This window comes from Theobroma cacao, chromosome 9 (assembly GCF_053813885.1).
Source record: "Theobroma cacao isolate CCN51 chromosome 9, ASM5381388v1, whole genome shotgun sequence".
NCBI classification, from domain to species: Eukaryota; Viridiplantae; Streptophyta; class Magnoliopsida; order Malvales; family Malvaceae; genus Theobroma; species Theobroma cacao.
Window position 1 is genome coordinate 34,125,432 of NC_142647.1, and position 60,948 is coordinate 34,186,379.

At 34.0% G+C, this 60,948-nt stretch overlaps 1 protein-coding gene and 2 pseudogenes across 1 annotated transcript; all 3 read right to left on the reverse strand.

Moving 5' to 3' along the window:
• Positions 1 to 38,558: 38,558 nt before the first annotated feature.
• Positions 38,559 to 41,641, reverse strand: LOC18589572 (uncharacterized). Its single transcript, XM_018126862.2, has 7 exons — positions 41,491 to 41,641; positions 41,011 to 41,187; positions 40,355 to 40,700; positions 40,146 to 40,272; positions 39,726 to 40,055; positions 39,500 to 39,572; positions 38,559 to 39,385 (listed from the first exon to the last, which is right to left on the reverse strand). The coding sequence occupies exons 1-5, from the start codon at positions 41,639 to 41,641 to the stop codon at positions 40,014 to 40,016; spliced, it is 843 nt and encodes a 280-aa protein (XP_017982351.2). The 3' UTR covers positions 38,559 to 39,385; positions 39,500 to 39,572; positions 39,726 to 40,013.
• A 10,374-nt stretch (positions 41,642 to 52,015) lies between these two features.
• LOC148760877 (uncharacterized) lies at positions 52,016 to 53,017 on the reverse strand (annotated as a pseudogene).
• Positions 53,018 to 53,142: 125 nt separating this feature from the next.
• Positions 53,143 to 54,405, reverse strand: LOC148760878 (uncharacterized; annotated as a pseudogene).
• Between the last annotated feature and the right edge of the window lie 6,543 nt (positions 54,406 to 60,948).

Consider the following 60,948-nt stretch of genomic DNA (forward strand, 5'->3'; position numbering starts at 1 on the left):
ATCTCTATTACTTTTGCTTTCCTTCTTCTTCTTCTAGTGTATTTAGGGTAACTTTTCATTACATTTATGGGATGGAATGCTCTTCTCCCAAAATGGGCTTCTACGCCTTACATTATCAACATTGGCGAAGCTAATCGTGGCCTTATTTAAGGTCTTTCTTTTGCTCTATTCTTTTTCTACTTCCAATCTTTGTTATTCTCTCTTTTTTTTTCCCCAAATTTTAGCCATTATTTCTTTATCATTTTTTTTTCTTTTGGTTTTGTTTGTTTTAGGGCCTATGTAAAAGAGAAGTTATCATCCAATGTGAGTTTCTTGCTTAAAAGATCAAAATCACTTTTCTATTTAAAATTTGGCAAAGTTATTATGTTACTCTAGTTCTAAGTGTATTAAAACATTAGTTTTCACTTTAGTCATATGTTTGAGGAATTTTTTGTTTTATTTGCAAGTTTTGTCATTACGCTTTGATGTTCTCTTCACAACATACGACATACCATTGATGGCTCAACATTTTCTTTCTCAAATACCCTAGCATATGCTATAATTGATAAAGCTCAAAGGCTTAAAAATCTTTCCAATTTATGGTTAAGATAGCTTGATATAGCTTGATATACCTTTCATGTTATTCTATGAATCACTTTCTTTATGATATTGTGGTTTATAAATTAATTTCTATGTATTTTTAATCTAGGTTGGTAAAATAAGACATTCTGATTTGTAGACCTTTTAATAGGTTTTGTATAATGTCTTAAGTGATTGCTTTCTTATGCTAAGATGGTTGTTGATGACTGGTACACCTATATAGAACAATCTCACTAAACTCTACGCTATGATGCATTTTTGTATTTTGGTTTTAATAAAGGATTGTATCTGTTTCTTCATTTTAAGATATGAACTAACCAAATTGTCATATTTGCTAATATTGAAAAAAATTATAATTATAGAAGAAGTGGTGTGGTTTCATCATAAATGAATTTCACCTTATTTTTTTTTCACCTATAGATTCGAAGACAATAAAAGAAGAGAAGAGACAAGAATTATTCATGATTTGAAAGGCTGACAAGTCGATACTGTGGCTTGTTGATGTTATAGATCCAAATGAGCTCTCTGCTAAAATGCTAAAGAAGCTGGTTAAGAAATCATAACATCTTTTAGCTTTTCATTGTGTTTTTCTGTTGTCTTACCAGATTTAACGTGTTTGATTGTCAATAGGCATAAAGTGAACCTAAATGAGATATCACATGACCTTGCAATTGGCCTCAAGAAAAAGGTATTAAACAAAAGAGTTCTTCTAATTGAGGTAGAACTCTTTCTAGCCTTTTTGAAATGAACTAGCCTTGATTAGTCTGTTATTGAACTTTACAAGTGTTTTTGGCCCTTTCCAAGCAAAGCAAAGTGAAATAATTGGCATGTCTTTACCATAATGAACTACTACATTGGTTGTTTAGTTGTTTACTTTTGGATGCCATATGGTAATGTCAATTTAAAGTGGGAATGGAACTCTAGCAACTTTTGGATGGTTAGTATAAGGAAAGTTTAAAAGATATGATGACCATAATGAGTGAGAAGACATAACATGCAAATTGTTTTTGGTTCTGCTAATTTTGGCTTGAATTGATGCTATTTTAAGATTAGTACATTTTATCTCTCTACTCAAATAGATTTTTTGTTTACCTGCATGCTTTATTTGTTTGTAAATTGTTTTATTTAAAAGTTGTTAATGAGTTCAATTTTGTTTTTTGGATTTTTATATATATAGTAGAAAAAATGCCTCGAGTGCAAGAGCTATGGGAGCAGTTAGTATAGAAAGCATGAGTTATGGATACTATAGGTTAACTTGTTGGTGGAATTATTAGATGCTTTCCTTTTCTATATCTAACATCTATAACATTGTCCTGATGATATCTATTTTGAAAATTTTTGTTCGTAGGTTTTACAGAAGGCTTTAGAAGTCTAACATTTGCAAGTTATTACCCTTGACTATAATCGATTCCATAAACTTGTGATGCTCTGTTCATTTTCCCAAAAAATCGATGAAACCATACCAGTAAAAAATAGCGAAATCTTTTAATTTTATTCTTTGCTTTTTAATTGATGAATAAATAACATTTAGTTTTTTTTCTTCAATAAAGTTTGAATTCGTTTGTTAAACGCATGTGAGTTTTTTTCCTTCTTTTTTAAATTTTTTATTTTTGAGAAAGTGTGCGTTAAGGTTTAGCATTTTTAGCTTAAAATCAAATATTTGTTGCTTTGCTTAGATTTTTTATAAAAAATTTATGTTCTTAAGCTTTCACTCTTTTGTTTTGAAAATTAAACTTAATTGAAGATGGAAAAATTTTTATTACAAGAATGGTTGTTGTGATTTAATTGCTGATACATTTTTCAATGTATTCATAATTGCAGCATAGTCAATAGAACACAACGTTTAACAATTAATCAAAGTTAAGAAATAACAAATTCACTCTACTAGCAACCTGTACACATCTCGGTTGAAAATGGCCAACACAATTGTGAGACCTTAATTTTTATAGACTTGCAGCTAGAAGTAGACGTGATATCACTGACTAGGGGTAATTTTGTCATTTCTCATGGTGAGCTCCTGGAAGTAGCTTTCTAATGTTATTAAAACCTAAGTAGGACTAAGACATAAATGAATGATGAAAATAAGGATAAAATGACGAAGGAAATAGAAATAATGATGATTTCCAATGTAGGCGCAAAATGTTCATTTTTCATTTGGGGTCGAAATTTTTAAGTTTTCGTGAACCTGAGTATTTCTAGACTATTATGGACTTTATCTTAGTGCCGAAAGAGTAAAAAGATTGCATAGAGGATTGGAGGAAGACAGCCAACTTGTTAAGGGCATTTTCGTAATTTAAGTGAAGTTTGGATAAGCTTAGGCTATAAATATCTCATTTCTCCAACAGCTTCTTCATTTTTCTAGCAGCTTCTTCTTCTTTTTCCTCCCATCTCACATTTCTTCATCTTCCATGGAAGCCTCCCTTAAAGCTTCCATAACTCTCTCTCTCTCTCTCTAGCTTCAATTTTCATGCTTTTGAGCACTTTTTCATAGAACTTTTTTTGCTCTTTCACTCTCTCACCTTAAAACCCTCCAAAATCTTTCCTCAACACTTTCTCTCACTAGTTGGACATTTTAGAGAAAGAAAAAGAGAGAGAATGAGAGAAAGAAAGAGACTTTCCATGATAGCTTGAGTATTCTTGAGAAGGAATTCAACTACAAATCCACCAAGGTGAGTAATGAATGAGGATTGATTTTAGGTTGTTGACAATGGCTTGTAATTGGAGTTGTGAGTTGTTTATTGTTGAGGTTTGTTTATTTATTTCTAGTGTTACTAGAGTAGAGAGAATAAATAGCCAATCAAATGGTAATTAGAAGCTAGTTAGAAATAACTAATGGGGTTTGATTTAAGAAATAACTTTTAGAATTGTATTTATGCAAATTAGGTTGGTTGTGATGTTGGTGTGTGATAGGTTCCAACAAGACCTCACATTTTCATTTGGAGCAATAGTCGAAGTTGGAGTCGAGTAAAGATTCAACAAATACCGGTGAGTGAACTTGCATTAAAATGTTTTGGGATTAGGGCATATGTGTTTGACTAAATGCATTGAAATATTTTATTTGTTTTTCTCTAAAATATGCATGGGAACAAGCTTTTAATGAAAGGTTTTGCATTGTGGAATGCGACTGTGATGAATCCATGTGCCCTGTGTTATGTTGATATATATATATATATATCTAAATATGTATGATATGTATTGATAGTAATATTGTTTGTAATTATAACCAAGCATGTGCGTGATGTGGGGGAGCACATGTCGGTGATGACGGGTGTGGGACTGTGGATGATGATATTGCCTATGCGCGATGTGGGGGATGCACATGAAGGTATTAGTTGTGCACGATATGGGGGATGCACTTGATGACTCCAGCTATGTGCGCGATGTGGGGGTTGCACATGAGCTGAGTGTGGTGGGATAGTATGCATGATGATGTATGTATACATATATATATGTTATAGGAAGTTTATGAAACTAATTGTGATTGTGTTGTATGTTGGCATTGTTAATTGCTCTCAAATTGCTTTTCATTTCAACAAGAAAATGGCTTTTGATATAACAAGACCCCTTTTAACCAAATTGTTCTGTTTCTCGCTGCAGCGAGATTCATTTTCTCTGCAGAGAGAAACTCTCTGGTTAGAGGGGGGTTGCACTAGCCCGATTCTTGCTGCAGCGAGAATGTATTCTCACTGCAGCGAGAAATTTGCTAAAGCTTCTCGCTACAGTGAGAAACTCTCGGGTGGCTCTAAATTTTCTAGTGCAATACCTTTGCTTTGACATAGATTTTGACCACCTTTCAGTTAGAATTGGACAAAGTGGTAAACATAAAAGTTGTATCCCAGCCTTTTATCTTTCTAATAGTCTAAAAATCATGTCAATTGGACTTTTGTAGTGGGAGATATACATGAAAAACCGAAATATATGCAAACTAAGAATATTTCTCATTGCAGCGAGAAACTTGCTGTCATGCTTGCTACCTTGCCTGATTTTGACATATTTTTCACCCATTTAACTTCATGGATTGATCATGGGTTATTAATCCAAGTTTAAAATGAGGTTTTAGTAAGAAATTAAATCAATTGCATTGTTTTTGAAACAAGTGCATCATGATTTACAAGTTCTCCTTATCGATTGCTTGTCCCCTTCTTATGTTCACTCGTTGAGTTTTATACTCACTCTTTTAAACTTCATGTTTTCAGATTCGGAGGTAGTTGGGACCTAGATTGAGTTTTTCACATGTGCTCGCCCTCTTGGTAGGTACTATGGCATCTCAGTAGCTGTACCTTCACCCACGGTCACTCCGCTAACGGTCAAGAGTTTGTTACCTGTGAACATGTATATGTAATGTAATCTGCTAGGATCCATGGTATAAGTCAAATATGTATATTTGACTACTGATTCCACTATGAGTTAGCAAACAGGTGACATTATTTTGATATAATAAAATGGTGAGTATTGGGTCACCATAAAATGTTATTGAAATATTTTTAGTTGAGAATTACAATATGTGGTTTTAGAAATGATGGTTGGGAATGATGATCGGGATTGCATAAATAGGCTTAGTGGGCTATGCCCATTGGGCCCATGCATATGTCATGGCCCAAGATTTGGGTTGTGACAATAGTACTCCAATAATCTAACATAGTTCGCACACCAATTGTGAGACCTCACCTCCATAGACACGTAATTAGAAGTAGACGCAATAAAACGGACCAGGGATAATTTCGTTATTTTCTTTAGTGAGCTCCTAGAAGTATGTTTCAAACAATATTAAGGCCTAAGTAGGCTTAAGGCATAAATGAATGATGAAAATAAGGATAAAGTGACGAAGGAAATAGAAATAATGATGATTTCCAAGGTAGGGGCAAAATGGTCATTTTTCATCTCGAGTAGAAATTTTTAGGTTTTCGTGAACCTGAGTATTTCTAGACTATTATGGACTGTGTCCCAGTATCAAAAGAGTAAAAGGATTGCACAAAGGATTAGGGGAAGACAAGCCAACTTGTTAAGGGCATTTTCGTAATTTAAATAAAGTTTGGATAAACTTTAGCTTTAAATATCATTTTTCCAGCAGCATTTTCATTTCTCTAGCAACTTCTTCTTCTTCTTCTCATCCCAACTCATGTTTCTTTCATCCTCCACAAAAGCTTCTCTTAAAGCTTCCATCACCCTCCCAAATTAACCTCAAATTTCATGCTTCTACACACCTTGTTATAGAGTTTTTCATACTCTTTTACTCTTTCACCTTAAAAACCCTCAAAAGTCTTACTCTTATACTTTCTCTCACTAGCTAGGTGTTTTAGAGAGAGAAAGAGAGAGCTTATACAATAACTTGAAAACTCTTAGAAAGGGATTCAATTATAAAGCTACTAAGGTGAGTAATGAAGTAGAGTTGATTTTTAAGTGTTGAGAATGGCTAGTGATTAGACTTATGAGTGTTTTGTAGTTAAGGTTGTTTATTCATTTTAGAGTGATTAAGATAGTGAAAATAGATAGCCACTTAATGGCAATTGGAAACTAGTTAAGAGATAGCTTTTAGAATTTATAGTTATGTGAATTGAGTTAATTATGATGCTATTGTGATGATAGGTTCCAACGAAGCCCCACCACCCTATTTGGACCATTAAAGGAAGTTGAAGTTGGGTAAAGATTTAACAAATACTGGTGAGTGAACTTGCACTAAAATGCTTTGGGTAGATGCATATACGTTTGAACGAATCACTTGAATGGTTTAAATTATCTTTTCTTCAAAATGCATATTGGAACAAGTCTTTGACGAAACGTTTTTACGTTGTGAAATGTGATTGCAATGAATTTGCAAAATCCCTTTATATGTTGATATATATATATATATATATATGTATGTATTATATATTGGTAGATAATATTGTGTAATGAATATAACCGTGCATGTGCACGATGTGGGTGATGCACATGCTAGTGATGATAGGGTGTGGGAGTGTGGAGGATGACATTGTTGTGCACGATGTGGGGGTTGCACATAATGGCATTAATTGTGGGCGATGTGGGGGTTGCACATGAGCTGGGTGAGGCGACAGTGATATGCATGATGATGTATGTATATATATATATATGTTATTGAACGTTTATGAAAATATTTGTGATTGGGCTGTACGTTGGCATTGTTAATTTCTCCCAAATTGCTTTTCATTTCAGCAAGGAAATGGCTTTTTGATGTAACAAGATCCCTTTAACTAAATTGCTCTGTTTCTCGCTACAGCGAGATTCATTTTCACTACAGCGAGAAACTCTTGGGTAGGCAGCCTTAATCCATGCTTTGAATTTTGCTGCAGCGAAAATGGATTCTCACTACAGCAAGAAACTCTCGAGTGGTTCCCGAATTTTGGTGCAGTGGTTTTACTTCGACAAAGATTTTGACCACATTTCGATCAGAACTGGGCAAAGTGGTAAACATCAAAGTTGTATCCCAGTCTCTTATCTTTCTAATGACCTAAAAATAATGTCAATTGGACTTTTGTAGTGAGAGATATGCTTGAAAAATTGAAATATATGCAAACTAAGAATGCCTTTTCACTGCAATTAGACAACCCTCTGTTTGCTTGTCTTGCTTGGTCATTGCTGAAATTTTCATTCTATTCATCTTCATGGTTTATCATGGATCTTGTAACATTAAGGGATTAAGCACTCAAAGTTTGGAACGAGGGGTTTTAACCAAAAATTAGACTAAATTGCATGGTTTTATCGTAAGTGCATCATGTTTTCTAAAATGTTCCTTATCGTTGCTTGTTCCCTTCTTATGTTCACTCACTGAGTTTATACTCACTCTTTTAAATTGCATGTTTTCAGATTCGTAGCTAGTTGGGACCAAGATTAAGGAGACCACTCGTATTCACCCCTTGGTAGGTATATGGCATTCAGTAGCTATGCGCTCACCTAAGTCACTCCGCTGGTTCTCAAGAATTTTGCATGTGTATTTACACTTGATGTAAATCGCTAAGATTTAGGCTACAAACAATAGATGTATATGTGATATGATGATGCAATTATGAGATGGCAATGAATGACAGTATTTTGGATTAGTACAAATATAAATATTTGGTTGCCTTGTTTATTATCGAAATACGCATAGTTGAGATAAAGATTTATGGTTAGAAATAATGGTGGGAATGATGAAATAGAATTTCATAAATTGGCTTGCTTGGGCTTAGTGGGCTATGCCTATTGGGCCCTTGCGCAAGTCATGAGTCAAAATTTAGGTCGTGACACCAATGCTATCATGTTCCTTTATCAATGCTACATGAATGGAATTAGTTTTGTAGGAACCCAAAACTCTTCTCTATCATTACTCGAGTCAAATAAGATATGACAAAATAACTAGCATTAAGGAACAATAGAAATGAACTCATTCTCCCTCAATACCCCATCTTTAGCCAATTGGTCAACAATTCTGTCAAACCTTATTCTATAAAATAATTACGACATCATTTACATGCTCAATAGAATGTTTGCATATTAACGAAGTTCGAGAAATCGTTAAAAGAAGATATTGCCCCTAATGGTACCATTAAGTCGATTAAGCCTCGAACTAGTTCAAATAGGAATTTTAAGGTGAAATTAAGAGTTTCACAGTTCAAGGATGACTCAAAATGGTAATTCGGAGTTCGAGGATAAATTTCGAGTCAAACCAAAATTTTCACTATCTAGGGGTAAAATAGTCATTTGCCACTTGGGGACAAAATGGAAATATTTAGAAAAGATTTTTTTTCCCCATTTGACTTATTGGAGTATAATTTGAGGTTTATAAGTGAAAAATTTTAATTTCGATATAATTTGGAGTATAGGGGCGAATTGGTAATTTTGCCATCCCAGGGGCAAATTGGTAAATTTTCACCCCCGACACTTGTCAAGATTAAAGGATTTTATTCATCATGAAAATGGATAAACATGAGAAATGTGTGGTGGAGAATTAAAGAATTAGAAGTCAAATATTTAAAATTTGAACCAATAAGGAAATGCCATGTGTCATGTTTATATTATTTTATTATTTCTTTATAAAAAGGTAAAAAAATCAGCCCATTTCTCCCATAGTGATCAGCCAAACCAGAAGAGAAGAGAAACCAAGGAAGAACAAAACCTAAGTGGGAAAAATCAAAGAGAAAGTGTTGGAATTCAAGGATTTGATCAAGCAAAGGTAAAATTTCTTTGATTTTGCTAGTGATTTACCTTACCCATGCATTTTCCCTTAATTTCTATGGTTAAATGATATGTTTTCATGATGAATTCATGGCTGGTTGGAATGGGTATGGAGAGAGAATGATGTCAGATTGATTTGATTCTAAGTTATGCTAGTGTTTTTAATTAGTTAAGCATGTTTAGAAACAAAACAACAAGAAAAGAATCCATTTTCCCCATGAACCTTCAATGGACGAACCCTATGTGAAGTGTAGAAGTAATGAATTGATTTTGTGATCAAGTGAATTGGTTGAAAAATTGATGAAATGATGATTTATGGTGAGAAAATGGAATGGAAAAATTTTTAGTGATAGTGCACCACAATGGTCGAAATTTTTAAGAAGAATTGTGAGGGTTGTTAGACTGAATTTTAGATTATTGGAATTGTATTTAGTGAATTGAAGTATTAGAAATGAAATGGAGCAATTTGGAGCCAAATCGGACACAATTGTTATTTAATCGGGTAATAGGCCGAATTAGGTTAGCACCGCATTTAAGCGGTAGTCGGATAAGTTGCATATCATATCATGCATATACACCGAGCCTGAATTAATTTTATAATGGTTAAGCATTGATGTGATGAATTATGTATTGTACATTGTGGATAGGTGGTGAGTAAATTACACTAGTAAAAGTACAGAGATTGTGCTTGGAGACTGGGATTAGAATACATCGACTCCTAGAACTATGAGTAAACCTATTATCGTCTGAATTATCTAGAGTAGTTTTTATTCAATTTTGTGATTTGTGAAAATTATTTTAAATGATGAATTTCTTGTTTTATGAGAAAAATATGAATTTATAAAATAAATGGAATTATAAAATAAATTAATTTTTTTATAAATTGATTTGAAAATAGAATGTTGGATTTGAAAATTTGAGTAATTGGAGACCATGTGATTTATTGTAAATTATGATTTGAATTAAATGGCTTGTGATAAATTGGCATGATTGGCTGAATTTATACTTGTGTTGAAAAATATGAACTGTCTGTTTTGCCTTGATAAATTGGTTAGTAATGTAATTGCCATGGTATGCTATCGAGATTTGATCAATTGGTGGATTAAAGATTAGCTACTGCAGTGGCGGGGTTCCGTGGACCAGCCTATTAGAGGGGCACGGTAAACTCCTTTATATTCTCACCTCGGTCGTAGAGGCGCGTAGGGTATCTCCTGAGGTGAGCTTTTTGAGTGCACTTCATGTTAACCACCATGTGAAGTGAGACTCAGTCAACGCCAAGGAACGGTTACTTTTTTTTTTTAAATAAAAACAAGTTTTATGATTATATAAAATTTTTCACAGCCTTGGCAGACTCGGTTGGATACCCCTAGTCTAGGTGTCCCTGAGTACAAGATTTGGCATGAGCCAAGTTTTCACGAGCCATATTGATTATTTGGTTGAAACGAATATTCGTGTTGTGAAAATTTTGCTGAAATGAATTATTTTTAATTGTCTCTCGTTACTCTCCTTTAGATAGTTTAGATAGTGTCTGTTTACTCACTGGGATTATGTAATCATAATCTCACCCCTCTTCCTATCCATTTTTCAGACTCATGACAGTTTGTTGATAGTTTGTTAAGACGAGAATTAATCTCGGAGTTGCATCTTATAAAGCAAGGGTTCGTAGCCCTACACCTTCTTGGTCAGTTGGGGGCCCACGTGTCACTGTAAAAGTAATTTTATACTTTAGTTATCTGATTTAAAGTATTTATGAACATATTTATCTTTTACACCATGTTTTTGGTGGGTTTCGGTGTTTTTGAAAAAAAATGATGAAAATGCCCCTATGAGCCAGAAAATAATATTTTATTGTTTTGATTTGGAAACGACTTATGATTTCTTGAAATGCGAGATTTAATAACTGTCGCTCACCAAGGAGATGCAGAAGTTGATGCTAAGTCTTACGGGATTTCAATCGGCATTTGGGGTAATGAGTGCCTATCGAGACGTCGCGACGGTTGTCACGGGCCCGATGGTAGTTCCGAGTCATGACAATTCAGTTGGTATCAGAGTATGGTTTAAAGATCAGAGATTTTGATTTTAAAGCTTTAGATTTTAAAGTTTTCGATTTTAAAGTTGTTTTAAGAAATCCACACTAACACTACGTGGCCCTGAGTTAGGTTAAGTTAGGTTAGATTGAATAGGATGAGATGAATTTGAAAATATCTATTTTTCTTATTATATGTGATAAGCACAAGAGGATATAAATGGTTATGAAAATTGTGACGTAAGCTTGAAGGGAAACCAAACGGGTTGAGAATGATTAGTATAGTAACCTTAAATATAGATGAATAACATTGATCAAGTAAACTCCAATAGCCACCGTGTCGCAGTGCTAAAAACACTTCATGTCTAGGACGCATGAATAAAATGAGACAGATGTGAAGTTGAATTCACGAGTTGACCTAAGGTCATTGAACTTGATTCTAAGTTTTGGTAATTAGAGTTTTAAGGTTTTAGAAGGTATCGATATGAATGAGTTAAAGCTGAAATGGTTAAAGGCGTTCCCTTCAAGGGAAGTAAAAGGTCTGGGGTTCGATACTTGGTGTATACGGTCTTGTAAGGTCAGGAAGCCAAGGGGATCGATACAAATATAATAATACCTTGGAGTAGGCCCCGGATGGGGAGGCCACATGGGTGGGCCTCGAAGAGAATGCCACATAAATGGCTAAGTTACGGGTTAAGTGATCACATGTTGTGAGACATAAGTTTAAGATAGATATCCCTAAGGAAATACTCAAGAGAAGTTCTGCCGTGGATCTTGTAAAAGCAAGCACTAAGTTATGTGATTATAAAAAGGAAGCTATAAGTTGAGAGTGATATTAGTATTAATATTGAAAAGTACTTGAGGAGAATCTAGTTTTAAGTCTTGCAATTTCAAGTACAATTTGTAAATTGGTTAAGGAAGAATGATGTTATATTCGTATGAAAGAGTAGAACTTTATTAAGGAAGCGTATGGAAAAGCATAAAAGAATATATTAGTTTGACTTACTATAAGAGGGCAAAAGTTGGATGGCCATGAGTGGCTTGTAGGTAACCCAGGAATGTATAGGTAAGTGTGCAAGGGAGCTATGATCGATAGATAAGGGTAGAACTTTAATGATGAGATAGTGTTCGCTGCGTTAGACCTTGAACTATAAAATATGAATATGTATCCACCTTATGAATACTCTGATGTGATAAATTTGAAAGACTTTTCGCAATGAGAAAACATTAAAGCTTAAGGAGCAAATGGCTATATAGTCAAGTTAGACTCATGACTGACATGGCACATAAGTATGAGGATGGGATACAAAGCAATATAGAGGCATGAAAGATGATTAAGGACAAAGGGATGACTCTGAGGAATTGTGATACTGCATCGTATTCAATGATCAAATCAAGGTAAATCTTGGAAGCATAAATGGGATTATAAGGCATATACACATATGTGGGGTTAATGTTGTAATCAACTAAAATGAAGAATGATTTTTAGTGAATTAAGATTCAAACTTAATTTATGATGAGTGATGTAGGTAGTACAATGACAAGAAAGTTTATTAGAAATTGAACTATGTGAACATAAGAGACTCTAGAAAATAGTCGAGATAATATCAAGGAAATATGATCTATAGCATGGTTAAGCTGTACGAGATGGATTAATATGATTAAGAAGATTGATATTTTATACCTGTGAGATAAACAAGAAGTATGTCGAAATAATAGAAGAAAATACCTCACCTTTTCTTTGAGTTTGATAAGTGAAATTTTGAGGACAAAATTTTATTTTAAAGGGGGTAGTGTTGTCAAACCCTATTCTATAAAATAATTACGACGTCATTTACATGCTTAATAGAATGTTTGCATATTTAGGAAGTTCGAGGAATCGTTAAAAGACGATATTGCCCCTAATGGTACCATTAAGTCGATTAAGTCTCGAACTAGTTCAAATAGAAATTTTAAGATGAAATTAAGAGTTTCATAGTTCAGGGATGACTCAAAATGGTAATTCGGAGTTTGAGGATCAATTTGGAGTCAAACCAAAATTTTCACTATCTAGGGGTAAAATGGTCATTTGCCACTTGGGGACAAAATGAGAATATTTAGAAAAGATTTTTTTGCCCCATTTGATTTATTGGAGTATGATTTGAGGTTTAAAAGTGAAAAATTTTAATTCCGATATAATTTAGAGTATAGGGGTGAATTGGTAATTTTGCCACCCCGGGGGCAAATTGGTAAATTTTTACCCCCGACACTTGTCACGATCAAGAGATTTTATTCACCATGGAAATGGATAAACATGAGAAATGTGTGGTGGAGAATTAAAGAATTAAAAGTCAAATATTTAACATTTGAACTAATAAGGAAATGCTATGTGTCATGTTTATATTATTTTATTATTTCTTTATAAAAAGGCAAAAAAATCAGCCCATTTCTCCCATAGTGATCAGCCAAACCAGAAGAGAAGAGAAACCAAGGAAGAACAAACCCTAGGTGGGAAAAATCAAAGAGAAAGTGTTGGAATTCAAGGATTTGATAAAGCAAAGGTAAAATTTCTTTGATTTTGCTAGTGATTTACCTTACCCGTGCATTTTCCCTTAATTTCCATTGTTAAATTATATGTTTTCATGATGAATTCATGGCTGGTTGGAATGGGTATGGAGACAGAATGATGTTAGATTGATTTGATTCTAAGTTATGCTAGTGTTTTTAGTTAGTTAAGCATGTTTAGAAACAAAACAACAAGAAAAGAATCCATTTTTCCCATGAACCTTCAATGGTCGAACCCTATGTGAAGTGTAGAAGTAATGAATTGATTTTGTGATCAAGTGAATTGGTTGAAAAATTGATGAAATGATGATTTATGGTGAGAAAATGGAATGGAAAAATTTTTAGTGATAGTGCACCACAATGGTCAAAATTTTCAAGAAAAATTGTGAGGGTTGTTAGGCTGAATTTTAGATTATTGGAATTGTATTTAGTGAATTGAAGTATTAGAAATGAAATGTAGCAATTTGGAGCCAAATCGGACACAATTGTCATTTAATCGGGTAATAGGCCGAATTAGGTCAGCACCGCATTTAAGCGGCAGTCGGATAAGTTGCATATCATACCATGCATATACACTGACCCTGAATTGATTTTATAATGGTCAAGCATTGATGTGGTGAATTATGTATTGTACACTGTGGATAGGTGATGAGTAAATTACACTGGTAAAAGTACAGAGATTGTGCTTAGAGACTGGGATTAGGAGTACATCGACTCCTAAAACTGTGAGAAAACCTATTAGCGTCTGAATTATCTAGAGTAGTTTTTATTCAATTTTGGGATTTGTGAAAATTATTTTAAATGATGAATTTCTTATTTTATGAGAAAAATATGAATTTATAAAATAAATAGAATTATAAAATAAATTGAATTTTTTATAAATTGATTTGAAAATAGAATGTTGGATTTGAAATTTTGAGTAATTGGAGACCATGTGATTTATTGTAAATTATGATTTGAATTAAATGGCTTGTGATAAATTGGCATAATTGGCTGAATTTATACTTGTGTTGAAAAATATGAACTGTCTGTTTTGCCTTGATAAATTGGTTAGTAATTTAATTGCCATGCTATGCCATCGAGATTTGATCAATTGGTGGATTAAAGATTAGCTACTGCAGTGGCGGGGTTCTGTGGACTAGCCTATTAGAAGGGCACGGCAAACTCCTTTATATTCTCACCTCGGTCGTAGAGGCACGTAGGGTATCTCTTGAGGTGGGCTTTTTGAGTGCACTTCACGTTAACCACCATGTGAAGTGAGACTCAATCAACGCCAAGGAACGACTGTTTTTTTTTTAAATAAAAACAAGTTTTATGATTATATAAAATTTTTCACAACCTTGGCGGTCTCGGTTGGATACCCCTGGTCTAGGTGTCCCTGAGTACAGGATTTGGCATGAGCCAAGTTTTCACGAGCCATATTGATTATTTGGTTAAAACGAATATGTGTGTTGTGAAAAATTTGCTGAAATGAATTATTTTTAATTGTCTCCCTTTACTCACCTTTAGATAGTTTAGATGGTGTCCGTTTACTCACTGGGATTATGTAATCATAATCTCACCCCTCTTCCTATCCATTTTTTAGGCTCAGGACAGTTTGTTGATAGTTTATTAAGACGAGAATTAATCTCGGAGTTGCATCCTAGAAAGTAAGGGTTCGTAGCCCTATACCTTTTTGGTCAGTTGGGGGCCCACGTGTCACTGTAAAAGTAATTTTATACTTCAGTTATCTGATTTAAAGTACGTCTGAATATATTTATCTTTTACACCATGTTTTTGACGGGTTTCGGTGTTTTTGAAGAAAAATGATGAAAATACCACTGTGAGCCAGAAAATAATATTTTATTGTTTTGATTTGGAAACGACTTATGATTTCTTGAAATGCGAGATTTAATAACTGTCGCTCACCAGGGAGATGTGGAAGCTGATGCTAAACCTTGCGGGGTTTCAATCGGCATTCGGGATAATGAGTGCCTATCAAGACGTCACGGCGATTGTCACGGGCCCGATGGGAGTTTCGGGTCGTGACAAATTCCATTTGCACTTCTCAAGGTATGTATAATTTCCCAATTTCATGTCTTCCTTTCGAAAGACTCAATTTTGAGTAACCAATTCCTAAACTTCCATGGTGCACTACTCGAGTCATTAACCCACTTCATAGTATTGGTAGAATCACTTTCAATTAACAAGGAATGAGTAGACAACCACTTAGAGATATACAAAATTTTAAAAGCTTCATGTACTACTTTAAGTCCTATTTAGTTTGCATCATGCACTTCTATAGATTTTGAAAACATACTTTTAATTTCAGCCAACTCATTTCTTAGAACCCCACTAGTACCCACCTCACTTAAATTCCCCTTAGCATGTCATGACCCGGTACTCCCCTCGAGCCCGTGACAACTGTCACGACGTCCCGGTAGACATTCATTACCCGTAATACCAACCGGAACCCCGCAAGGCTTTAGTACCATTTTTTTTCATCTCCCGTGAGTAATCATCGCCAAAACCTCGTTTTTAAAGAATTTTAAGCTTTTTCCCTTTCAAAACTGTGGAAAAATAATTTTCGCCTCACATGGGCGTTTTCGTCATTTTTCCTTAAAATTTTTCGAACTCGACTAAAAATGTAGTAGATGAGTGGAAAACACATATTTCATGATTTAAAATAAATTTGGTTGCTAAAACATTTATTAAAAATGATATTGCAACTATTTGAATAAAATAAAAATATTTAATAAAATATTCTAATTTCTTGTAAAATAATATTTATTGAGTCATCGGTAAATAATTTTACTAATGTAAAAGCTAAATAAATTCATACGTACTATAATACAGATAACTGGGATATGAAATTTACTTTACAGTGACTCGTGGGCCCATAAGGAACAAAAGTGCATAAAAGCAGTAAACCTACAGTTTTTGGAGTAGTAAAGCCAACTATAATCCTTGACGATATCTGCTATCCACAGGCTACCTCGAGCCTGAAATGATTGAAAAGGAGGGTGGTGAGATTATAAAATCTCAGTGACTAAACAGATACCATCTAAACCATCTAAAGTCGAGTAAATGAGACAGATAAAACAATTTAACATACTAAAATTCATCACCTTTCAACTTGTTTCAACTAAATAAAATCAATTCATATAAATCGAGTAATTAACATGGCTTATGAATTTCTTAAAACTTTGGCTCGTGCCAAAATCATTATCATACTCAGTCATCAGGGATACCTTGGCCGAGGGCTATCCCAAACCAAGTCCACCAAGGCTGTTAAAAAGTTATGTACGCATAAATCATGTTTTTATTTTGAAAACATAGTCGTTCCTTGGCCTTAGCCGAGTTCCCCCTCACGTGGTGGTTTGACGTGAAGTGAACTCTAAAAGTGTTAACCTCAGGAGTTATCCACTCGCGCCTCTCATACTGAGGTAAGATATAACGGGATTTACCGTGCCCCTCTAATAGGCTGGTGCACGGAAACCCACCCACTGCAACAAGCTAATAATTATCCCACCAATCAATAAAATTCAATAACATGATATGGCAATTATTGTAATTCACAACCTTTCAAGGCTAAATACACAGTTCATATATTTCAACACAAATATCAATTCAGTCATTCATGCAAATATTGTCATAAGCCATTCGATTCAAACCATAAATTTACAACACATGAAAACAGTATCCAATTACTCTATTTTCCAAACCATCATTTCATTTCAAGATAATGTTATAAAATCATTTCATTAAATCACATTTTAATTACAAAACACAAAGATTTACCATTTAACTCATTTTCCATAAAATCACAAAATCGGATAAAAATCACTTTAGATAATTAAGACGATAGTAAGGTTACTCACAAGATTAGGAGTTTGATATACTCCTATTCTCGATCTTCGAGCACAATCTCTTTACCCTTGTTAGAGGGCTCACCACTTATACATCATACGTGACACGAATTTCAATAAATTGTGTCAATTTAGCATAAACTATTTTAGGCTCTATAAATCTATATGAATGCACGAAATGTAATGGAAAATGTCCGAATAGCCGTTTAAATACGGTATTCGACCTAATTCGCACTATTCTCGATGTAATTGGCTAAAACCTCCAATTTAACTCCAAATCGATTTCTTTCACTTTCTACACTCCAATTATACTTAAAATACCTCAATGACTATGAATATGATTCAATTTATCAGTCCGAACCATAAATTGCACATGTCTATACATTAGGTAAAAATTCATATTTTCATGCCAAAATTTCCCATTAAATTTCTAGCCTCACCAATCATTAAATACCACCAAAATATCATGAAATATCATCAATTTCAGCCTCAATATCCTCCCTAGAAAATTCTGCCTCTTGTGGGTTTGTGAAGAACAAAGTGATTCTTAGCTAGATTTTTATACTTTCCATTACCAACCAACCAAAAACACTTAATTAGCTTCAAATCTAGCAAAATCAATGCTCAAAACCTCTCCTCTCAAATTCGGCCAGGATGGGTTCATCATGCAAACTTGAGTTCTGAGCATGGAAAATGAAAAAGAAAGCATGGGTAGTGTAAATCACAAGATAAAATCATAAAATTTTACCTTTATTAGCTTAATCTCTTGAAATCCCACAATTTTTCTTCAATTTTCTCACCTACGGTTTGTGTTCTTTCCTTTACTCTTCACTTTATGCTTTGGCCAGCCATATGGGTGAGACTAAGAGAGTTTTAAATAGATTTTACAAGGAAATACTAGAATAATCCAAGCTTGACACATGGCATGTTTCCATTGGTCCATGTGTAATACTTATCCATTAAGCAATCTCTCTCCACCACATAAAATGTTTCAATTATCCACAATGTAAAATGTTAATGGCTGAAATCCATGGGCATGACAAGTGTTAGGTGGTGTAAAATTCCAAAATTCCAACTTTACCCCCGTAAACTCGTAAAATTATCGTTTTACCCCTAGGACTCTAAAAATGTCAAAATTTAAATTTTTCACCTCTCAAACTCAAATCATACTCCAATGAGTCAAATGTGATCAAAATCTTTTCTAAAAATTCTCATTTTGTCCTCAGGTGACAAAATTACCATTTTGCCCCTAGAATATGAAAATTCCAAATTGACTCCAATTCAGCCCTCGAACTCTAAATCATCATTTTAAGTCATTCTAGAGTTTTAAAATTCTCAATTTCATCTTAAAATCTCTATTTAGACTAGTTCGAGGCTTAATTCAACTTAATAGTACCATTTGGTACAAAATCGACTTTTGACGATTTTTCAGGGCTTTCCAAGTATGCAAGCATATTGTCAATCACATGAAGGACATGGCAAGTACTTTATAAGGTCGGGCTTGACATAGCAACCCCATCAACATTAAATTTCAACCACTTCTCTGAAGGTGCAACCTAATCCCCTATAGCAACTAATTTAGGACACTTACTAGGATTTTAACATTATTTGGAGCAAGTAGGATATCAAGAATGGAACTAGAAATTCTAGGCCATTTATCTCGAGCTTAAGTAGCTATACGAATCTTTACTTAATCTAAAACTGAATGCTTCCCTTTAAATACAATCCCATTCCTAAACAACCACATAGACCAATGGATAACAAAAAAAAAAAAATCCAAAACCTCTCTAGTATGCTCTTTAATTACAATTCTTTTCCAAGCAGGTATAAAAGCCCTAAAATCCCCAAAAGTATAGCACTGGGCACCTTATAAATTTAACCACAAATGCCACAGCTTCTAAGTAAATGCCCAACAATCTCTAACTCAACATTACAAATACCGCATATACCCATAGTACTATTTATTAACCATCTCCTAAAAGGTTCACTCGTGACCGCCACTCTACCATGCATAATTTGCCAAGTAAAAACCTTTACTTTATGTGGAACTAATCCTCGCCAAACTAACTTCCATACTTCATCAATCTCAGTAACCTTATTCATAACTGACCTATAAAAAAGCCTATAGAGAATTTCTTATTAATTTCATGCTTCCATACCAATTTATCAGTGAGGCTCGTATCCAAAGGACACTTACTAAGTAAACTATAAAGTTGATCTCTCTGACTCATCTCCCACCCAAAAACTCTTTTTCTTAACTTAATATTCTATACCTACTCATTCTCAAACCATTCCCCATATTCACACACCCTCGTTTTTTTTTTTTTACTGCTAAAGCATACATCTTAGGAAAACTTTCTCTTAATGTGAACCCCTCAATCCACTCATCATTCCAAAAAGAGATCGTTTCCTCATTCCCAACAATTACAACAAAGCTTGATGAAACCTGCATAAAAAATTTGTTTGTAAGGCATAAGGGCTAATAACGTCACTTCACATCATAGAGCAATTTCTATTGACTGTATGATTAAGAAACAATGTTGTGGAGTCACCTCTTATCTCCCATCAATGAACTCCCTCCACAAGGAGCCTTTGTCATGCCAATATTTTCATATCCATTTACATAATAAAGGTCTATTTTTAAGTTCCCAACTAAGTAACCAAAGCCGACTATTCTTATGGTAGTTATACACAGTACCCTAATCCACCAAGTGCATCTTATTTTTTAAGCCTCCTTCATTCGATAAGAATCTCCTCTCAATGTTTTTAATTTCCATAATCACCTCTTGTGAAATTTCAAATAGTGGCATATAGTACAATGGCAAACTAGAAAAAACAAATCTCAAAATTGTAACTCTTCCTCTTATAGATAATAACTTGGACTTACAACTCGCAAGTCTAGCCTCTACTCTATCTAAGACTGATTTTCAAGTCTCGATAGGTCTAGGGTTAGCTCCAACAGGAAGACTCAAATATGTTGTTTGAAGTTCTCCAACTCTACATTTAATAACTCCTACCAAATCAACAAAAACATCATTATTGACACCAACTCCATGCAAACAACTCTTAAAAAATTTATTTTCATATTAACTACCATATAAAAACATCTAATTACCCTCTTAATGTTAACAAGGTCCTCCAACCTCACTCTAAAAAAAAGCATCGTATTATTCACAAACTGTAAATAAGTAATCTTTCTCCCACTATCTTTTATTAGAAACCCCTGACAAAGTTTCACCTCCTCTACCCAAATTTAAAAGGCACTCAAAGCGTCAACAACCATATTAAATAAAAAAGGGAAAAGTTGGCAATCTTGTCTTCACCCCACTTTAAAGGAATTAGAGTAGTCGATGATCCATTAACTAATACTGAAACATTAGCAATGGTGACACACTCTTGTATCCAACTTCCCTATATATCTTTGAAGCCTATCTTTTTCATGACCAAATCCAAAAACTCCCAGTTAACATAATCATATGCCTTCTCAAAGTCTACCTTAAGAATCAGACCCCCATTCAAACACTTTTTAGCTAGATTAATCATCTCATTAGCTATTAATGTACAATTAATAATTTGCTTACCTCAAATACAAGCAAATCGGTGATCCCCAAGTACCAACCGTAGCCTGTTAGCAAGCAATTTCAACATAATCTTATGTATACTTCCCACAAGACTAATAGGGTGAAATTCATTAATCAACCTTAGATTAGTTACTTTTGGGACTAATGTGATAAAAGATGAATTTACCCTTTACCAAGCTTACCAACTTTTAAAAAGTCCCCCATAAACTACAATACATCTTTATTAATCATTGACCAATGACTTAAACAAAATTCAAATTAATCCATCAAATTTAAGAGCTTTATCCCCATCATAACTACATATTGTGCCCCACACTTCTTGTTCAAAATGAAGACCCTCAATCATCAACTTTGGTTCATTGGAAATCATCTAGAACTCACATGTTAAATCTAGGACCTAAACTATTGGCTTATTCTTCTACACTTTCAAAAATTGTCTCTTTATCTCCTTCTTAATAATCTTTAGTTTAATTATCAAACTACTAATATTATCGAGTCATTTCTATACTACATGAAAGTATTAGTATTACGATCTCCCTAAGTCACCTATTTAGTCCTCGATTCCTATTTCCAAGCTCTATTTTCCTTTCGATACATATCCCACAACTCTAAATTCTTCAAAAGCACTACTTCTTTTGTGTCAAAATTTGCACTCACTAATTACCACAAATCATTTAACTCATGTAATTCCTCCTCAATTTTTCTAATCCTTTTCTGCAACACCCACAATTCTATCTTTGCCATTTTTTTAGACTCATTCTAAGATTTCATAATTTCACCTAAATGTTTGGACTCACTCCATCCCCTGAATTATCTTTCTCCCAATTCTCTACAATTAACCTATGTAACCTATCTTCATCAATCCAATAATTAAAAACTTTAAATGGTTTAGGTCTTCAATTCACCTCACATAAGGAACAAAGTTTCATAGTATGCACTAATTATTTGATTTACTATTTATCCACACCCGACAAATGAGGCTGGCAACTAATATTCTTTACTTTGATGTTGTTGTGTGACTAACACATCTTACCTATCTGCTAAGATAGCTTTTCAGTTCACTTGCATGCTTTACTTATTTGTAAATTGTTTTATTTAAAATCTATTAATGAGTCCAATTTTCTTGTTTGGATTTGCATATAGAGTAAAAAAATGTCTTGAGTGGAGGATTTATGGCAGCTATTAATACAGACAACATGAGCTGTGGGTACAATAGGTTATCCTATTGGTGGAATTGTTAGATATGTTTCTTTTTCTCTTGCAAACAATAGGGATGTAGATGCACTTCTAAGAGCTGGGGATCAAATTGAGGTTGAAGACCCAACATATCTAGAATTCTATGTTAATTTCTTCTCCCTTTGGTTCGTACGATAGCTAGGTATGAATGTTTTATGTTTTTAAGTTGTAAATCATTATGGTTGGCATTGGCATATCTATTTCTATTTGAATTTTTTAATGATATGCCCTTTGGTTTGTAGGATAGCTAAGTATGAATATCTTATTATTCTATATTATAATCCAACAATCTTACAACACCTTTTATTTATTTATGTTTCTAAATTGTAAACCATTAGGTTGGTAGTGGCATATTTATTTCTATTTGAATTGTGATGATTTGTCAACAAGTTCATATTTATGTGTTAACACAATATTGTACATTCATAAGCAAATATGTTTTTATACAATTTACTGCACAATCTCATTTAAAACTAAATATTTGGTGAAGCATCTAATGAGAGATATTTCCCTACAATTCGAATCTTTACATCTAAATTCTTTATTTCAAATTCTAAAACAATATGTCCCTTATATTGTAGTTCTTACTATATACAAAATAAACCTGCTTTCACAAGCTACAAAAATTTGTAGTAGTTTGTTTTTCTTAGATGCTATATGCCATATTGTGTTTCCAATATTGTATAAAAGTTAATTGTGACGTTCTTGGAGTCTGCTTTATTTTCATGGCAACATACTATACGTAAATACAATATATTTGCATTGTACCAATGTTGAGTATCTACATTTTTGACAAAATCTTGTAAATAAGAGCGTTTCATTTTTTGCTCTACATTATGCACTGTATTACGCTTGCTGTTAAATAGATTTTGACTATTGTAACAAAATACTTAGATCTTGTAGAATGTTGTGCAAAAAATAAACCTTCATTTCTATGTTGTAGCTACTAGTGATTACAATACTAAGTTTTTTTTAACAACATCATTGTCATTATTGAATCGACAACATTTTTGTTACATTATGTAAGAATTTGTATCTATCTTGTAAAGAATACTTTTTCTATATATTTCAACATAGTTTATTCCTTCACTTTTTACATACACTTAATTATAAACAAATAGCGAAATTCATTATGCCAGAAAAAAAGATATTAAAATCTATTATTATCCCTTAGTAACCATTGACTTAAATTTTTTATATGATTTCTAACATGGTTTTTTAAAAAGTTTTTGAAACCTTCTACGTAGCATAGGTACTTTTTTAGTTACATATTAATTATAATTATTAATTATTAATATATTATAGATAAGAAACTTTTAATTATATGAATTACTTTTATAAAAGAAGTTTCTTTATAAAATGGGGGGAAGGGGATTCAGACCCAAATTTTGAAGTAGAAGACACATTCACCTACACTAAACTGAATGCTCGAATTTTTAAAAAGATTTTTACTTTCAATATAATATTAACTTAATTGAAATGACAAAAAAATTAACTTATCATCACTTTTTGATATGAGTGTTAGTATTATTCACCTTGATATGCTATAGTTGATTATATTTTCAATTCTAACAATATTAAACTACTTATATTTTAGAAACATAAACATTTATACATATAAGTGATAGTGTATATGTATGCCCTTCAAGCAAGTCAATTTGTTGTTTAGAGATAAATATGTAATTTAAACATTTACATTTAATAAAAGGCATTCTTCATTTTCATAAGACTTGTATAGTTGACTAAATGAAATAAAGTCCGAGAAATTATATATGCTTTGCAAAAAGAATTATAAAGTGTTATAATTGTGAGATTCTCTATAACACTCCGTACCCTCGTATAGTAGTCAACATAACCGTATTGATAAGAAGAAGGGCTAATTGACATGAATTTAAGTGTCAAAGAACGGTGGTGGGTAAAAGGAATATTCTAGAGTAAAATATTCTGCATACGAGGAAATAATAATTAAATAATAATATTTTTATTGAGTATCAATTAGCAAGATAAAAAGTGAATCGAGGCATAATAAGACATTTTGGGTTCCAAGGAGACAAGTGGAAAATCTTGAAATAAAATAATATTTTATTAATAAAATAAAATAAAAATATTAATATTTTATTTGATGTCGAAATTAGTCATGAAGGAGGAGTATATGGTCAATCTAAGTTGGGGAGAAGAAAAACGAGGGAAATTAGGAGAAAAACGACGTTAGTGGGGCTCGCGTGTCTTGATTAAATAAAGCTAGCGCGGGTAAGTATATATTTAAATATTATGGTGATGCCGCGTTAAAGTGCAAACTTTATATTTTATTTGTACAAGTATAAAGGAAGAAAAATAGAAGAAATTAGAATTAAAAGATTGTTGTGAGGACTAAATTAGAAAGGGGAGAAACATGGAGGGCTAAATGGTAATTTTATTCATTAACTTGGTCAAAGCTTCCAAAGGAACCTTTGACTCCTTTCTTCTTTTTCCATGGCTGATCCTTATCTCCCTAAAAGGCATTTTTCTTTTTCATCTTCTTCCTCCAACACCATGAAAATCAAAATTTTTTCATTTTGTTTTCCTTTTTTTCTTTTCCTTTCCTTTCTTTTCTTACTTCTTCCTTCTCTTATCTCCTTGTGCACCAAACCCACAACTTTCAACCCCATTTTTTAGCACAACCAAACCCTAAGAGAGAGAAACTCTTCAAACTAGCTTGAAAACTCTTGAAGGAATTCTTCCCATTTTAATCCTCACCAAAGAAAATTAACTACGAGTCCACCAAGGTGAGTAATGAGTTAAGGCTAATTTTTAAGTTTGTTAATGATAGCTAATAATTAGATCTATTGGTTGTTTTATTGTTGATGGTTATATTGTGGTGAAAATGTGATTATTTATTACTAGTGTGATTAGAATAGTGCAAATAAATGGCTAGCTAATGACTTGAATGTTAGCTTTGTAAATTTACAAGTAAATTAATACTTAGAATGGGAATTAGGGGCTGTTTTGATGGGTGGAGATTGTTGGCGGGAGAAATGATTAATAACTGTGGTAATTCATGGTTTAACTAGTGGTATGGATGACTAGTTTAATAAAGGGCGTTGTGTTGGTGTGAGATGTCACTAAGGGAATTAATTAAGTTTGAAATTATGAATTTTAAGGATGATAAAAGTGTTGGAAAATGGAAGTAATAAAAGAAGTGTTATGAAATTTGTTGGAGTTAGTATTACGTTGACTAGTCAAATGGTAATTGAAAAACTAGTTAGGAAAAACTAGTAAAGTTGATTTAGGAAACAGCCTGTGGATTTATATTCATGCAAATTGGGTTGGTTGTAATGTTATTGTGTGTGATAGGTTCCAACGAGACCCCCACACCTCCACTTGGAGCATTAGTTGAAGTTGGAGTAGATCAAAAGAATCAACAAAGACAAGTGAGTGAACTTGCATTTAAATTATTTTGAACAAATGTGCATGTGTTTGAATAAAGTATTTGAAAATTCTTGGTTGACTCTTTTAAGAAAATTATGCGCCGGAACAAGCCTTTCACAAGTGGTTCTTCTATGTTGTTAAACGTAGAATGTGATGAATTACGTGTTTGAAATAATATGTTGAATTGCAAATTGAATTGTGGTGTGTGATGCATTGGAAATTTTAAGATGTTATAAACTAGTGGCAATATGATTAATATTATTTTCCTTGAATGTCTAGACTGTGCAACCATGTCTATGATTAATAAAATAATGAATTATGTGGAATGTATTATTATGCAAAGACTCTTGTTGCATATTGTTATGTGTGCTATGCCTTGAAAGGTAATATTGAATGATAACTATAACCGTGCGTGTGCAGTGTGGGAGTGCACATGACGATGATGGTGGTGTGCGGAGTGGGAGTGCACACACTGATGACATATGCCATGTGCGATGTGGGAGTGCACATGATGATATATGCCATGTGCGGTGTGGGAGTGCACATGATATTTGCCATGTGCGGTGTGGGAGTGCACATGAGGATAGTAGCTATGGAGATGTTTAACCATCGAAATGCGGCATTGGAAAAGTCGGTCGAGTTGTTATGGCAAGAGGTATGGGAGTTGGGGACAAGCTTGACACATTAAAGGCAACCACAAGAGGTGGTGCATTAGCCGCTCAATGAAGGACTTGTTTAAAGGTGCCTAAGCCCAAGGAATTTTGAGGTAAGAGAAAAGCCAAGGAGGTGGACAATTTCCTATGGAGCTTGGAGCAATACTTCAAGGCCATAGGCATCATGGAGAATGCTCTATGGATTAACTCTGCAACCATGTATTTCGTGGACATAGTCTTGCTATGATGGAGATGTAAGTACGATAAGAAACTTGGGGGAACAATCATCCACACTTAGGTGGAGTTTTAGAGGGAATTCTAGAAGCAATTTTACCTTGAGTAAACAGATGATAAAGAGCATGGCAAACTTAGGAGGCTTACTAAACAACGTAAGGTAAGAGAATATGTTAACAATTCTTTGAGTTGTTACTTCAAATTAATGATCTTGGTGAAAAGGAAATACTATTTTCTTTTATGGATAGGCTCAGACCATAGGCCAAGTTGGAACTCCAAAGGAGAAGTACGCAGAATGTCACAAAGGCTATGGCCATGGCAAAATCATTAGTGGATTTACACAAGCTTGACAGCAGGCCTTTCTTTTTCAAGCCCAAGAAAAATGACAATGGTAGGGAAGAGAAAAACAATGGGTCAAAAGAAAAGATTGACATAAAATCATCACATCGTCAAACCAAGGTAGCCACTAAATGGAAGGGCTAGGAAATCAAGCCTCTCAAATATTTCTTGTGTGAGGAAACGCACTTGACAAGGGATTGCCCGATGCATAAAAGCTCGTGGCCACTATGATAGATGAGGAAGATCCATGCAACGAAAGTTACAACCAGTGTATAGAGGGACCTAATGAGCAATCACACTCAAGGAGCTTAGTGTTACACACAGAAAAGGAGAAAGATCAGTGTAATGGCAAAAAGTGTCATCATCCGCAATGTCATCATCCACAGTAAAGGAGCCAAGGAGCGCATTAAATTTGGCTAATGTCGTATTGCACCAAAGGAAGAAACAAACAATAGTGATATGTCGTATGGTTTAAGGAAAACCAAGACCAGTGATGGTAAGCTGCCACAAATAAAGGCCAAAAAGCCCAAGACATAGGCACAAAAACATCAAAACCAACCTAGCATTTGTGAGACTAAGGGGTAGAGGCAATGGAGGATTGGTCCAAAACAAGTGCCCAAGGAGATGGTACATTCCAAAGAAGTGTGTCAATGCCAAAAGTGCACACAATGAGGTCATTCGAAGCAAAGACATGCGAGAGGACAACCGTGATGTAAAAGTGCATTTCTTAACAACGAAGGCATTGTTAAAATGAGTGGGGCTAGATGTCATAGTCTAAGAGTTCAAATCAATCCAAGCAAGCTAAGCAACCCAACAAACAACAGCCCAAGCATGCTAAGCAATCTAGACAAGGCAGATAGCCTTGATAAACTAGACAATAGGCCAACCCCACATAGTGTAATCTAATTTGAACTCTTGGATTTGTTAATGTATATCTAGGTTTAGATGTAGATTTATTATATTAGACTAAGATTTGGATTTAATTTGAATATTATCTCTTCAAATTAAATCCCTTATCATTATCTCTTTATTTTATCTTATTTTATCCTTATCTTTTAATCTAATCTTATTTAATAAAGGGACTATTAGCCTATAAATTGGGGGCACTCATTTATAACACACCTCAGAGAAATACAAAGTATTCTATTTCTCAAAAGCTCTTGCTCTTCATCATTATTTCTTTTGCTTTCACTATTTTGTGGGTTTTAAGTCTTATTTAAACTTATTTTTGGAGTTTAAGACTACACGAGATTAGGCTTAAATTCTAGCACATGACATCTTGTTACATGAATTATAAATACGATAAATTAAAATAAAATACACTACCAAAAAACTTGTTTTTTTCGACAAAATTTTTCGTTGGAAAAAGCTAAAATTTAGTGGGAAATACGTTTTTCTGATGGATTTTCAACGAAATTTTTCGTTGAAAATTTCGTCAGTAAAAGCCTCGTCAGTAATACTTTCCGTTGGAAATCCATCGAAAATTTCTGTTGGAAGAAGGAGCTAATCCATGGGCTATCCCACAAGCATCCCGTTAGAAATTTTCAACAAAATTTTAGGTGGAAATGCTTTTCCTACAGAATTTCATTGAAAATTTCTAACGGAATTTTCGTTCCAACGGAAAATTCCGTTGGAAATTTCCAACAAAAAGTTCTGCTTGAAATGCTTTTCTAACGAATAATTTCGTTGAAAATTTTCAACAGAAAGTTCCATTGGAAAGCGTTTCCGACGGATAATTCTATTGGAAAAGTGTTTCCAAAGCCAAATTCCGTTGGAAATTTCCAACAGACTTTTTGGTTCGAAAGGCATTTCCAACGGAATTTTGTTGGAAATTTGCAATGGAATTTTCCGTTGGAAATGCTTTTCCAACGAAATTTTCCGTTACTAATTTTCAATTGCATGTTCTGTTACTAATGCTTTTCCCAAAAAAATTACCAATTAAAATTTTGATAATAAATTATTAATTAACTTTCAATATATATAAGATAAACACACATTAAAACCTAAAATTCAAAGTGAGCTTCGTATAATTAAAAATTACCATAAACACACAAAATCTAAAAATGTCAAACACATAACCTAAATGTGTTATTAAATACCTATACTAAAAAGTATCTAACGCTAGAAATGAAAAAGAGACATCATATCATGAAATGTTGCCTTCTCACTTGTCAAGATTCGAGCTTGAAGTACCCGTATTTTCTGGTTTTGAAAGCACATTGGTCACGATCTTTGTTTCTATATGTGCCATAAATTCACTCATGCTTTCTGCCATTGCATTCTTAATCTCTTCACATATTTTCCCACGTATTTCCTCATGAATCTTACCCAAGTTTTTTGATAAATTTTCCACTTTTTCTTTTAATGTAATTGTGGGACTGGTAGCATTTGAGTTAATAGGACCACACGCAGACTTAAATGTTGCTACATTGCTTTGTGTTGGCTCCATTAGTTTTTGATGATAATAAAACATTCCCATTTATTTGTGTCTAATACCTTTATTTGAGTGTACAAGAAATTAATATATGAAATTAATCTCTTAACTCTTCAAATAGTATTTTTGAAAGAAAAAGAGGGATAAAATCAACAAGATGTAATTGAATAACAAGGAGAAAGCTTGTTGGTGAAACAAGGAAAAACATTGGTTGACCAAATTTCAAATTAGAGAAATGGCAGGCTGAAGAGTTTGAGAAACAGAACCACTTTAGTCAACCAAGTTAGTCGACTAAATACCCTCTGTCAGAATCTGCAAACTAAAAACAAAATCAACTTAGTCAACCAAGTTAGTCGACTAAGAACTCCCTGTCTGTAATTTGAACCAAAGCACTACAAGATAGATTAACGGCTAGAACTCATCCTCAATTGTTTCCAACGGCCATAAACTGTCAAACTGCCATCAGAGTTGCATCTCCAAGTATAAAAAGGTCTTCCAACAATGAGAAATAAGTTCTAAAAGCCTTGCATGATATTTGAGCTGTAGAAAGTTGAAAAACTAGAAAAGCTTCGCTGCACTTGTCTACACTTAAACGCCTACTCTTTGCCATTGTATTTAGCACTCAATCTTGTACCATTTAGATCAACTTTGATCATAGGCACTTTCTTTAACCTCTCTTCTTGTATACTTAGAGTGAGGGAGTCGCTCTAAGGGGTTGTTCAAGCTTAGGAAAGCTTGAATGTTATAGGTTGTGGTTAAGCCTTGGAAAACCACTTTGGGTTTTAGTTAAGCCCGTGAAAAACTAGTGTAAAGGTTTTAGCTGAGCCTATGAAAAGCCATTGTAAAAGCTTGGTGAAAGCTTGTGAATTTCACCGAATTCTTAGTGAATTCTTGGGAAAATCCTTGGTTGGATAATCAAGGTAGTAGATGTAGGTCTTGGACCGAACCACTCTAAATTGTTGTGCATCTTCTACTCTGTTTTTAATTTCTTGAGTTCTAGAAATTAGTTCCACACCTTGTCAAGAGCTAAATTGTGCTATTCACCCCCCCTCTAGCACATATTAACAGGACCAATAATTGGTATCAGAGCTAGTTCCCTATTTTTAAGGCTTAATATCTTTTGAAAAGATCCAAATGGCTCAACAAAAAACCATAGTTGCTGAGGGACAATCCACAAACAGGCCACCTTTGTTTGATGGCTCTAATTATCCTTATTGGAGCACTAGAATGTCAATCTATATTAGGGCTATAGATTATGAAATGTGAGACATCATAACTGATGGACCCTTTATGCCCTCAACCGTGAATGTAGTGACAAATGAGTTGATGCCCAAGCCAAGGTCTAAATGGATTGAGGCTGAAACTAAAAAAGTTCAAATAAACTTTAAGGCCATCAACATATTACATTGTGCCTTGACCCCCACTGAATTTAACAAAGTCTCAAGCTGTACAACAGCTAAACAAGTATGGGAAAAACTTAAAATAATCCATGAAGGGACTTCTCAAGTAAATGAGTCCAAAATTGCTTTCTTAACACATAGTTATGAAATGTTCAAAATGGAGCCTGGTGAAGACATCACCAGCATGTTTGATAGGTTTACAAACATTACAAATAAATTAAGTCAGCTAGGCAAGCCTATCCCTGAACATGAATTAGTTAAGAGACTTCTTAGATGCTTACCAAAATCTTGAAAACCAAAAGTGACTGCCATTAGAGAGGCTAAAGATCTAAACATCATCACTCTCGATGAGATTTATGGTTCTCTTCTCACTCATGAGCTAGAGCTTAAGGAAGAAGAAGAAGAAGACCGAAGGGAAGTAAAAGAAAAGAAAAAGAGCATTACACTTAAAGTCAGCATCCTTGAAGAAGAGTTGGAAGAGCTTTCTTGTGATGATGATGAAGAATTAGCTCTAGTTATAAGAAAATTCAAAAAACTAATGAACAGAAGAAATTGAAGGCTAACTAGAAGAGATTTCAGGAAAAACCAAGGTGCTTCATGGAAAATAAAGAACAAAAATGACTCCAACAAAAATGAGGAGATGATCTGATACGAATGCAAGAAACCTGGTCACTTCAAGTCCAAGTGTCCATTGCTGAAAAATGAAACCCCCAAGAAAAATAAGAGATCCAAGAAAGCAATGGTGGCTGTTGCATGGTCAGACAATGACACATCAAGCTCTGAAACTGATCATGAAAAATCTGAGGAAAGAGCAAACATCTGTTTAATGGCACAAGAGGATGAAACAGAGGTACCCTCATCCCCCTACATTAATTCTTATGATGATTTACAGGATGAATATGAATGCCTTTATGATGAATTTGAAAAACTTTTTTCAAAATACAAATCATTGAAGAAAAAGGCTACATTACTTGAAAATGATTTGGAACAAATCAAACAAGAGTTCACCTTTGTTTTTTAGCAAAGAAATATTTTGCAAGTTGAGTTAGAACACTCAAAAACAGAATTTGAGTTTTTAAAACAAGAGCTGGAAAACAAGTCTGAAGCTTGCAAATAACTCTTGATGAAAACACAGCTCTTAAATGTTTGAAAAATGAATTTTCAAAAAGAGATGCATACCACAATAAATATTCAGCTAAAGCATTACCTAGATGTTATAATTGTGGTAAACATGGTCATTTGTCATATGACTGTTTTAAGAAAAGAAAAGTGCAGAAAGTTAAGAAATTTTGGGTTCCTAAGGGATCATTTGCAGTATTTAACACTCAAGGACCCATCAAAGTATGGGTACCTATAAAGAAAAACTGAAATTCTGTTTTGTAGGTTGAGCTGGACATAAAAGAGACATGTTCAAGAGCTCAACTCAAGAAGAAACAGCCTTGGTACTTAGATAGTGGCTGTTCACGGCACATGATAAGACATGAAATGCTGTTTGCTAAGTTGGATAAGAAAAAGAGAGGAACCGTATCCTTTGGAGATGATTCAAAAGGCAGAATCCATGGTATAAGTACGGTTGGTAAGAGTTCCCAAACTCAAATTAGTCATGTGTTGCTAGTTAAAGGCTTAAAGCATAATCTACTAAGTATTAGTCAATTATGTGATAAAGGATTTAAAGTATATTTTGATTCAACTAAGTGTGAAGTGATTGATATGAGTACAAATAAAATCTCATTTATAGGAAAAAGGTTGAAGAACATGTATGTAATTTTTCTTGAAGACCTTGATGTGAATAGTGAAGCATGTCTTGTTACAAATGCTGAGAATGATAACTGGTTATGACACAGGAGATTAGGACATGTGAGCATGCATACTATGTCTAAATTAATAAAGAAAAATCTTGTTGCCAGACTGTCGGAATTGAAATTTGAAAATGATAGGATATGTGATGCTTGCCAACTAGGAAAACAAGTTAGAACATCCTTTAAGACTAAGAAAATAATGTCAACATCTAGACCTCTTGAATTGTTGCACATTGATCTTTTTGGTCCAATAAGCACAACTAGTTTAGGAGGTAAATCTTATGGCTTTGTAATAGTTGATGACTATTCTAGATATACTTGGGTATACTTCCTTGCTCATAAGAATGATGCTCTACAAGCATTCTTAAGTTATTATAAGAAAGTAGAAAATGAAAAAGGACTAGCTATAGTTAGCATAAAGAGTGATCCTGGAGGAGAATTTGAGAATGATGAGTTTGAAAAATTTTGCAATGAAAAGGGGTTGGATCATAATTTTTCTACACCTAGAACACCCAGCAAAATGGAGTTGTAGAGAGGAAAAACAGAACATTAAAAAAAATGGCTAGGACCATGTTATGTGAGAACAACCTACCTAAATATCTTTGGGCTGAGGCAGTAAATATAGCAGCTTATATTCTTAATAGAGTCTCAATAAGAACCTTGATTTCAAAGACTTCATACGAACTTTACAAAGGTAGGAAACCAAATATTTCTCACCTTAGGAGTTTTGGCTGTAAATGCTTTGTACTGAACAATGAAAAACAGCCCATAGGGAAGTTTGATGCAAAGAGTGATGAAGTAATATTTTTAGGATATGCGTTAAACTCAAAGGCTTATAGAGTTTTTAACAAAAGGACCCTAACCGTTGAAGAATCAGTCCATGTAGTTTTTGATGAGTCAAATGCTTTACAAAAAGACGTTCATGATGATGATGATGATATAGAAATCCTAGAAAAACAAATGGAGGAAATGAGCTTAAAGAACAATAAAAATAATGAAGAAAGCTCATCTAGAAGAGAAAATGAAACTCCATTTCTATAAAATCTGCAAAGAGCAGAAAATTAGCATGATAATCTACCAAGGAGTTGGAGATTTGTAAGAGATCACCCATAAGACCAAATAATAGGTGACATTTCACAAGGAGTTAGAATTAGGAAAACAACTAGAGAAACTTGTGAGTTTTCAGCTTTTATATCTCAAATTGAACCTAAAAACTTTGAAAAAGCTAAAAAGGAGGAAAGTTGGATAATTGTCGTGCAAGAAGAACTTGATTAATTCACTAGGAATCATGTATGGTCATTGGTACCTAGACCTTCAAATCATCCTATTGTTGGTACTAAATGGGTATTTAGAAATAAAGTAGATGAGTAAAGAAATGTAGTTAGAAACAAAGCTAGGCTGGTAGCAAAAGGATACAACCAAGAAGAAGGAATAGATTATGATGAAACCTTTACTCCCGTAGCTAGGATTGAAGCCATAAGGTTGTTGCTAGCTTTTGCATGCTTCATGAATTTTAAGTTGCACCAAATGGATGTAAAAAGTACATTCTTAAATAGATTAATTCAAGAGGAAGTTTTTGTAGAACAACCATTTGGTTTTGAAGATTTTGAAAAATCTGATCATGTTTTTAAGCTTCACAAAGCATTGTATGGATTGAAACAAGCTCCTAGAGCTTGGTATGAGAGGTTTTCAAAATTTCTAGTTGAAAAAGGATATGATAGAGGCAACATCGATACTACATTGTTCATTAAGAGATATATCTAAATGATTTAATTGTTATGCAAATATATGTGGATTATATTGCATTTGGTGCAACTAATGAAGCTTTATGCAAAAACTTTGCAAAGGAAATCCTGGGTGAATTTGAGATGAGCATGATGGGAGAGTTGAAGTACTTCCTTGGTCTTAAAATCAAACAAAGTGAGGAAGCAATCTTCATCAACCAAGAAAGATATACTTATGATATGCTCAAGAAATTCGATATGCTAAAGCTGAAATCAATTTCCACACCAATGAGTCCATCCACCAAACTCGATTTATATGAAAAAGGTAAGGATGTAGATCAAAAGCTCTATAGAGGTATGATCGACTCCCTTCTCTACTTACCAGCAAGTAGACCAAATATTCAGTTTTGTGTGTGCTTATGTGCTAGATTTCAGTCACAGCCTAAAGAATCACACCTAACAGCTGTTAAGAGAATTTTTAGATACCTCATAGACACTCAAGAACTAGGAATATGGTACTCTAGAAACTTAACTCTTAACTTAGTTGGATATTCAGATGCTGACTTTGCTGGCAGCAGAACTGATAGGAAAAACACTAGTGGAACATGCCAATTTTTAGGAAGGATGTTTGTATCTTGGTCCAGCAAGAAGCAAAACTTAGTAGCACTATCTACAGCAGAGGCTGAATATGTTTCATTAAGTAGTTGCTGTGCACAAATCCTTTGGATCAAGCAACAATTAAAAGACTATGGAATAATTATGGATAATGTACCGATATACTGTGATAAACAAGTGCAATCAATATATCAAAAAATCCTGTGCAACATTCTAAGACAAAGCACATTGAAATTAGAAACCATTTTATTAGAGACCATATAGTGAAAAATGACATTAAAATAGATTTTGTGAATACTCTACGTCAATTAGTAGACATTTTTACCAAACCACTAAGTGAAAATAGATTTTGTGAGATTAAAAGAAATTTAGGGATGGTTAATGTGAAGGAATTATAAGAAAATCTTTGGCTCTCATATTAAAAACAGAATGCATTCAGTCGACTAAAGAATTCTTAGTCAACTAAGAGTGGCCTAACATCCTTAAATAAAAAGACTCAGTGAGTTTAAAGAAATAAGACTAAATTGAGGTAAAATTTGATTTACCGAGTGTAAAGAGGAATAGAGCAGAGTTGCCAAAGGTAAATAATCAAAATTTTAGAGGGAGATTTGAAAATATGAAGAAATAAAAGTAGGGCAGTTCTTAAAGGAAGATGAGAAGTTTTTTGAGCAATAACTGCTGCCAACCTCTTCTTCCCTTTCCTCTGTAACCCGTTGCTCTAAAAACAAAAACCTAAATCTTCCTAGTTACCTCTAAAACCAACTCAGACCTTCAGAAATTTCTAGAACCAAAATGGCTAGAACATCTCAGGGTAAAGAAGTATCAGAGAAGAAGAAAGAAAAAAGGCCAATAGAGGAAGAAACTAGAAAAGAAAATCAGAAAAAGAAACAAAAAATCGTAGCTGCTTTAGTGAAGGAAATAGCCGAGAAACTAAGAGAAAAGAAACAGAAAACAGACAAAAAGAAAGATACAGAACCCTCACTCCAAAAAGGTATCAGTTCCTCTTCTTCTTCGATATTTAGAAATAAGCTGTATGAGTATAGTTCAAGAATATAGAAAACGCACCAATCTCCTGCGGAAAGTTTATTAATTGAAAGAGTTTTGAGGAAAATGTAAAAATCAAAACCAGTCTATCTGAGTACTTTGATGAGCTCAAACTTAAAGGTTACAACACCTTTAAGAATAGGTCATATAGTCCAAGTCTAGTTAAAGAATTTTACTCTGACATTGCTCTGAAAGAAAAGGAATTAATAGATTCTGATGACTATGTAGAAGATGGCTTGAATGTCTGTTTGAATGGAAAAGAATTTGTTATGACTGTTGGAGATTTAGGGAACCTGATGAAAATAGAGGATGAAATAGGTGAATTTGAACTTTTAGAAAAATATGATCTGTCCTCACTATGGGAGATCATCATTGGAAGGAAAGAAAAATACTCCTCTAAAAGTAATTCATGTATGATAATCAATCCACAGATTAGGATACTGCATTACTTTATAGCAGCACATATTCAAGGGAGGAGTGGAAGTCTTAGCTACATCAGCCTCCAGGATCTTTAGCTGATTGAGCATGCTTTTAATGGAGTGTCTCTAAATCTAGGGAGATTTATGATTGAGAAAATGAGAAGTACCTACAGACTTGATAAGGTCAATCTGCCATATGGGAATGTGATTACATCCCTTGTGCAGAAGAAAGGAATATGGGCTAAAAGGTATGATATGGACCTGGTGAAAACCAGAGACCAAGCCATTTCTTATGGCAGCTTAGGTTAAGATGGGGTATGTGCTTAATGGAGAGAAGTTTATTAAAACCTCCAAAACTGGCCCAAGAAAAGATCACAATCTACCTACTAAACTTGAAGAAGCTTTTTCCAGATTTTCGAATGAGATGATTTTTAATTTGCTTATGAGGATTGATGGTAAACTGACTGACCAAGGAGTGAAGCTACAAAAAATGGAAGATAAAATCACTGAGTTGGAAAACAAGCTGAAGAATAAGGAAAACATGGCATCTGAACCTGTGGCTGTAGACAATTCTGCCACATCCAGCACTACACCTGCACAGCAAGGTGCTAAAGGTTCAACAGAGCCAACAAAGAAGTTTGCCCCTCATATTGGAAGTTTTGGCACTCAAGCTGAAGGCTCTACCTACAAGTCTGCCAGTCCTCTTCTGCAAACTGAGGACTCCCCACAAGGAGTTGATCAGCCAGCCAAAACACCCTCCCTTGAACCTCAAAGCAAAAATGACTTAAAACAAGGGACTTAAGTAGTTGGTGCAGAAACTAAGAAACATCAAGCCTCTTCTCCAAATTCAGAGAAAGTTTCCATTATGGACATTTTTCACCAAATGGTCAGAGAGGAACAAGCTAAAAAAGACACTGTCAAAACAGCAACTCAGAAGGGTGGTGTAAATGTAAGAAAATGAAAGAAACCTGCTTCAACTCCCAAACTAAAGGCAAAAACCGGAAAACCAGAAGCCACCACAACACCACCAACTGAGGCAAAACAACCAACCAAAGGAAAGAAGACTATGGCAACAAAGACAACTTTTCTCAAAAAGAAGAAAGTCTTTCAAATTGACAAAGAAGCCCAAACTAGTTTCAGCCTCTTCTCCTCACAATTCAGCTCATGTTTTAGACAAATCTTGTCTAAAATCCTCTCCTAGAAAGTCATCTCCTCTCTGAGAACCCTCTCCTTTTCCTCTCAACCCTTTCTATGATACTGAATCCTCACCCTCCGACACATCAGATGAATAGAAACCCCTCTCTTTAATGCTGACAAAAAGGAAGAGTAGAATAGAATGGGTGCAGGAACCAGGAACCAGAACAATAAAATTTAAAAAAAAATGTTAGGGCAGAGGAACTAGGAAGGAACCTAGGTAAGGAAAGAAGATAGAATCAAAGATGAATGAACTTTGAAAAATAAGAGATAGGAAACAAAAATAGTCCAGGGGCAGTTTCGAAATACTTATTGGTTAATTGTTATTTATGCCATGGTGGCACTTGAACACTTTGTTTTAATCTTGTTATCTATATGGTTGTTTAACAAATGGATGCTGATATGATTATGATGCTTGACTGATGGAAATTGAAATCTGCTATCCTTGGTATTTTTACTACTGTTGACAAAATCTGCTACTGCATTGATATTGAATTATATGCTGATAATTGATTTTTTTTATGGTATTGTCAATAATTTTTGGTTAAAAATAGATATAGATGGTGTATATAGCATATCAATTGAAAAATGAATAATGTATACAAAATCTGGAATCAATAAGCTGATTGACAACTATTGGAATAGTGATTAAAATCTGTCAACATTTAAAGCTGAAAGATTAATGATGATCTGCTAATACTTACATGCTGCTAAACATATATATATATACTCTAAATATACAATATCATTTTCTATATGATGAGACTAAAACTGACTGAAATAAAATAAGCAAAATATGCACACACTAAGGAGGGGCTTATACTTAGGGGGAGCAATCCTCAATTCTTGTAGTCAATGAGTGTTTTGTCATCATCAAAAAGAGGGAGATTGTTGGGTCCATTAGTTTTTGATGATAATAAAATATTCCCATTTATTTGTGTCTAATACCTTTATTTGAGTGTGTAGGAAATTAATATATAAAATTAATCTCTTAACTCTTCAAAGAGTATTTTTGAAAGAAAAGAGGGATAAAATCTACAAGATGTAACTGAATAACAAGGAGGAAGCTTGTTGGTGAAACAAGGAAGAACATTGGTTGACTAAATTTCAAATTGGAGAAATAGCGAGCTGAAGAGTTTGAGAAACAGAACCAACTTAGTCAACCAAGTCAATCGACTAAGTGCCCTCTGCCAAAATCTGCAAACCAGAAACAGAATCAACTTAGTCAACCAAGTTAGTCGACTAAGAGCTCTCTGTCTGCAATTTGAGCCAAAGCACTACAAGATAGATTAACGGCTAGAACTCATCCTTAACTATTTTCAACAACCATAAACTGTCAAACTGCCATCAGAGTTGCATCTCCAAGTATAAAAGGGTCTTCCAACAATGAGAAACAAGTTTTTAGAAGCCTTGAATGAGATTTGAACTGTAGAAAGTTGAAAAACAAGAAAAGCTTCACTGCACTTGTCTGCACTTAAACGCCTACTCTTTGCCATTGTATTTAGCACTTAATCTTGTACCATTCAGATCAACTTGTGATCATAGGTACTTTCTTTAACCTCTCCTCTTGTATACTTAGAGTGAAGGAGTCACTCTAAAGGGTTGTTCAAGCTTGGGAAAGCTTGAATGTTATAGGTTGTGGTTGAGCCTTGGAAAACCACTTTGGGTTTTAGTTGAGCCCGTGAAAAACTAGTGTCAAGGTTTTGGTTGAGCCTGCGAAAAGCCATTATAAAAGCTTGGTGAAAGCTTGTGAATTTCACCAGATTGTTAGTGAATTCTTGGGAAAATCCTTGGTTGGATAATCAAGGTAGTTGATGTAGGTCTTGGATCGAACCACTCTAAATTATTATGCATCTTATACTTTGTTTTAAATTTCTTGAGTTCTGAAAATTAGTTCCACACCTTGTCAAGAGCCAAATTGTGCTATTCACCCCCCCTCTTGCACATATTTACGGGACCAACACTTTGTGTTCCACTAAGTAGAGCTGTAACAGGCACCCGAGTACCAAACCCATATACTTGAGTGCGTGTGGTCTCCATCCCTCCAATTGCTTCCGACCAAGCATGCGGATCGAACTCTAGCTGAGAAGATGAATCTTCACCATACTTCTGCGATAGTACAAAAGTATACATTTCCTACATAAAAAATTGAATAAGATTAGTATTCAATTATATCGTCAATTTTTAAGTAAAAATTAATCCATTTTATAGATACACTCGTAGATTTAAACTTGTTATCTATAAAATCACCTTGACCCCCCATACGTTTATGCGTCCGATTGAACACTTCCAAGAAGCTAACATCTCTTTTCATCTTAATTGCCTACATTTATTCAGAACTATATATACTTAATCATAATCCATATATATAAATAACATGTAAAGAAAAATCAAAGTCAAACTACTAAACATACAATTTAAATTTAATAAACAAAGAAAACCATACATATATATGCGAAGTAAGATTAATTCATACCATCCTTTTTACACGAACAACAAATGGAACTGAACTGCCAGTGTGCTTTGGAATGGTTCCTTCTTTAGGTGTTAAACAATTTTGTCTTACTTTTCTCGATTTGTTTTGCCATTCTTTTATACCCCATACCATATCGATAAGGGCATCCCAAATTTCATTTGTGATCTATTCCCTTGACATGCCTTTGCAATCTGTAATATTATTTATTTTAGCTTCTATCATTGCTTTATTCCTCTCTTCTGAAGGCATGTCTCTTAACCAATCAGAACAAATTTTATCCCATATTCGTCAAACCAAAACATCTTGATTTGGAGGCCAAACACATTTTTCCTACATCAAAATAATGTAGTAACTAAAAAAATTGATACAAATTAATTGAGAATAAAAGGTTATAATTTAATTGAATAACAAACATAGTACCTGAAATTTTTTAAACATTAATTCCTTTACATCATTAGGAACTTTCCTCCATGTCGGCCATGGACCGTTGAAGTGATTTTTTATGATCCTTGTTATTGTAGTGGTGATCCTTCGCTCGAAAAAAGTACTGGTATAAGATAAAAGAAAATTATTGCATACTAAAATATATAACAAATATAACTATCTCATTATAATACAAGATCACTTACCTCTCTCCAACAGGAGTTATAAGTAATCTTTCTGATGGATCTATAGAAGTCTGTAATCCTACATCAAGCCCCCTACCCCTTAACCTTGAGGATGAACCATCTACACTTGCACCTAAATCAATAGATGTGGATCTAGACGAATCGTGAGTAAATGTCTCATTATCTTCTTGTTCTGCAGATGTAGCCAATAAAGAGGGTGGCTCAGAGGGCATATCATTGACCTGCTGCATCTGTGCTCGAGTGGATAGATCAACAAACACACTAGCATTTGATGGCAATGACATAATTGCAGAGGCATTTGTTGCTCTAGGTCTGGGTTTAGAATGCTTCCTTTTAACCATTGTTCCTACAAAAATATATTTTCGGTTAAAATTCAGACATAAAATTTAAACAAATTAAAACAAATTATAAAAGCATCAAATTACAATTTATCATTTTTGTAATTCCTAATGATGTGAACAATAAAAGATGCCATCATAAAGTGTTCACTTCAACAATTGAAAATATAAACTATAATAATTGTATAACATGTTAAGATCTTCAAAATAAATAACTAAGTTAAGCAACAGTCTAACAAAAGATACAAAACCGATATCATATATGTCTACCATCATCATTCACTTTCAGAATAAGTAACGATTAGGAGTCATTATTACCACTATCATCACAACAAGTTTCTTCATCTTCGTCTTCAACTTCTTCTTTTTCTTTTTCTTCTTCTTCTTCTTCTTCATCTCCTTCCATGTCATCTTTTTCATCTTCATCTCCTTGTATATCACCTTCTTCATCCTCATTCAAAAGATTAACGACTTTATAAACACCACTTACTAAAACTGTAGAGTTTTCAAGTTCTTCCGAAATAGTAACATTAATTGGAATAAAGACAATATCTTTTTGGTACACTTCTTCATTCAAATCAAATTCATTTTCTCTATCTCCACTACTAGAAAGGTGGAATCTACTTCTAACTTTTGTTTTAAATACTGCCCACTAATCACGTCGTTCTCTTTTGATAGACGGATAACTACTATAATAAACTTGCTAAGCTTGTGCAGCTAAAACAAATAATTCATTAGTGGCAAGTATTGAGTTGTGTTTAATTTCAACAAGACCATAAAAAGGGTCTACCTTAATACCTTTTTCAATGTCAAACCAATGACACTTAAATAGCACAACTTTGTTTCCGATACCAAAATACTCTAACTCGATTATATCCACTAAAATACCATAAAAGTCACGCTCATAATCATTGTAGAAACTCCCTTTTATGCATACCCCACTATTCATTGTCTTTCGATTTTGCCTATAGTCTAGGGTGTGAAACTTAAAACCATTCACAAAGTATCCTTTGTAACACCTTATCATACGTCCTGGACCATGAGAGATTTCAAGTATACGTGGGTCAATTTCATCCCTACGTTTTGTTGGTCCCTATAATAAGTGCTAGAGGGGGGTGAATAGCACAATTTGGCTCTTAATAATATTGGAAACTACTTTCCAGAACTTAAGAAAATAAAAACAGAGTACCAGATGCACAACAATTTAGAGTGGTTCGGTCCAAGACCTACATCCACTACCTTGATTGTCCAACCAAGGATTTTTCCCATAAATTCACTAAGAACCTGTGAAATTCACAAGCTTTCACCAAGCTTTTATAATGGCTTTTAGCAAGCTCAGCCAAAACCTTTTACACTAGTTTTTCACACGCTAAACTAAAACCCAAAGTGATTTTCCAAGGCTCAACCACAACCTACAACAATCAAGCTATCCCAAGCTTGAACAACCCCTTAGAGTGACTTTCTCACTCTAAGAATACAAGAAAAGTAGTAAAAGAAAGTACATATGATCACTGGTTGATCTGATTGGTACAAGATTATGTGCAAAATACAAATGCAAAGAGTGTGCATTTGAGTGCAAACAAGTGCAGTGAAGATTTTTTGGTTTTTCAACTTTCTATAGCTCAAATCTCATTCAAGGCTGCTCAAACTTGTTTCTATTTATTGGAAGACCCTTTTATACTTGGAGATGCAACTTTAATGGCAGTTTGGTAGTTTTATGCCCGTTGGAAACAGTTGAGGATGAGTTCTAGGCGTTAATCTGTCTTGTAGTACTCTGGTTCAATTTGCAAACAAAGAGCTCTTAGTCGACTGACTTGGTCGACTAAGTTGGTTCTGTTTCTCAAACTCTTCAACCCACAATTCCTCCAATTTGAAACTTGTCAACCAATATTCTTCCTTATTTCACCAATAGGCTTCCTCTTTGTTAGATAGTTACATCTTGTTATTTTTATTTTTCTTTTTCTTTTGATATACTCTTTGAGGAGTTAAATGATTAATTTCATATATTAATTTTCCTGCACACTCAAGTAAAGATATTAAACACAAATAAATGAGAATATTTTATTATCATAAAAAACTAATGGAGCCAACAATCTCCCCCTTTTGATGATGAAAAAACATTCCTTGATTAACAGCATAGTGTCTTTTTACTCTTTTTTATTTTCCGCAGAAAATGAGACTTGCTCCCCCTAAGTGTATGCTCCCCCTTAGTGTGTGCGTATTTTGCTTACTTTATTCTAGCAGATTTTATTCTTGTCATATAGAGAGAATGACATTATACACTTAGACTATATATGTGTATACACATGTGCAAAAATCTAGAATGATTTACAGCAATGAATGTTGACAAATTCTTTATAAAGAATTCAGTAGAGTTCTGTCAACAACATACAGGCATCAGATTTTATCTATTCCCTTCATGATTCAATTGACCTTCTATACACAACATCTATATCTATTTATAAACAGAAGTTATTCTCAATGCCATATTGAAAATCATTTATCAGCTTGTAAATCAATATCAGCATAACATCAACAGATTTTGTTCATGACAGTAAAAATACCAAGATAACAAATAACAGTAGACTCTAATTTGTAGCAGTTAAACAACATAGACATTACAGCATTCACTTTTCATACACAACCATATAATCAACAGAATTAAACTTAAGTGTTCCTGTGCCACCATGGCACAAATAACAGTTAATAAAAAGTATTTCGAAATTGCCCCTGGATAATTTTACTTTTTGTCTCCTATATTTCTAAGTTCCTGCTCCTGATTCTGCTTTCTTTTCTTTCCTAGGTTCTTGGTTCCTCCACCCTAACATTTTTTTTAAATTTATTCTCTGGTTCCTGCACCCATTCTACTCCCCCTTTTTGTCAGCATCAAAGGAAAGGGCTTTTATTCATGTGATGTGTCAGAGGGTGAGGATTCAGTGTCATAGAAACGGTTTAAAGGAAAATGAGAGGGCTCTCAGAGAGGTGAGGACTCTGGTGAAGACTTGTCTGAGATAAGAATTGGACTCTAAGGAGAAGAGGCTAAAACTGGTCTGGATTTCTCTGCCAACCTGGAAGAGTTTCTTCTCTTGAGAAAAGCTGTCTTGGTGGTCATAGTCTTCTTTCCCTTGGTTGGTAGTTTTGCCTCAATTGTGCTCGTTACTTGATTTTTAACATATTTGATAACATAGTATCACTCATTTGCCACCTTACAGTGGCATGAGTAATCAAATATACATATTTGATTTTTAACATGAATCTTAGTGGTCTTCGTTACTTATACATGTACACAAGCATAAGACTCTTTACAGTCAGCGGAGTGATCGTGGGTGATGGTACAACTACTGAGATATCATAGTACCTACCAAGAAGGCGAGCATATGTGTGCAACTCAATCTATGTCCCAATTGCCTTCGAATCTGAAAACATGAAGTTTAAAAATGTGAGTATAAAACTCAGTGAGTGAACATAAGAAGGGAACAAGCAATCGATTGGAATAATTTGGAAATCATGATGCACTTGTTTCAAAAACAATGCACTTGATTTAATTTCTTACTAAAAATCCCTCATTTTAAACCTTGATTAATACCCTCATAGTCTTTCACAAACCCATGATCAATCCATGAAGTTAAATGGGTGAAAAGTAGGTCAAAATCAAGCAAGATAGCAAGCATGGCAGCAAGTTTCTCGTTGCAGCGAAGTTCATTCTCTCTGCAGTGAAATTCGGGTGACCAAAATAGAAAGTTTCTCGTTGCAGGGAGAAAACTAAGAGGTAAGGCTACAACTTTGATGTTTACCACTTTTCCCAATTCGAATGGAAAAGTGGTCAAAATCTTTATCAAAGTAAAGGTACTGCATCAGACCCGAGAGTTTCTCGCTACAACGAGATTTATTTTCGCTGCAGCGAGAAACAGGGCTGGTTTATGCCCCCACCACCTGAGACTTTCTCGCTGCAGTGAGAATGCATTCTCGCTGCAGTGAGATTCAGGGCAAATGATAAATAAGGGGTTTTCACATGCCACAAAATCCATCCCTACCATATTGCACCTCAAAGTGAACACATTGACAATAATCAAGTTATCAACATTCAAAACAATCACATATTATAATCATAAACTTGCTATCACATATACATATATAAACATATATCAACGAGTACACCACCCCAAACTAATTCATTACTCACCTTGGTGGTTTTTTGTAGTTGAATTGCTTTTTCAAAAGCTTCCAAGCTACTATGGCAAGTTTCTCTTTCTCTCTCTAAAACTTTCAACTAGTGAGAGAAAGTACTGAATAAAGACTTTTGGGGGTTTTAAGATGGGAGAATGCAAGAGCATAAAAAGTTCTATGAAAAAGTGCTCAAAAGCATGAAAATTGAAGCTAGAGAGAGAAAGTTATGGAAGCTTTAAAGTAGGCTTCCATGGAGGATGAAGAAACATGAAATGGGAGGAAGAAGAAGAATAAGAAGCTGCTGAAAGCTGCCGGAGCTCAGATATTTAAGCTTCAAGTTAATCCAAATTTCCACAGAAATTACCAAAATACCCTTAACGTGGTGGCTTTGTCTTCCTCCCATCCTTTGTGCAACCTTTTTGCGCTTTTAACACTGAAACAAAGTCCATAATAGTCTAAAGGTACTCAAGTTCACGAAACTTAAAAATTTAGACCTGAGATACAAAATGACCATTTTACCCCTAACGTGGAAATTATCATTATTTTTATCTTCCTCATTTATTTACCATCATAAACATCATCCATTCATTCCTTAGTTCTATTTAGACCTTAATAGCATAAAAAAAACCCACTCGTAGGAGCTTACCAAGAGAAATTATGAAATTACCCTCGGTCTGCATTATTGCGTCTACTTCTAGTTATGTGCCTATGGAGATCGAGATTTCACAAGTTCACTTCTGAATTACCCTTTTAACTCAGTAATCAACCTTAATTGGCATCCGTAAACTCTATTAGCCAACGTATTAAAATACGGGGTACTACAGCCTCTTTGCCTATATTCCCTTTTTCTGTACAAGGGATGTAATGACATTCCCATAAGGCAGATTAACCTTGTCAAGTCTACAAGCACTTCTCATTTTTTCAATCATATATCTTCCCAGATTTAGCGATACCTCGTTGAAGGCATGCTCCATCAGCCAAAGGTCATGGAGGCTAATGAAGCTAAGACTTTCATTTCTACCCTGAATATTTGCTGCTATAAAATAGTGTAAAATTCTAATCTGAGGGGTAAAAATCATACCCAAATTACTTTTTAAGGAGTATTTTTCTTTTTTCCCAATGATGATCTCCCAATATGAGGATGGATCATATTTTTCAGAGAGCTCATACTCACCTTCTTCACATTCTGTTTTCAGCAGGTTTCCTAAATCTTCAACAGTCACAACAAATTCTTTTCCATTCAAATAAATATTTAAACCATCATAGACATAATCATCAAAATCAACTAATTCCTTTCCTTTCAAAGCCAGAATAGAACTCTTTAACCAGACTTGAACTATAAGACCTATTTTTAAAGGTGCTGTAACCTTTTAGTTCAGTTCATCAAAGTACTCAGATAAACTAGTTTGGATTTCTGGTGCTATAACCTTTTAGTTTCAATTCATCAAAGTACTCAGATAAACTAGTCTGGATTTCTACATTTTCATCAAAACTCTTCTAATCAATAATTTGCCACAGGAGATTGGTATATTCTCGATATTTTTTAACCTATATTCATGTAACTTATTCCTGAACTTCGAAGAATAAGAACTAGTACCTTTGTGGAGTGAGGATTCTGTATCTTTCTTCTTGTCGGTTTTCTACTTTTTTTCTCTTAGTTTCTCATATATTTCTTTCATTGATCCAGGCATGATTTTCAGTTTCTTCTTCAAACTTTCCGTTCCTGTTCCTTCTTCCATTGGCCTTTCCCTTTTCTTCTTTTTTGATATCTCTTTACTCTGAGATGTTCTTGCCATTTTGATTCCAAAAATTTTTAATGGTTAGGGTTTGAGTCAGTTTCAGAGGCAAATAGAAAGATTTGGGTTTTTGTTTTTAGAGCAATGGGTTTTAGGGGAGACAATAGAAGAAGTTGTCAGCAGTTATTTCTTAGAAAAACTGCTCACCTTCCCTTAAGTGCTGCCTTACTTTCATTCGTTATATTTTCAAAATTCCCTCTAAAGTTTTGGTTATTTACCTTTGGCAATATTTCTTCTTTCTCTTTGCACCCGGTAAACTAAATTTTTACCTCATTTAACTTCTTTTTCTCTAAACTGACTGAGTTTTATTATTTAATGCTGTCAGACCACTCTTAGTTCACTAAGATTTCCTTAGTCGACTGAATGCACTCTGTTTTCTATGTGAGAGTCAAAGGTTTTCTTATAATTCCTTTATACTAATCATCCCTAAATTTATTCTAATCCCACAGAATCTATCTTCATTCAGAGGTTTGGTAAAAATGTCTGCTAATTGATGTAAAGTGTTCACAAATTCTATCTTAATATCATTTTTCACTACATGGTCTCTAATGAAATGGTATCTTATTTCAATGTGCTTTGTCCTAGAGTGCTGCACAGGGTTTTTTGATATATTGATTGCACTTGTGTTATCACGGTATATTGGTACGTTATGCATAGTTATTCCACAGTCTTTTAATTGTTGCTTGATCTAAAGAATTTGTGCACAGCAGCTACCTAGTGATACATACTCTGCTTTGGCTGTTAACAAAGCTACTGAGTTTTGCTTCTTGCTGGACCAAGACACAAGCATGCTTCCTAAAAATTGGCATGTTCCACTAGTGTTTTTCCTATCAATTCTGCTGCTAGCAAAGTCAGCATCTGAATGTCCAACTAAGCTAAGAGTTGAGTCTCTAGAGTACCATATTCCTAGTCCTTGAGTGTTTATGAGGTATCTAAAAATTCTCTTAATAGCTGTTAGGTGTGTTTCTTTAGGCTGTGACTGAAATCTAGCACAGAAGCACACACTAAACTGAATATCTGGTCTACTTGCTGTTAAGTAGAGAAGAGAGCCGATCATACCTCTATAGAGCTTTTGATCTACATCCTTACCTTTTTCATCTAAGTCGAGTTTGATGGATGGACTCATTGGAGTGGAAATTGATTTCAGCTTCAGCATATCGAATTTCTTGAGCATATCTTGAGTGTATCTTTCTTGGTTGATGAAGATTCCTTCCTCACTTTGTTTAATTTGAAGACCAAGGAAGTACCTCAACTCTCCCATCATGCTCATCTCAAATTCACCCTGCATTTCCTTAGCAAAGTTCTTGCATAAAGCCTCATTAGTTGCACCAAATACAATGTCATCCACATATATTTGCACAACAATTAAATCATTTAGATATCTCTTAATGAACAATGTAGTATCGATGCTGCTATCATACCCTTTTTCAACTAGAAATTTTGAAAGCCTCTCACACCAAGCTCTAGGAGCTCGTTTCAATCCATACAAGGCTTTATAAAGTTTGAAAACATGATCAGATTTTTCAAAGTCTTCAAAACCAGGTGGTTGTTCTGCATATACTTCCTCTTGAATTAATCCATTTAAGAATGCACTTTTTACATCCATTTGGAACAGTTTAAAATTCATGAAACATGCAAAAGCCAGCAACAGCCTTATGGCTTCAATCCTAGCAATGGGAGCAAAGGTTTCATCATAATCTATTCTTTCCTCTTGGTTGTATCCTTTTGCAACCAGCCTAGCTTTATTTCTAACTATATTTCCTTGCTCATCTACCTTATTTCTAAATACCCATTTTGTACCAGCAATAGGGTGATTTGAAGGTCTAGGTACCAATGACCACACAGGATTCCTTGTGAATTGATCAAGTTCTTCATGCATGGCCATTATCCAACTTTCCTCTTTTTCAGCTTCTTCAAAGTTTTTAGGTTCAATTTGAGATATAAAAGCTGAAAACTCACAAGTTTCTTTAGTTGCTTTCCTAGTTTTAACTCCTTGTGAAATGTCACCTATTATTTGGTTTTGTGGGTGATCTCTTACAAATCTCCAACTCCTTGGTAGATCATCATGCTGATTTTCTACTCTTTGCAGATTTTCTAGAGGTGGAGTTTCATTTTCTCTTCTAAGTGAGCTTTCTTCATTATTTTTTTTATTTTCTAAGCTTATTCCTCCATCTGTTTTTCTAGGACTTTTACATCATCATCATCATGAACTTCTTTTTGTCAAGCATTTGACTCATCAAAAACTACATGGATTGATTCTTCAACGGTTAAGGTCGTTTTGTTAAAAACTTTATAGGCCTTTGAGTTTAATGCACATCCTAAAAATATAGCTTCATCACTCTTGGCATCAAACTTCCCTAAGGGCTATTTTCCATTGTTCAATACAAAGCACTTGCAACCAAAACTCCTAAGGTGAGAAATATTTGGTTTCCTACCTTTGTAAAGTTCATATGGAATCTTTGAAATCAAGGCTCTTATTGAGACTCTATTAAGAATATAAGTTGTTGTATTTACTGCCTAAGCCTAAAGATATTTAGATAGGTTGTTCTCACAAAGCATGGTCCTAGCCATTTCTTTTAAGGTTCAGTTTTTCCTCTTTACAACTTCATTTTGCTAGGGTGTTCTAGGTGCAGAGAAATTGTGATCCAACCCCTTTTCATTGCAAAATTTTTCAAACTCATCATTTTCAAATTCTCCTCCATGATCACTGCTTATGCTAACTATGGCTAGTCCTTTTTCATTTTCTACTCTCTTACAATGACTTAAGAAGGCTGATAAAGTATCATTTTATGAGCAAGAAAATAAACCCAAGTATATCTTGAATAGTCATCAACTATTACAAGGCCATAAGATTTTCCTCCTATACTAGTTGTGCTTATTGGACCAAATAAATCAATATGAAGCAATTCAAGAGGTCTAGATGTTGACACAACCTTTTTAGACTTAAAGGATGTTCTAACTTGTTTTCCTAGTCGGCAAGCATCACATATTCTATAATTTTCAAATTTTAACTCTGGCAGTCCAACAATAAGATTTTTCTTAATTAATTTTAACATGGTATGCAAGCTAACATGTCCTAATCTCCTATGCTATAGCCAACTATCATTTTTCAGCATTTGCAACAAGACATACTTCACTATTTACTTCAAGATCTTCAAGAAAAACTACATACATATTTTTCAATCTTTTTCCTATAAATGAGATTTCATTTGTACTCATATCTATTACTTCACACTTAGTTGAATCAAAACATACTTTAAAACCTTTATCACATAATTGACTAATACTTAGTAAATTATGCTTTAAGCCTTTAACCAACAACACATGACTAATTTGAGTTTGGAAATTCTTACCAACTGTACCTATACCATGGATTCTTCCTTTTGAATCATCTCTAAAGGATATGGTTCCTCCCTTTCTCTTATCCAGCTGAGCAAACAGCATTTCATGTCCTATCATGTGCCGTGAACAGCCACTGTCCATGTACCAAGGTTGTTTCTTCTTGAGTTAAGCTCTTGAACATGTCTCCTTTAAGTCCAACTCAACCTACAAAATAAAATTTCAGTTTTTCTTTATAAGTACCCATACTTTGATGGGTCCTTGAGTGTTAGTTACAACAAAGGATCCCTTAGGAACCCATATTTTCTTAATTTTTTGCACTTTTCTTTTCTTAAAATTGTCATGTGAAAAATGACCAATTTTACTACAAATGTAGCATTTTAGTGATGCATTAGCAGAATCTTTCTTTTTGTACACATCTCTTTTTGGAAATTCATTTTTCAAACTTTTAAGAGTTGTGTTTTCATCAAAAGTTATTTGCAAAGCTTCAGACTTGTTTCCAGCTCTGGTTTTAAAACCTCAAAGTCTGTTTTTGAGTGTTCTAACTCAATTTGCAAAATATTTCTTTGCTCAAAAACAGAAGTAAACTCTTGTTTGATTTGATACAAATCATTTTCAAGTAATGCAGCCTTTTTCTTTAATGATTTGTATTTTGAAAAAAGCTTTTCAAATTCATCATAAAGGCATTCATACTCATCTTTCAAGTCATCAAAAGAATTATTGCAGGGGGATGAGGATACCTTTGTTTCATCATCTTGTGCCATCAAACAAATATTGGCTCTTTCCTCAAATTTTTCATCTTCAGCTTTTGAGCTTGAAGTGTCACTATTCGACCATGCAGCAGCCACCATTGCTTTCTTGGATTTCTTATTTTTCTTGGGAGTTTCATCTTTAAGCAATGGGCATTCAGACTTGAAGTGACCAGGTTTCTTGCACTCGTTGCAGATGAGCTCCTCCTTTTTGTTGGAGTCAATTTTGCTTCTTTTTTTTCGCGAGGCACCTTGGTCTTTCCTGAAACCTCTTCTAGCTAGCCTTCGGTTTCTTTTACTCATTAGCTTTCTGAATTTTCTTGTAACCAGAGCTAATTCTTCATCATCATCACAGAAAAGCTCTTCCAACTCTTTTTCAAGGATACTGGCTTTAAGTGCAATACTCTTTTTCTTTTCCTCTGTTTCCCTTCGATTTTATTCTTCTTCTTCCTTAAGCTCCAACTCATAAGTAAGAAGAGAACCACAAATCTCATCGAGTGTGATGATGTTCAGATCTTTAGCCTCTCTAATGTAGTCACTTTAGGCTTCTAGTTTTTTGGTAAACTCCTAAGCAGTCTTTTTACTAATTCATGTTTAGGAATAGGTTTTCCTAGCTGACTCAATTTATTTGTGATGTTTATAAATCTATCAAACATGCTGGTGATGTCTTCACCAGGCTTCATTTTGAACATTTCATAATTATGTGTTAAGAGGGCAATTTTGGACTTCTTAACTTGAAAAGTCCCTTCATGGATTATTCTAACTTTCTCCCAAACTTGTTTAGCTGTTGTACAGCTTGAGACTTTGTTAAATTCAGTGGGGGTCAAGGCACAATGTAATGTGTTGATGGCCTTAAAATTTATTTGATCTTTCTTAGTTTCAGCCTCAGTCCATTCAGACCTTGGCTTGGGCATCAACTCATTTGTCATTACATTCACGATTGAGAGCATAAAGGGTCCATCAGTTATGACGTCCTATATTTCATAGTCTATAGCTCTAATATAGATTGACATTCTTATGCTCCAATAAGGGTAATTAGAGCCATCAAACAGAGGTGGTATGTTTGTTGATTGTCCCTCAGCAATTATGGATTTTTGTTGAGCCATTTGGATCCTCCCAAAGGATGTTAAGCCTTAACAATAGGGAACTAGTTCTTCCGATATATGCACATTTCTTTTCACCATATCATCAAATATCCTATCATCATATCCGTAATTAACAAATTAAGTTCATTCTTCTAATCAATCATTTAAGTTTATGGTAGAGTAGTACTTACTTAATATATGGGAGCATTTCTTCGCAATTCATTAAAACATATAGTTCAACAGCATAAAACTCATTCTCATTTAAAAATCGAGATTTATCTAGTGGACCAAAAGCTCGCCTAGGATGAGTGAAAATCGAAAGGTGACCACGAGAGTCAATGTCTCCCCCATCATCATTACGTGGCAGTCAATTTAATCTTATTCGCGCAATAGGTTCAAAATACAATGAGCAAAACGAGGAGATTTCCTCGATCATATAAGCCTCACATATAGATCCTTCAACAAAGGCTCGATTTTTCACTTTATTCTTCAAAGTATGCAAAAACCTAAACATCATAATATTCTTGATACTTAATCAGTACCTAAAACTCTTCTAATAAACTGATAGAAAATAACTAACAGATAGAGTACCTTTCAAATGGATACATCCATCGATACTGGACGGGTCCTCCAACTTCTGCCTCATAAGGTAAATGAATTGGCAAATGCTCCATAGAGTCAAAGAAACTGGGAGGAAAGATCTTTTCTAGTTTGTATATAGTTTCACATATTTTTCCTTCCCAATCTTTCCTGTGATGTATATGTAGTTCAGTTGAGCATAAATCTCTAAAAAATGAGATATCTCAATAATCGCATCCCAAATTGAGTGAGGCACCATATCACGAAAGACAATTGGGAGCAATCGCTGAAAAAAGACATGACAATCATGACTTTTCATCCTATAAAATTTGCAATCGATCTCATTAACACCTTGAGATATGTTCGATGCAAAACTATCAGGTAACCTTAATTGTTTCACCCAAGCACAAACCATTTTTCTTTCCTCCTTACTTAAAGTGTACGAAGCCTTAGGCATGAAAAGTTTTCCATTATTTTCCACTAATTCTAATTCTGCATGCTTGCAATACACTTTCAAATCTTGCCTTGCCTTTAAGTTGTCTTTCGTCCTCCCCTTAACATCCATCATTGTGTTGAATATATTCTCAAATATATTACGTTCAATATGCATCACATCTAGATTGTGACGAATAAGAAGCGTATGCCAATAAGGTAATTCTCAGAATATACTTTTTTTGTTCCAAATGGGAGATCAGGAAACAAATTCAATCTTGACAATATTTCTTCACTTGATAATCAAGGAATTGAGATGTCACAGCTAACTCTTTTTCTAAGAAATTTATCTCTCTGCCTCCTAAAGGGATGATTAAGTGGCAAAAATTGTCGATGACAATAAAAAAAATAAGGTTTCCTACCATGATCCAATATGAAAGCCTTAGAGCGTTCCATACAATAAGGACATGATAATTGTTCATGAGTGCTCCACCCTGACAACATACTATAAGCAAGAAAATCATTAATTGTCCATAATAATTTTGTCCTTAGTTGGAAATTTTGTTTCCTATAGGCATCATATGTGATAACACCCTCAGTTCACAATACTTTCAACTCATCTATCAAAGGTCTCATAAAAACATCTATGTTTTGACTTGGACTTTTCTTCCCCGAAATAACCATATTAAGAAATATATATGGTTATTTCACACACATCCATGGGGGTAAATTGTACACAGTAAGCATTACAAGCCAAACAGAGTAAGGTTTTGCTGTTGGTCCGAAAGGATTGAAACCATCAGTACATAACCCTAACTTGACATTCTGAGGTTCCATTGCAAATAACTCATGTGCGCCGTTGAAGTGTTGCCAAGCCTCACCATTAATAGGGTGTCTAAGTACTCCATCATCACTTTGGTTCTGCGCATGCCACGTCATATGTTCAGCAATTTTTCCTGACATATAAAGCCTTTGAAGTCTTGGTATAAATGGCAAGTAACGCAAAATCTTATAAGGAACTTTCTTTTGCCTTTGGACACTTGATTTCCTCAGTTTTTACCGAGGATGACCACATATCATATAATACTCCAAATCAACAGTTTTCTTATAAAACAATATGCAATTTTTACAAGCATGAATTTTGATATATTCAAGTCCAAGTTTTGCCATCTTCTTTTTCATTCTATAGAAGTCATTAGGTAAAGTTTCATCTGATGGCAACATATTCTTTACTATCTCCAACAAACGATCAAAACACTATTCACTCAAATTAAACTCTGATTTAACATTTAAAAGTTACGAGACAGCTAAAAGCGTTGTGTACTTTGTGCAACCTGACCACAAAGGTTCATCTGCGTTCCTTAACAAAGAGTAAAAGCTACTCGCATTTGGATTTGGATCTTCCTCCATAAATCTTGATTGATCATCATGACTAGAATTGAAAGCAACTTCCTGACCCATAGCATCCCTAACCATTCTAGTATATGGATTTTCTATTTCCTCTTCATATGTTGGTTCTTCATATTCCCCATATTCCCCATGACAAGCATATGGTTCTCCTTGCATGTCATCTCCATTTCTAAATGATTATCCAACACCATATTTCCCATGTAAACTCCATACTGTGTAAGTACCAGTAAAACCCTTTTTTAAGGTGTGATCCATCACCTTATCGAAATTTAAAAACTTGTTGTTGCTACACCGAAAACAGGGACATATAATCTTATTCTCCCACATAAATGTACGATTAGATGATGCAAAATTCAATGAATTGTTCAACTCCAACTATAAATTCATCTCTAATGAATCCATCAGAAGTTAGTCGATTGTACATCCAAGATCGATCTCCTATCATTTTGTAACCCTAAGTTTCACAGAATATGTAAAGCAATGAAATTCCTATTAATGTTTACAATTAAAAATGTGTACAAAATATCTATTAAGCTAAGATCAAATTAATTTGGTAATTTGAATGTAGAAAATATCTAACTCAAATGTAACATAAAAACCAATCTCAATAAACCAAATAATCCCATCTCAGTATCCTTCCTACCATTATTATATATATGAAAACCATCAATGGGTAACTCACATTGATATTAACTTGTTCTACCCAAAATTATACTAACTTGCAACCAAAGAAGCTGCTTTTTGTAGACAAACTAGAAAGATATGTTGCTTTACATATGTGATGTTTTATCTAATTAATCAACCTGCGATAGATTAGGAGAAGTATCAACCAAAGTTGTCAATGTAATTATGGTGAATGCTTTGGTTTCTCTATTAAAATAGTGCACTTGGAGATAATTCATTATTCAGATAGCCAAATAGAAACAAAATAACAATCAAGCATTCATTAGCAACAGAGAAACTCCATAGAGAAATCATTGAGCTAGAAAAGCAACTTTAAGCTAAACAAGCACTGGAGATGGAGAGATAGTGCATGAAAAGTGCTTTGCAAGTAATGCAGCACATGGAAGGAGATGGAAAGATAGAAATAAAGACAAAGATGGAGGCAATTAAAGAACAACTAAAAAAGAAGGAAGAAGAACTGGATGACTTAAAGGAACTTAATCAAGCTCTTATTGTCAAGGAACTCGTTCCTTTTAAGATAATCAAAAACAAGGAAGGAAATACTAAGAAAATTCTTGACGAGGAAGATGAAAAATTGTCTACCCTCAAGATTGAGTTTGGTGATTAAATATACACTTCCGTGACCACGGCTTTTGCGCAGATGAATGAGGATAAAAACAAGTGGTAGTTACACAGTCCCGGGACTGTAGAATTTCAATGAAGGGAGGATGGCAACATTGGCGAAGTTAGTTGAGCATTTACTGAAGTAGTGAAAACAGCAGAAGCAAAAGAGATGTAGAAGGTACTTTTAACAAGTTGTGAACAAAAAAACATAGTGTGACTGAATGTGCTTACGCTTTATTTCTTCTACAATTTTTGTGTAATCAAATTTAAGCATTCGTTAGCAACAGTAAGATGAAGGAATAAATGCTATTGAATTGCTAGATTAAGTGTTACAAGAGAATGCCAACTTGAAATTTTAAAAATTTATCAAAATGAAATCTACTCCATTAATTCTTAAAATAATCTACTTCAAGGAATCCTTTTAAATCACAGTCATAAAAAAATTCGTTTGACTCTCCTTCAAGTCACTTGAATAATGGCCTTGAATTAAAATTTCCAAACACCCTTTTCCACTTTCAATATAATGAAAAGATCAATCCACAAATTCAAGCTCATAAACTGTCACGACCTGGAACTCCCATCGAGCCCGTGACAACCGTCGCGACGTCCTAATAGACACCCGTGACAACCGTCGCGACGTCCCAATAGACATTCATTACTTGGAATGTCAATCGAAACCTCGTAAGGCTTAACATCAGTTTTCTCAATTCCCCTATGAGTATTAGTTACTAAAATCATGTTTTAAAGGGATATGAACCAATTTCAGTTCAAAAACAATCAAAGAGAAATTTCAACTACACAAGGGTATTTTGGTAATTTTTTTCAAAAATTTCGAAACTAGCTAAAAATGTAGTATACGAGTACAAAACACATAATTCATAATCAAAAATAAGTTTAAACATCTAAAACCTTCATTTAAAATGAAATTATAATTATTAGAATAAAATAAAAATATTAAATAAAATATTTAATTTTCTCATAAAATAATATTTTTAGAACACTGCATAAATAATTTTTACAGCGTAAAAGCAAAATAAATTCATATATAACGTAATACAGTAAGCCAGAGTATTTAATTTAATTTACAGTAACAAGTGGGCTCTCGAATAACCGAAAGTAAGAAAAATTGTGAACCTACAGTTTGGAATATGCAAATCCAATGGTGGTCCTCAATGAAATCAGCTATCTATAGACTATCCTAAGCTTGAAATGGGTGGAAATGAGGGTGGTGAGATTATATAATCCCAGTGAGTAAACAAATATCATCTAAAATATCTAAAGCTGAGTAAATGGAGACAGATAAAACAGTTTAACATACTGTAATTCATCACTTTTCAACTTGTTTCAACCAAATAAAATCAATTCATATAAATCGAGTAATCAACATGGCTTATGAATTTCTTAAAACTTTGGCTCGTGCCAAAACCATTCTCATACCCAGTTATCAAGGATGCCTTGATCGAAGGCTATCCCAACTAAGTCCGCCAAGGCTGTTAATAAGTCATGTACGCATAAATTATGTTTTTATTTTGAAAACATAGTCGTTCCTTGGCGTTGGCTAAGTTCACCCTCACGTGGTGGTTTTGCATGAAGTGAACTCTAAAATGTTAACCTCAGGAGTTATCCACCCGCGCCTCTCATACTGAGGTAAGATATAACGGGGTTACTGTGCCCCTCTAATAGGCTGGTCCAAGGAAACCGGCCCACTGCAGCAAGCTTAACCCCACCATACAATAAAAATTCAACAGCATGACATGGCTATTTTTATCATTATCCAGCCATTCAAGGCAAACAACAATTTATACATTTCAACACAAATACCAATTCAGCCATTCATGTCAATATTATCATAAGCCATTCAATTCAAACCATGATTTATAACACAGTAATTAGTCTCCAATTACTCCATTTTGAAAACCATCTTTCAATTTCAAGACAATTTTATAAAATCATTTCACTTAATCACATTTTGCTTATAAAACATAAAGATTTACCATTTAAACTCATATTCCATAAAATCACAAAAACGAATTAAAATTCACTTCAAATAATCAAGATGATGATAAGGTTACTCACAATGTCTAGAGTGCGAATTTTTGAAGTACTCTGGCTATTTGTAAAACTCGACCCTATAAACACATGTCATGACATACATGCACTGAATAGCTTGTTCTTATGCTAGGAAAGCACCTAAGAATAGACGAAACCCGGTATCGTACTTAACGATACACTTGAGTTGATTTAACCTCGAACTAGTTCAACTAGAAATCGTAGGATGAAATTTAACATTTTATAGTGAAGGAATGACTAAAAATGATTGTTCGGAGTTTGAGGGTTTATTTGGGAAAAAATTAAAAATTTTGATGTTTAGGGGCAAAAGTCGACATTTTGCCACCTAAGATAATAATTTGATCATGGAGTGAAATTTTTGACCAAGATTAACTATTTGGAGTATAATTTAATGATAGGAAGTGAAAAAGTTTAATTCTAGTGATTTTTGGAGTGTAGGGGTAAAATCGTAATTTTACCACTCGCGGACAAAATTTGAGATTTTGAGAGAATTTAGATCAAATTTGACAAATTGGAGAATGGTATGAGTATAAGGGATGAAAAATATTTCTATGGGCAATTTTTCAGTTTTTTGGACAAAAATGTAATTTTTCACTTTTACGAGGGTAAAAGTATAAATTTCAAAAATTACTCCACCGAGACTTTGGATAAGTCTGAGAATTTTATCTAAGCTATGAATATGTGGGACAAGTGTATGGTAAAAATTTGGAAACAAATGGATGAAATTTTAAAAATGGGCCAATGGGAAAGTGACACATGGCATTTTTTTAATGATATAATATTATTTTAATGAAAAATCAGCCCATTTAAACCCCATACTAAGTGCTGGCCGGCCATAAGGGAGAACAAGAGAGAAAATAGAGAGGAAAGGAAGAAAAAAAGAAAAACCAAAGAGAAACAAGAAAATTCAAAGGAGAATTCGCGTTTTTCGCCCGTTTACGCGTCTAACGGTAAGATTTTTCAATTTTAGCTTGATTTCTACCTTTCCTATGCCTTTATTTCCATTTAGCATGCTTGAGGAGAGAGATCAAAGAGTGACACTATGTCCTGGTCGAAATTCTAGGGGAGGAATTTTGGAATTTTTAGGTTTTGATTTTTAGTTAAATTGATAGTTTTAGTTAGTTAAATGTGTATAGAAATTAAATTGGGCAAGAAAACATGAAATTTCCACAATACCCACCTTTGGCTAAATATGCATTGATGTCCAATGATGATGAACTGATTTTTATTCTAAGAGAAATGAAGAGAAAATGATGAAAAATGATTAAATGTGATAGAAAAACAAAGTAGAAAATTTACCAAGTTAATGTCCCATTTTTGGCCGAATTTTTCAAGGAGGAAAGTGAATTGATTTTGGTGATTTTAGAAGGTTATTGGCTGATATTTAATGGTTAGAAATTTTGGAGAGAGAATGGGATGATTTAAAGCTAAAATGGAGCGCGTTAGCAATTTATCGGGTAAAGTGCCAAAAATAAGTTAATACCGCATATAAGCCGTTGTAGGCTATTGCATTTCATGCCATGCATTAGTATAGGATTTAAGTCAATTATATAGTCATTTAGCATCAATGTGGTGAATTGAGTAAATTTTTACAATGTGTCTAGGAGGAGAGCCTTCCGATAAAGGCAAGAAAATCGTACCCGACGAGTAGTTATTGGGGCGCTTAGAAAGCTTTTAGTTTGTACAAACGGTGAGTAAACTTATTATTATTGTAAATTATCTAGAGTTTATTTTTAAATGCTCTTTATGTATTTTATGAAATGAAAACGAGATTAAAACGGGATTTTTGATGTTTTACAAATAAATGTGACAAATAAAGATATATTGGGTTGATTATGAAATTGAGTAATTGGAGGCTGTTAACTGTCTTGAAAATTATATATTTTCCTATGAATGGCTTATGAGATATGAGTATATGTGGCTATATTTTGTAAGTGTATTGGGAAATTTATGTAAGTTTTTTTTACTATGCAGGCTGGATAAATAAATAAAAGTCACGTTATACTGTCGAAATTTTATTAAAATTGGTGGGTTGGTCACTGCAGTGACGAGTTTCCGTGGACTGCCTATTAGAGGGGCACGGTAAACTCGGTTATATAGTTACTCAAGTTGTAGAGGCGAGGAGGGTAACTCCTGGGGTAGCATTAGAGCTCACTTCACGTCGAACCCCCACGTGAATGTGTAACTCGACTAACGCCAAGCAACAGCTTGTTTTAAAAATAAAAATGTGTTTAACATGTAAATGTTATAACAACCTTGGCGGACTCGGTTAGATGCCTCGACCAAGGTATCCCCGAGGATTAGTTTTGGCTTGAGCCTTGTTTTTAATAAAAGACATAAGCCTTAACAACTGTTTTGGTAAATTACAAATATTTTATGGTTTAAGAAATAAATTGAAAACATTATGAAATGGTTCGTAATTTGTTGTTTAAACTTGCCTCCATTTTACTCGCCTTTAGATATTTATGATAATGTCTGTTTACTCATTGGGATTGCAAAATCTCACCCACCTCCTTTCCAAACATTTCAGGCCTGTGGTAGCTTGTAGATACCCTATTTTGTCGAGGATTCCAGTTGACATCTCTACCACACAGACAATAGGTTTCTAGCACCAACACTGGGTGTATTTTGGGCCACTTGTCATTGTAACCATTATTGTACATTATAACTTTGTAAATTTTTGTATGTATGAATTTATTTTACTTACACGTTACAAAAGATTTCTTACACGTGTTTCTATAAATATTGTTTTATATAAAAATGCTATATTTTAATCAATATTTTGAATAGTGATATTTGTCTATAAATCCTTTAAAAAAAATTTTCTTTGGATTTATTTGAGCCGGAAACGACTGATAATTGTTTTTAATGAAATGTTTAAAAACGATTGCTCACAGGAAAGAAAAGAAACTGATATGTAAGCCTTGCGGGGTTTCGGTTGGCATTCCGGGTAACGAGTGTCAATCTGGACGTCCCGACGGTTGTCATGGGCCCGAGAGAGATTCCGAGTCGTGACACTATTGGTCCTCGGATGCAATTTCCTTGTCTTTATCGGAGGACTCACCACCTTGACATAGTACAAAATCAAGAAACTTACTACATTGGTACTAAATCGAAATTAAACTAATTTAGACTACTAATGCATAATATGGAATGCAAAATGCACGGGTAACCATCTAAACCCGGTATTGGCCTAATTCATCTTATCACCCGATTAATTGGCCAACACGTCCAATTTAGCTCCAAATTGCTCCATTTCTTTTCCAATACCTTAATTCACCAAACATAACTCAAATATCCTAAAATTTGGCAAAACCATCTTCACTTTTCTTCTTAGAATTT

Excerpts from the sequence above, each read along its gene's own strand:
- LOC18589572 (XM_018126862.2), bottom strand. The coding sequence starts at position 41,641 with ATGAATAGTGGGGTATGCATAAAAGGGAGTTTCTACAATGATTATGAG. Across the intron at positions 41,188-41,490 it reads TTGGTTTGACATTGAAAAAG|TTTTAGTAAGTGGTGTTTAT; the intron begins GTATTAAGGTAG and ends AAAACTCTACAG. Across the intron at positions 40,056-40,145 it reads TAATGTTTAAAAAATTTCAG|GAAAAATGTGTTTGGCCTCC; the intron begins GTACTATGTTTG and ends ATTTTGATGTAG.